We start from the raw sequence: 72,089 nt of genomic DNA, 5'->3' as shown, positions 1-72,089 counted from the left end.
TGGGGGAGAGTCAGGGTTGATGAATGTAAGGAAAAAAGGAATCTAATTCCCATCAATGTCCATATTTGAAGGATGGAAAAGGGCAGGTCCAAAGCACAGGCCCTCCAATGAAGGTTTTCTTAGGGTCCAGGAAGAGATCCTGCCTGAAAAGGGTCTGAATCCTTCTTTGAGTACTATCTGACACTTACTAGATGAGATCTTGCCTTGGGGGAAAGTATACTTCCAATAAATCACCCAAGAATCCCCATCGCAGGCTTTACTTAAAAAAAACAAAACAAACAAAAAAAAAAACCCTATTTAAGATTCCTCCTTAGAAGCTTTGGGCTTCCCTGGTGGCTCAGATGGTAAAGAACATGCCTACAATGCAGGGGACCTGGGTTCAATCCCTGGATCGGGAGGATTCCCCTGGAGAAGGAAACGGCTATCCACTCCAGTATTCTTGCCTGGAGAATCCTATAGACAGAAAAGCCTGGCAGACTAGAGTCCAGAGGGTCCCAAAGAGTTGGACATGACAGAGCGACTTTCACTCACACACTCAGAGGTTTTCTTGACAGCTAGACACCTTCCCACCATTATCCATCTCATTACCCTCCTTAATTTTTGCCCTAACACATGCCATTCTTAAAGTATCTTTTTTTATTCATTTACTTAGAAAAATCTGGTCACCTAGACATGTAACAAACTCCATGACATACCTATCTATGTTTGGAATAATATCTGCTGGTGTGTGGCCACATAGTCAATATTTGTTGGATAAATGGAATTCAGGCTTTTAGACTTAGATGAGGAGGGAAATGCTTTCTCTTTCTGGACTTTGATCTCTCGAACCTGGCTTCTGAGATGGGTAGATGCTTTTAAGAAGTTGAAGGGAAAAGGTGATCTTTGCATAGGGACATCAGCTAAGAGGAAGCCAGGGAGTTACTCTTAGCTATTGCCAGCAAATCAGGCTTATAATGAGTGTGGGGCACCCTAGAAGATGCCTGAGGAATTTCTGAGCCATATAGCCTCTAATAAAACTATGAGCCCAGAAATTTCCAACTGTGAGCCTGAGGGCCAAATTGATCTGGAAATATTTTGCTGAGCTAACATTGATGGTTAAGCTGCCATTATGATTGCCAACATTTAGGGAAAATTATGAGATTTCTGAGAAATAGAACATTTCCAGCCACAGCAGTAAACAAAGGATGGTCACAGTCATCAGCAATTACAGCCACCATGAAAGGTGATCTGATGAGCCCCGAGGGAACTCAGGAAGGAAAAAAATACCTGTCCTCTAGCAGCTATCAGACTGCAACTACTCCCCCAGGTCGAATCCTGAGGAAACTCAGAATGTGAAAACACAGGATACTGGCCCCAGAGAGCTGAGGTACATACAAAAGGAAAGAATTCAGTGATCCCACACTCTTGCATCTTCTCATACAGAAAAAAAAAAAGCCCTAAATTCATTTACTTGATATTTGGTTTTCTTTAATTTACAGTAATCTTTTAACATTCAGACCACCTGTTCTTTGTTGCAAAACTTCTTTATAAACCGGCTCCTTCCCTTGCCTCCTAGGAGTAGTTCTCCCAGGTTTATTTGAGGTACCTGCCTTCTGGACTTAAGTCCTCCAAGTTTCTGCCAAATAAAATATAACTCTCAACTTTTAGGTTGCACTTTTTTTTTTCAGTTGACACGTCACAAAAATATCTGGATTTTCAGCCTCTTGAAAAAAAAACGGCATCATTCCCACATGACCACTGTCTACTGCAACTAAGGATCTGCTACCCCTTTTCAGCTGGGCATGAGTTTTCCCTGTCACCATATCTACACTAGGCTTCCTCTTTCTTCTGCACGATATGCTTGGTCCCTATTTAGTTTCTAATCCCAGTAGTGAGCAGTTGAAAATCTCTGTACTGAAAATTTCATCTATAATCTTGGATCCTTTCTTGGTTGAATCTTTGTATAACAAAATCTTTAGTTTGTCTTGTGCTGTGCTGTGAATGACTGTATGGAGGATTGGAGTGGTAAATAGGAGCTTGTAGAACCATCTCATAATGTCATACAAGGTGTAGTCTGCACAAAGGCCAGACTCCTATGTGCCAAGCAATCTCTCCTGACATCAATCCACCTAAACTGGTAGGAACAATGTCCCTTTCAAATCTCATCAGCCCTTTTGTAATCCATTCCCCATGGGCAAGCCATAGACGGAAGCTATGTGTGAAGGAAAGCCATACCCTCTCAGGCCAGCATGGGGTAGCATGCTGAAACTTCTGCTGAAACTTCCAGAAGAAGCACTGCCAGTGACCCATGGGTGGATCAGCTCCCTGGTACCAAAAATAGTAGATGTCCTTTCAGTGACTCAGATACATATGGGAGCCAAAGAGAAGCTCCCCTCAAAAAAGTTGGATGCTGAGTCAAAAGGGAACTTCAGGTTTAACTGTTATGTGACCTCATTTGACCCCACAAAGAGAACGACCTATAGCTATTTTGGTTTTATTTGATTTTCAGGTAGCTTTTCAGTTTCATATATCCTGGATGTCTCACACTGAGATATACACAGATGTTGATTCTTAAATAAATACTTGCATCAAATAATTACTCCACTCCTACAGTGACTGCTGTTGCCATTGAGTAGCTTTACTGAATTTTCTGAGCCAGGTTAAGCATAGAGTAAGACACATACTGCCAAATGGAAGAAACCGGCATCTCGAGTGATTTGAAACACAAGTCACACAGCCAAGTACACTTGTTTCATGCCCTTGTCTTCAGTGCTCATTTTATTTCTTGCCCTTTCATCTAGGACGTCTGCCATCTGATCCTTGAGAGGATAGACAACATGTCTTGTCAGACGGATTCCTTGTCAGCAGAATGGCCATGCAGTGTCTCTGTGATGTTTTCCTCGCTGTTCAGGATGCGTGTTCACTCTCCCATTTCTGGCCATTGTAGCGGTAGGATCAGATGGTCATTGTCGTGCATGTCTTGGAGAAAATGCTGGGAAATCAATGACCACAAGAAGCCAACGGTAACAACATTTTGCAAAACACATGTTACCCATAGGAAAGAGAGTATTAAAAATAACTGCTTTGTGATCACTAATTGAACAAGCTCTGAAAAACAAAGAGCCTGGTAGACTCTCTTAAGACCAGAGAGAGGTTGTTATAGATTGAAATCATAGGCAAAAGTCCTAACCTCTGGTACTTCAGAATGTGAGTTTATTGGGAAATAGGACCATTGCTGATGTAACTAGTTGAATAAAGATGAGATCATACTGGACTAGGGTGGGCCTCCAATCCAATGTGACTGATATCTTTAGAAAAGAAATTCCCATGAAGAGACAAACACACAGGGAAAAGAATGCCATGTGAAGACTGGAGTTATGCTGCCAATAAGCACAGGAAATAGCCCAGACTAGGAAAGAAGCCTGGAACAGATCATCCCCTAGTGCCTTCAGGAAGCACATGGTCCTGCTGACTTCAAAAACACCTTGATTTCAGATTTCTGACCTCCAGAACTGCGAGCCAATAAACTTTTGCTGTTCTGAGCCACCCAGCTTGTGGTACTTCATTACAAGAGCCCAAAGAAACGAGTACAGAGGTGTTCTGAGCTCCCTGCATCTCAATTCTGTATTTATTAGGTGGGAGGCATAGTTTTGCATAATGTGGGAATATATGAAAAGAAATAAAACATGATTCCTACCTTCAGTGAGTTCACTGAGGAACACTCATTTAGGCACAAACAATGAGACAATGATAAATAAGGGCTACATGGAAATAAAAGTAACTTGCCGTCAGTGGGCAGAGGAAAGCATGATGTACTAGCCCAATTCCCTTCCTTCTCAGGACTCCTTTTCTCCTCACGCCACACGGGGATCCCATGCAGTCACGTGGCTGCTCCTGCCCACCCCCACTCAAGGGTCTCCCTACTGAATCTACCTTTCCTGGAGAGCAGCTCTTCCCAATTACCACCCCTCCTGGAACTTATTTCACTTGAATCTGTCCCATCTAAGAATGAGTACTGTGGTGTATCTGAATTAGTACTAGCCCAGGGTTCTAATCCCCGATGGATAAATCAAATATTCTCTGAGTCTTAATTTCTTTTTTTAAATTTGGAAAGAAAGTGGGGAAGGGGGATAAGATCCTTCTCCATTCTAACTTACATCACTGGAGTGAGGATCAATAAGAGAGAATGTCTGGAGATACTTGGAACACCTGTAATATACCATAAAATATTCATAGTTACTAGTGGTATGATATATTTGCATCCAGTTAATACTTCCCTTTTACTGGGAGCCTCTGGGTGTTACCATCATTCAAATGGAGAAACTTGAAATTCCTGCCTTTGCTTGACACCTTATAAAAATTTACAAAACATGCAAATCAAACCACCTCTCATAACATTTATTAGAGTTCAGTGAAATATGCATTGTGATACCCATTTTGCAAATGAGGATACTGAGTTCAGAGAAATGAAGTGGTTTACTTATATGTGATTAGAGGTAAGATGTGGAGGTAAGTTCAATACCTGCCTTGTTGTACTTGGCAACCCCTAGTAAGGGGGTTATTTTGGATCACCCAGCCCTTCCTAAGCTTTTTTTTTTTTAAATAAACCCCAATACAGGCAACAATAACATCCACCTTTACTGAAGAAGAAATGTGATTTTGACCTTGAAAGCTCTCTAGTGATACATCAAGCTTTCATTTATGCTTCTAGACACATCATAAATAACTGTGCTTTATCAAGAGAAAAAGGAAGAAGTATGACAGGGAAAAAAGCACAACAAAATTATGGGGATACAGCCAAAGCTTAAGGTGAATCTACCCTTAAAGCGAGTGAGTCTATCATTCCCTTGGTTGAATGCATCAATTTCCTTGAGGAAAGAGACTAACTTGAGAAACTTCTAGAATAAATATGCCCCTTGAAATGAGAGAGAATGTGTATAAACCTTTAGTTTCATAGAGAATTCTGAAAAAGAAGAACAAGAGAGTATTTTCTCAAAAATATTGTGCATGCTTCTTTCTATCTAAAGTTGTGGAAGCCAGAGACAAGTTGATCACCCTGGCCTGGAAACATCATTCAAGGTGCAGAAAGCATGAATTGCGTATTTGCTAATATATTTTCATTATCCACCTCTTGCTCTGTGGTTTGAGTTGTGAGTGGATAGATATGGAGATGAATATACCAGGCTCTTGTCTTGATATCTGTAACTACACACAATCCCCAGGTCATGTCATCTCTCCACACCACCTCCCTCCCATATCTTCCTTGGCACTCTTGTATGGAACCTGCTTCCAGTCTCTCCCCTCTCCTCTGCAACATCTTGCCAGATGGAATAATCACTAATCACTCAGGCCCCACTTAAAATTCCCTCAACTATAAGATAGCATCTGAACACCATACCCCAGGATCTATGGCACTGCAGAGCCAGCTAGCTTAATGCCCTACCTATCTTTATATCTCCTATGCACACTTGGTGGTCCAATCATACTCATTCCTCCAGACACATGCCATGGTAGATACACCCCCAGCATCTGCTAATGTTGGGGCCTCTGCCTCTACGCCTGTTCTCCATTTATATGGTTGTGTGTGTGCGTGTTCAGTCACTCAGTCGTGTCCAACTTTTTGTGATGCCACAAACTGTAGCCTGGTAGGTTCCTCTGTCCAGATTACTTACTTGGACTTTCCCAGGCAAGAATACTGGAGTGGGTAGCCATTTCCTACTCCAGGGCATTTTCCGGAATCAGGGATCAACCCACATCTCTTGCATCTCCTGTGTTGGCAGGCAAATTCTTTACCACTGAACCACCTGGGAAGCCCCTTATAAGGTGGGCAAATAACTATTCCACTTTCAAAGTCCAGTTCTATGCCTTGTCTCCCCAACTTCCTTTCTGGAAAGAAGAATTAATTTAATGAGCCCAATAATCTGTCTACCTATATAATTTTCTGTGCATATCAAATATGGTCATTCATTTTTCCATTCATTATTAGTTGAGTTCTTTATTTTTGTTAGAACTTGGATATAGTATAGAGAACAAAAGATATACTTTATAGCATTAATGGCTTAGTAGACATACATACTAAAGTTATAAACAAACACATGTCTAAGAGCAAATTGTGATAAATCATACATAAAAGTGTTCTGAAAATTTTAAATGGTATAAGGAATAATTGTGAATATCTTTTGATATGCAGGATTTGCTGCCCAAATGATATATATACACAAGTTCTCTTTCATTTGCTCTGAAGACATTCTACACTTATTTCTATATGTATCATTCTTAACCTCTAAACCATGTTTAATTTATTCTTGTGTCCTCATAGTGTAATATAGGCCTGTACATAGCTTAATAGATGTTGGATGAGGTAATGAATCGGAGAAGGCAATGGCACCCCACTCTAGTACTCTTGCCTGGCAAATCCCATGGACGGAGGAGCTTGGTAGGCTGCAGTCCATGGGGTCGCTAGCAGTCGGACACAACTGAGTGGCTTCACTTTCACTTTTCACTTTCATGTATTGAAGAAGGAAATGGCAACCCACTCCAGTGTTCTTGCCTGGAGAATCCCAGGGACGGGGGAGCCTGGTGGGCTGTTGTCTATGGAGTTGCAGAGTTGGACACGACTGAAGTGACTTAGCAGCAGAGGTAATGAATAGACAATGAACAGGCACTGTAGCTCTTGAAAAAACATGTTTTAGCATGTTAGATTTAACCTTTAGTTGGTTAGCATTTCTACATATTAATTAAATTCCAGGTACACTCATTAACATTTGGGGAGTGCTAACACTCAATATTAAAATACTTACCAAGATCTTTCCTTCTTGGTGTCTTTGCACATACCATTTTTGAATCTCTCTTCCAATACTGCTCTGCCAGGCTAACTTCATCTCACCTCTGATGTCTCACCCTGTATGTCACATCGCTGAAGAAATTTTCCTCAACGCATTGACTAGATCGATCAAGTCCCTCATTTGAAACCCTCAGAGCACCTATACTTCTATTGCATAACAGCTATCACAATTGTAATAGGTTTTTCTGTTCATCATTTTTACCATCTGTCACCCACTGTATTAGGTTCTACGAAGGCAAGATTCATTTAGTCATTTTCCCCCACCCCCTATATTCCTAGGACCAGCCATGTAATACGGTATCAATAAATATTTATTGCTGGAAATACTAACTTAATGAAAGTGGGTTTTTTAATCTCAAGAGCCCAGTTATGAGTTCAAGATATGAGTCCAAGTTACCCTTCTACCACTAACTAGTTAGATAGACTTGAGCCTTTCTTTTTACTTTTCTACTCCCAACTTTCCTAACTATAGAAAGAAGAGGTTTGAACATGCATTTCCATCTTTTCCAGTGCCAGGACTCTATAATATATCTCATTAAACCAGTAAAAGGTGAGTATGACCTGTTATGGGAACTTCAACTCAACTCATGTTTTTCAAACAAATATTTCAGCTCACTGCAGGGCTTTTAGTTAATAAGTGGTTTCGTGAAATTCTCAAATCTCAGGTCAGGACGAAAGAAGAACCACAGAATCAAGGGCACCAGGATGAAGCAAACTTTCAATAGTGTCCCTCCTTTTGGCTATTGAGATGGGTGGCTAATTTTTTTTTTTTAAGTTACTAGAAAAGTAAGCAGAAAATAAACATTTGGTCTTCTATTTAGCAGAATTTTGAGAACAATTATAATATTTCACCAAGTTAATTTGAGGAACTCAGCTGTTTATCAGTGAGAATGAAGTCAGAAAATTTCAGAGCTGGGAGGATCTTCAAAAACCATTCAAGATAACCAATCCCTTTATCCTCCAGATGAGAAAGCCCAAGCTCATTGAACCAATATGACTTGCCTTGGGTTATATAAAGGGGGCAGTGGTAAAGAGTCTGAATCCAAACAACTGTGGGCTTTTTTGTTTGTTTGTTTTGGTTTTTTTGCTGTGATCCCATTGCAACTGGAATTGAAAGGGTTAATGGACCTTTTGAATGGAGATATATTAATTTCCACCCTGAATTCATGAAGAGAGACATGCTCCTCCACCCACCACACTCCTTTTTTTAATCTTTGAGAAGCAGTCCAGTAGAATATGATGAGATCTGTCAGAATGATGGCTTTCATCTGTGACATTTATTCTCATGCACATTTTTGTTGGCTTTGTGCAGAAGAACTTCATTTGGATTCATAAATCTGTTCATAAATGTGTATAATTCTACCTTTACCTTGACTTTATAAAATAAAAACATTCTCCCAAAGCTATTGTATTAAATTCTGTCGCTTCAGAAAATTGTCAAATGCACTTGAAGATCATGACAATATCTTCATTGGCAGCTCAGATATGAGAAAAAAAAAAAAACTGGAGAGAAATAAGGCTAGTGTTCTCTGGGAATTATATCTTATCTGGTTTTCTTGCTTTAGTACTTCAAAATAAAGAAAATTACCATGAAAAATATAATAAAAAGCCACACATGAATTCTGAAAATATACAGATATTGATATTTTCTCATATATGCTTCAGATCTTCTTTGAAATTAAAGGATGACAATTATAAATTTCTTTCATGCTTTTCCCAGATCCATTTTCTTTCTTGCTCTCCAGATACAACCTTAATGAATACTTCTGTATCTTTCCAATCTATGTATTTAACCTTTTACTATACACAGTGTATAGTTTCCTAAATTTGTATAAGTATACATTATATTTTACATAAATAGCAATGGTGCTTAGTTTTCTGCACTTGTTTTGTGTCACATAATTGATAAATACAAATACAAAAAAAATAATTTAGGGAACAAGTCTGAGTAATTTAGTTATAGTCAAAAAAAATTTCTCTAGAGATAGTTTCCAAAACGGTCCATTTTGATGAAGCTGGAATTGAAGTTACACTTGAAGAGTTAATATCTAGTATTTACTTAGTATAATGAGGAAGGGGAAAGGATATTTGTTAAACTCTACATGTGTGGCTTGCTGTACTAATAAGCTCTGTTATTTGATTAGATTGGAAAACCAGCTACTAATAAGGTATTAAATTGTCATTTTACAAATGAAAAATTGAGCCTCAGAGGAGTCAAGTAACTTTCCAAAGTCATACAACTCTTCAGAGGCAATGGACAGTAGTGATGAAGAGCACAAATCTGGAGCCATATGGCTTGAGTTCACTTTCCGACTTCACTCCATTAGTTGTATGACCACAGATAAGTCACTTAACTTCTCTGTGCCAAAGTTCCCTCATTTATATATGGGGTTGATAGTAGTATCTACCACAAAAGGGTATTGTGAACATTATGTAATAATGTTTGCAGGGTTTTAATACATAAACCCCTGAGATTAGTGTCTGGCATTTATGAACTATAAATAATTCCTATTACAATTATTGGGCTTCCCAGGTGGCAGAGGGATTAAGAATCCACCTGCCAATACAGGAGATGCAAGAGACAGGGTTCAATTCCTGAGTTGGGAAGATCCCATGGAGTAGGAAATGGCAACCCGCTTCAGTATTTTTGCCTGAAAAATTTCATGGACAGAAGAGCCTGGCGAGCTACAGTCCATGGGGTTGTGAAGAGTCAGATATAGCTGAGCACACAGGCATGTGTATCATAATTATTATATTTGATCACTCATTCACCTCCTCCTTCAAAATATAATCAAAGTTAATAACACCAAAACAAACCAACAAACAGTAAAAGATGAAAACCAAATGAAAATGAGGAAGGGAGATACAAGCAGCAATTGAGCCAAAAAATATGTCTTTAAGTTCCTTGAGAAGCAGACAAAGGTGCCATGGGGGTGGGAAGAGGGGTCCCAGGTTCTTTCCTATCTAAATGTTGACAGTCTCTCATGCATCAGGAAAGGAATACCTCAAACTCTTAGAAATGCAAGGATCTTTATCTAAAGCACGTTAAGCAGGGTAATAAAACGTGCTCGAGAAAGTGATTTAACAAAACTGGAGAGGTTTCTTCACTTTGTTTGCTCTTGGTGAAAGTCTAGGATCTTATTCAATAAAAGCTGCTGAATTTGGACAAGGGTCAGGGTGACAGTCCAGGTGATGCGGCTTTCAGGTGCCTGCTGCACTCAGGGGAAAGCTTGGAGATGCTGGAGCATTTTAAGGGACTGTATAGCATCGACCAACCTTCACAAATAAAGTGCTTTTGACAGCTGCTGAATGAAAACTGAGGCTTGAGGTCTTGCATGAGGATGGAGAGAAAAGCAGAAAAACCTGCTAACTATAACACTACAGCAGAATTAAATGTCAATAGTCACTGTGTGCCGTTAAAAATTAGAGAAGCACTATGTTAATGAAGAGAAAAAAATGAAAAGATAAAATACATAGGTCCTTAGAAACCCAGGGGAGAAGCACAAACAAAGAAATTTAGAGAAGAACAAAAGGATGAGAAAAATCTTTCTTACTGGAAACTTAAAAAAAATGACATGGGGAGCACATTGAAAGCAGCTCACTTTAAGTCTTTGAGAGTTTAAGAAAAAACCTGAGGGAGGTTAGTGAGTTTCTGGTATCCAGGAGCTTCTGTGTGGTCAGACTGGGCAACTGGGGTACCACCAATACCTCCAGAATGGGAACTGGATTTTAGAGTCCAAGAGAGAGGTCCAGTTTTCTTCCCATCGTGTCCTACCCTGACTGCACAGTGTAGTTGCTTAATAGATATTTATTGAGTAAATAAGTGAACTAGTAAATGAACCCCAGAAAAGCTAATTGCCAGTAGCTCTAGGAACAATATCTTTATTGTTATTTCTATATCTATATCTAGACACAGAAACAATATCACACTTATAGAAGTTAAAGGTCTTAATATAGGTGTATAGTATTTCATGTTTCCCCAAAACACCGCTGGAGCAGGGAGACAAAGGTAAAGAGGTACAAAAATGAAATATTCATAATAACAAAGGCATAAATAGAGTAAGTATAGCCCATGTTATGTAATAGAATATTAACTATAGAACTCTAGTATTCAAATAGGAAAATATGCATGCCATACAATTAAATGAAAAAAATAGTTGGCAATAGTAGATCAAGTATGACTTCAAATTTGCAAATCACAAAGTATATGGGTGTTTCCTATGCATTTTTCACAGAAAATAGCCTAAAATGTTAACAGTGCTTTGATTACTCTTATTTTCATTGTTTTTAATACTGTCCTTCCCTTAATGAAGATGCCCTCCCCTTATCCTATATTCATAATCAGAAGAGTAATAAGACTTAAGAGCTAAAAGTAAATTACTCTCCTGCTATAGTCAGAGTATGTATTTTTGTTCTAATTCTGCCTGGGGACTCTTTAGGAAGTTAATTATACAGCTTAGACCTGGTTACCTTACTTGGAGAATAGAAATACTAATACTGATAGGTGGCCTTTCAACTTTACAAAGCAGATGTGTGAATAGAATGAGAGAATGCATGGAAAACCATTTTGCAAACTGCAAAATACTAGCTGCATAGAACAGTATAGATGGGGAAGGGCATTGGGATGAGGAGGAAAATGAAAGGGAAGATGACTTCACAGGTTTGAGATCAAAGTAAATGAGTGTAGCCCATGGTAACATTTAGAGGCATCATTAGAACAATTTTCTTATGGGAACTGAAAAAATTATATAGAGTGTTAGATTATGACATTTTCATTCCTGCCATCAAGTTGTATATAGATGGCATGTGGGCCTCCTTAAAAATTAAACTAGGTCTCTGCCTGTTGTTTCATTATGCACATGATTACAGGAAAAGAAAATACACTCCCTCACCTCCCACTCAGAGGTTATGTGAGTAGTGAATACAAGGTAGTGGTTGAACCAAAAAATATTCTTATTTAATTCCTTGAATAAAAACCTGCCTAAAAAAATAAAGGCAAAAGCATAACTAATCATAACAACTTCTTTCCAAATCCATAATATCCTCTGTGTCCTCTTGATCAAGTCTGTTTCCCTTGTTGACCTTCAGGGTCCTCATTTGTTAAATAAGAGGTATCAGCTAAGTCATCCCATAAGTCTCTTTAAATAGTAAGTTCTATGAGTCTCAGTTACCAATTTTATGTAATGATGATCATCCCCTCCTACATATCTGTAAAAATGATGGTCATCCCTTCCTACATATCTGTAAAAGAGGGAGTCAGAGCAAATGATCATCTTTCCAGTGATGCAGACATTCCTCTGGCTTCACTGAGAAACCTTGCTCCTCGTTTGCTGATTTGGCTGACACATTACACTAACATGTCATGATTCAATTTAACTTTGGGAAAGATATTTAAACTTTCTGAGCTTCGGTTCCTTCATTTGTAACCTGGGAATAAAAAGAGTACCCAGTTTGGAGGGTCCTTGTGGCGTTACATAAAATACTCAACACAAAATGATTAAAGCAGTCCCAGCACAAGGTACATGTACAATGAAAATTCAGTAGTATCATTGACCTGACAAGTTTTGAGTTTTTTTCCTAATGTTTTAAAGCTTAGCACTAGTGATGAGAAACCAGGCATTGAAAGATAGAATTTGACTTAGAGACCTATTTCTTGATATAAAACTCTTTTTGCAGAATCACATCCCACACAATCTAAAGAATGCCATATACTTCCATTAAATCTCAAGTGGCTGAAAAGGCTAATTTTCCTGACCCTACATTTGACTTCATTGGGGTGTACGCAGGCTAAACTGTACAAAGTTAAGCTACAACAACAACAAAAAATGACCCCAAATTAATGTACTGTTTTTGTGCAAAAGGATAAATAGAGCATTTTATTAACACTTTCTTTTTTTGCAGCAACAAAATGATAGTCCATATCTTTTCATTCAACACAGTAAAAGCGATGATCACATTATATCACTTTGAGACACAAAGCAAAAGATATTTTTATTATCTTAAGGTCAAGAATGGTTTGCGTTTTTAAAACAAACTTTATGTTTTATATTTGCAGTAGCAGGGCCTCCAGTCACTAGCACAATACAATGAGCAGATCAAATATCCAGAATAGACAATTAAACACACCAATAATATTTTAAGTTGAATTGGGAAATGTATCATTGTCATTTTCAAACATCATAAAGAGGTCTGATGTTAACTTTTTAAAGGAAGAAAATCATTCCAACCACCTGAACAGCTACCGGAAGCAAAATGAAGATAATATACAGACAGGAAATTTTATGCATTGCACTTATTGCTCGGTACACAAATGTTGCAATTTCTGTTGAGTTATATTAAGAAATGACAAGCAAAATGCCTCTGCCCCATCTAAAATTCTATGACTCTATGAAAGTAGAAATTGCAGTCCCCTAACCCAACATTAGGTGTATGCTATTTTTGGTTTTTTGTGAAGATCGTTTATTATGTATATGTGTATGGATATGTATAAGATATACAGATATATATAGTTATAGTTTTAATATAATTTATTGTCCTATATATTTAAGACAAATATTTTAGTGGGAATTTAAATAATAAAATCATCTACTTATAATATCTCTATTAAGTTTACCTTTTCATATTATATATAGCTCTGTGGCACAAGTTTCATATATATTTAATCAGTAAGGAACAAAGATACCTCTATCATGTCTATTTCTTTTGCTGTTAATATTGCATTTTAAGGGCTATATCTCCATAGTAAATTTCTTATTAGATTCTTTATGGTGTATGCATCTTTTTTTTTTTCTAATGAAAGTTACAACCAGTACAAAGTTGTAATAAAAAATACATTGAAGTCTATTTATTTTTAATATTTTTGCAAAAAAGTTATGTGATATGCTACATGAAAAGTCAGATTTTATTGAAGTGTGAAGTGTTTTATACTGTTAGGTAAATGAATGGAAGAACATGAAGCATACCCCTCACTCTACGACTTCCTTTTCACAGATAAAAGTGTTTGTGCCCAAGCATTTCATATAAAACACTGCAAGATATTCCTCTTGAAAATCAACAAAATAGTCTACATTGTGTAATAACAATAATTATTTAGTACACCTTGCTAGTTGCTAGCCCACAACATTCTTCTCTACATGAGAGATATCTCAACTCTATGATTTATACTCAATAAATGTTGCCAACACCCGATGCAGCCAACATGACAACTTCACCTTTTTTTAACAGGACTTCTGCACGATATCTTGCAATATAGTATAACAAATATGTAAGTGCATTTTGCATGATCAAGTAGCTTTGGCTTCCTAACCTTTGTAGGATGGGATGTGCCAACTGTTTTAGTTGTGCTTTATTAAGTGGTGATGGGTTTTAACTCATATGAATCTAATGAGTAACTACTTGCTTCTACAATTTTGACCAGCCAACCTTTAAATCACAAATGCAAGAATGGATGACTTGAATGGAAATGATGGAATTTCACAACTTCTATAGATTGCACTTGATGGTAACTTCATGAGTTTGTTTTGATTTCATTTTTACAACAAGACTTGCCCGGTTGATATGTATACGTGTTTACACCACATCTTGTAAAATTTTTGTGCAATCACAATTAATTTAATCACAAACACTAAAAATAAATCCAGCAATTAGCTTTGTTATGAATAATCATCTCGGTCCTTATAGTTGTATGAGTTTTGTACTTCTTCTTGTACAAATTCCTCTTTCTTTTCCCAACCATTGGGCCAACCTCCATTGGCCTGTGTTGTGGCACCATAAGACTTAGTGGTACCATAATTTATATAATTTTGAGTAATGTCCCCTGTTTCTTCATCGAGCTCGTCTTCATGGATAAATCCACATTTCTCTTCGCTTGTTTCCTCAGGGTCTGCCCAGGGCTGCTTCTCTCCTGAGGCGAATATTGCATAAAATATAACTCCACCGTAGTGGACTAGGGCAGCGATCAGGAAGACATACTGCCACTCTTCACGTGACTGCAGCAACAAAAAGCGGCACTGTGAGAACAAACTCCCTGGGTTTGAAAAGCCTAACATTTTCTCTGAATGTTCCACCATTAAGCGTTTCCTAAAATGCTATCTTCAGGGGAAATCCTTGTTCTGTTTCTATTTAACAAACACTGTCAGTGAAATGTTCTATATTACTGTGACTCTCATTATTTAAAACTTTTTAGTCTAAAGTTCTGAAATAGAACTCCAAAGATGTCTATGGTGTGCTCATTTTTTAAATTTCATAATCTTTCTGTAAATTCCATTGCGTTACTTAGTTTTTTCTCCCACTTCTTTTATTTCCTTTTAGTAAACCATAATTTAAAAGGTCCACCTATAAAGATAAATACTGATAACAATATTCTTGTCACCAGAGAAGCCCTAATTTAGAAACTCTGCCTATAAAAACAAATACTGATAGCAATATCCGTCCATCAATTACTACAGAGAAGTCTAAATTGATGTTTACAAATAAAGCTGTGAAGATTTCCATTTGTCTGTTCAAATGAGCTAGGATGTTGTTCTTTTGCCACACCAGGGATACTAGAAGTATTAGAAGGTGTTGAAAGTATAACCTTTATCAGCTGGAGAAGCAGGCTCCCTCAGAGTTCGGAAAGAGATTTTCTTCTGAGCCTCAGTTAATCCCCTACTCAGAGATGTGGTGACTGGACCACAAGCAGAATGCCACAGAGAACATACAGATGCTTTTCCTAATCATGAGAGAGAATATTCTACAAATGAACATCTCTTGCTCTGTCTTACCTTATTCTTTGTCATTGCACCAACAATAATAGGGCAAACCATTCCTGACAATGTGCCAACACCGTTCGAAATGCCCATTAAGATACTGGCATATCTTGGAGCAATATCCAAGTGGTTGACATTGAAACCTGAAATACACACAGAAGGTGTGACTCAGAGAATCCCAAACCTTCCAGAAGTAGGTGACTACAAAATATTCTCCACCACCCTCACCAACCTCCTTAAAAGACACCAGGTTCATAGCATGTGCTTAACTATTTTTGATAATTTAGCTCAGAGATATAATGAAAATAGAAAGAGGTATGATTTGTTATCCAATACTTAACATGTGATATTTACTCCATAGAGAAGAGGAGATGCTCATTTAAAAAAAAAAAAGGAGAGGGGATAAGCAGGGGTAAGTAGGTAGTGAATAGTAACAAACACCAATGTGTTAGTCACTCAGTCATGTCCAACTCTTTGAGACCCCATAGCCCACCAGGCTCCTCTGTCCATGGGATTTTCCAGGCAAGAATACTGGATTGGGTTGCCATTTCCTTCTCCAGGGGATCTTCCCAACCCAGGGATCAAACCCAGGTCTCCTGCATTGTCTGAGCTACTTTCATTGTTGTTATTTTCTAGTGGAAATATGTTGAGTAAACTTTCTCAACAGTCAAAATGTTAGAGGAAAGTAGAATATAAGTTTCTTTAAAATCAGAATGTTACAAGTACATTTTTTTAAAAAAAGGTATCTTACCAGAAATAGCAAATCCACTGAATCCCACGGCAAGTACCAAGAATGAGATTGCGACCCCTCTAGTGTGAGAATAACCAACAACCAGAAGCAGCGTTGCCTCCATGCCAAAACCTTCAGAAACAGACACATGAAAATACTTCAGAAATTTATGTCAATGTTTCCAGTGAGTCAAAACTATTAAAAATGATCACACTTATTTGACCTAGAAAAACACATCAGGGATTCTATCTTCAAAATAATAATAACGGTAATTTATTCACAGAAGTTACTGAAGCCTTCTTTGTGTTTTAAGAAAAACAACAAAAACAACCTTAAGTTTCAATAGTGGGAAGGGTCAAGTTAGTTATGCAATTATATAAAACTAGAAGTTATAAATATTTGAAGATGGGAGAATGATTCTGAATGAATATTAAAGGTATAAATTTAATAGCATACGTGATATGCATAGAAAAAGCTGAATCCTGTCGATTTGAACTTTGTGAAGTAAAAACGTGTTCTTAGCATACTTACCACCACAATTCATGATCTTCCTTACTGTAGTAGTTGAAAGAATTTGTTTGCTTCTTAGAAAATCTGCAATCTGCCCTCCAATAGGTACAATAATTGTCATTACTAAGTGTGGCACAGCAGATAGCATGCCAACCTGATGAAAAACAAAAAGGAGAGAAATAAGTAATGTGGGCAATTTAATGGTCTTGTAAGCTCTTTATGGACAAAGGAAGGAAAAACTACTGTCTGTAAATGACCACCTACTCATTCTCAGAGTAAGCAATAACTCCCACAGAATAAATGAGAAAAGCTAAGAATATTTACTTTGATTCTTGTTTCTCTTCTAGACGATAACACTTCTTTTCTGCTATGTGTCAGTAAATCTTGAGTTTCAGAGTAAACTATCTTGAATTTTATCACAGAATGATTCACATTTATGTGCCTATTTTATAGTCTTAAATATGTTTGTAGAAATTTATCATTAGCAACAGAGGAAAAGAGAAAGAGAGACAAAATCAGAGAGAAGAGAAATACGTTTGACAAACCTTGAAGAGACTATTTTAAAATTTGTTTTTAATTCATAATAAAGATAAAACCTTAATTGCATGTTAAATATATTTTATATTTAGTTTCTATAGATTAAGAGCTCAGAAAATACAGATCAATTCTCAGTTTTAGGCATTTTCCATGTCAAATAGCAATATTTGGTTACACTGTCACATAGCATACTTAGTTTCTGAACTAATCATACTAAATGGCCCAATTTAAAACCTAACCTGCCAGCATCAATTCAAAACATACATTTTTTTGATCAACAATTATGTGTAAAACACTGTCCTCTGGGCATCACGGAGGCAGAAATTGTGAATAAAATGTATTTTAATTGTGTATTACCACACATATGGACTTAGTAAATTTCATACACATCAATATATAAGGAAGATTTTTACTAAGCATACTTTGAAGGACAATTCCTAGAAAATAGTAAATATTAGATAAATGTTCATTATTTGTACAGATGTGTCCTTCCAAACTAGATTACTGAAGGATTAAGAAAAGATTCTGTTTTATTTTACAATGCTGTATACTGTGGTATCACGACCATGGACTTGGAATGATTAATGACTAATTGAGATACTAAATGACTCTAAATAGCTTAAATATCCAAGCAATTTTATTCTTTCTTTCACTCCAGACAGAAACTTTTAATATTATTATCTTCATTGCAATGATGAAGAAACTATGACTTAAAAAGATTATGCCATTCTCAAGAGGTTGAGAAGATTTATATATGAGTATAGGCTGAGACTGTGTGTGTGTGTGTGTGTCTGTGTGTGTGTCTGTGTGTGTGTGTCTGTGTGTGTGTGTGTGTGTGTGTGTGTATACACACATATGAAAAAGTCATTGTACTTGTGGTTGTATCTGTAGGACACTCAGTTTAACTAAGGCTGATTAAAACAATCCTCTGTATAAATACTTTAGTTCACTTAAATTTTCCTGCACTTTTGAAGCATGGTCTTTTTTTAAAATTAATTTTTATTGGGGTATAGTTGCTTTACAATATTGCGTTACTGTATAGCACAGGGAACTCTACTTAATGCACTGTGGTGAAAGACAGTCTTAATACTGTTATTTACAGGTCAGAAAACCGAGGAGACAATTATTCAAGAACAGGACCAAGGTTATGTATGAATACTCTCTTGCGGAGCTTAGATTTAGGACCATGTCAGCCTGGATCCAAATCTCATATTTTATTGCCTTCATCATCTCCTTTTCACATACTTTAGATAAGTCGGTAATTTTTTAAAACCAGTATGATCAAGATCTTCAGGCTGATTTGTATGTGTAGAATTTATCAAAATTGTAATTAAAATATAATAAGTGAATTAATCAACATAGATGCTGATTACATTTAGGTTTTGCAGAATATCGTTCACTCAGGCACTTTCTGTTAATTGGAGCTAAGGGCCAGAATGCCCACACAGTTTCATTAACATCAGTTGGTTCCCTCACTCTCCCCGATGAGACTAGACTTTATTAATAGCCTCTCAGTGTCACACTTGTCCTAGATTGCGAAAATGGACTCACACCTCCAGCAGCCTTTGTGGAGACGTATAACACCTCTCAGGGCTCCCGAAGGCTACCCTGCAATGTTTGATCAGCTCCAGAGAGAAGAGCCCTGTCTAAAGCAGTCATTCTTCTCAGGCATGGAGGAAGCAGTTTCCTTAGAAACAGGGATTACAAAAGAGCTCTTAGAATAGCTACTCCTAAACTCGGGTTTTCTTCAGTTTCAGGCCTCAGATAGTCATTCAAAGAGGCATAATATGAATAGCGAGCCCAGCTGGACTTATGTAATGACATGAAGAGAAATGGCAAGTCCGTGGCCAAAGCAGACAAATGTATTCAACAAAGCACTTGTCACTGAGATGGCATTGAGCAAATACTTGCTTCATGTTTAAATGAATTATGGTTTACCTGAATTTGAATGGCATAGTAAAGGGAATTGAAACATAAATCGAAGGATATGGGCTTAAACTTAATTCTGTCGCTTATTGTTAGCTTGGCCTTTGATAATTTAAATACTTTCCCTAGCTTCTGTTTCTCCATCATTTCAATAGAAATGATGATAGTTATTCAGTTGGTGGACAATACAGGTTATTCATGAATATGAGAAGACCTTGTAAATTTCAATATATTGTAGTATTTTATGTTCATTTAATCCTTACAAGAATCTTAAAATGATTATATTTTCATACCTACAAATAAATGTAGCATTGAGCATGCTGTGCTGTAGTTGGAAATGTTTTATTTTTGTCTACACCACCAAGCTGTGAACACTTGAGGAACCACATTTTTATTTCTCAATATAACACATAAATCTTCACATATAAATGCTTGCCAAATGATTAAACTGGATAAATAAGATACAAGAATGTTTTCAGATATTTTTGCTATCCTCAAATCTTTTAGCCAGACAGATTTCTGAGGGTGTTGAAGCAGAGTTAGATTGATAATTATATAAATACAATTTCATTTAAATGAAATATTTTTTTGCTCACTGATGTATTGCCTTTGACCTGAAACTTAAAGGGAATTATGCTTGTTTACAAGAAAAAGGCTATTGTTGTTGCCCATCCCAACCAAGAGGTAAACTCTCTGAGGGCAAAGACTAGGTCTGTTTTGTTTATATCCCAGCAACAGTTTTTAGCAGGCATTTAAATGTAATAGGCACTCAGATGCCTAACTTAGTCTTTGTTTACTAGAATTCATTTGTTTTGTTTTTTCATTTTTTTTCATTTTATTTTTTAACTTTACAATATTGTATTGGTTTTGCCATATATCAAAATGAATCCGCCACAGGTATACATGTGTTCCCCATCCTGAACCCTCCTCCCTCCCCATACCATCCCTCTGGGTCGTCCCAGGGCACCAGCCCCAAGCATCCAGTATCGTGCATCGAACCTGGACTGGCAACTCGTTTCATATATGATATTATACATGTTTAAATGCCATTCTCCCAAATCATCCCACCCTCTCCCTCTCCCACAGAGTCCAAAAGACTGTTATATTCATTTGTAATTCTAATTTTCAAGATAAAATTTAGGAGATAAAATATTGGCAAAGGAACTTAATAGTCACTAAAGTACAAAAGTAATGCTCTATTTAAAGAAGGATAATTTTTACATACCTTGCTGATTTCAAATCCAAAGACTTCCTCAAAATATGCTGGCTGACTAATAAGCAATAAATAAAAAGTCCAGCTTCTGCAGAAGTTTGCAACAATTATTGCATAGACTGGCATAGATGTAAAAAATTTTCTCCATGGAGTCTTGAATTTCTGAAATTCCAAAAAAAGAGCCATTCTGATCATTTAAAATATTTCCTAACTTAAATGAGAATCATAGATACTTTTGCATTTTTAGGATGTGTATGCTGAAACATGAGTAGGAGATAGGCAGGAGGTAGTGAGTCGTTAACTGCAACAATCCAGTTAACCTTAGCTGCATAAATAATTGTTGGAAGAAGAAAAGAAGATACGGCTCTTCTTCTGATTAAATTGTTTCCATTTTAGAAATATATAAGATTCTATTTTCCTCAAAAAGTAATTCCAAATGCATAGATCCTAGTTTCCAAGATTTTTGTTTTGTTTTGGCAGTGATAGATCGGGCCTCATTTGAAATTTGCTGCCAAATCAATGACCTTGTTGGTATCTGACATATTTTATATAAAATGTTGAAAATTCAACGCAGTTAGGAGAAGAAAAATAAGAAAAATGTGCAGTATTCTAGACCCCATCAAAAGTTAATGACAACATTACCTAACTACAAATTCTCTTGATAGCCAGTGGATATCAGTATAAATTCTGTGACACTGGAGAGCAAGAGTCTTTAAAATTCACATGGTATACATCTGGGTTAAGCATTTGGCCACCCAGCACATCATAACTAGCTATTTAAGATATTCAAGACATTAAAAATTAACTTAAATATGATTAGCTTTGCTTATGACACTCATTTAAAAATTATACCTGGTATATTTAAAGATGCTGTGTATGCCCAAATACAAAGCAATTATCTTCCCTCAATACTAATATTTTTTAGACCTTAGAAAAATCTCTCATAGTTCCAAACACTTTCTCAATTCTTTATTTTGAACACAGAAATACTCTTTGGTGAAGGAGCAATAGCCTAATATAAATGTTTATCACTAGTTTTGGAATTTTTTTTTAGTATTATTTATTTATTTTGGCTTTATTTATTTTAATATTATTTGTTTATTTAGGCTGTGCTGGGTCTTCGTTGTGCAGGCTTTTCTCTAGTTGTGACAAGTAGGGGTTACTCTCTAGTTGAAGTGCACGGGCTTCTCATTGAGAAGGCTTCTCTTGGGGAGGAGTAGGAGCTTAGCTGCTCCCCAGCATGCAGGATCTTCCCGGATCAGGGATCGAATCCATGTCTCCTGCATTGGAAGGTGAATTCTTTCCCTCTGAGCAACTAGGGAAACCCTATCTTGGATTCTCAACCTAATAAGTTAGTAAAAGAGGTGGCAAACAGTTTTTTACGAGATTTAGTCATTATTGCTGGGTGTAGAGCCTCATAATTACTAGCAGTGGTTGTGAATCTTTTTTTTTTGTTTGTTTTTTAATTTTATTTTATTTTTAAACTTTACGTAACTGTATTAGTTTTGCCAAATATCAAAATGAATCCGCCACAGGTATACATGTGTTCCTGAAACTTTTTATAGATCACTTTAAAGTGATATAGTAGGAAGATACATTGTGGTGATCACAGGGAACAAATCAAAAACAAAAACCTGTCCTAACAATAAATAGTGAGTATTTTGGCTTTAGGTAAAAGCTTCTAGCGACACCATCATAGATGGATTCAAAAAGTGCAAATTTAAAAGAATTTTTTCCTGATAAGTTCTAGAAAAATGGTGCCAGATGAATATACTTATTTCAAAGATAATAAAAATGACCAAATACAAGAACGTCTATTATAGCATTGTATTTTAATAAGTAATAACTTCAGAAGATTTTAAGAAGAAAATATTTTTCTTGCAGAGAAGGTGCTGTTTTTAATTTATATCAGGATCATCTTCATTAAGTACTTTTTCTTCAGGCCACAAAGCACTTCATCAAATGTATGAGAAAGTGTCTAGTCATATCTCTTAAAAAATTGTTGGTGGCTGTAGGGGGACTTATGATATTTTGATAACATTCTATTTACTGAACTGGTTGTTTGCTTCATACGTGTGTTTAGCTTGTAAAAATTCAGGAAGCTATTTGCTTATATTTGCACATTTTTCTGTATGCATATTTAATTATTTTGTAAAGAAAAATAACAGATTTAAAAGACATAAGAATAAACTACAATATGTGATCCTTAATTTGATCTAAACTTCATAAACAATGGCTACAAAAGACATGAATATTGATTAGATATTAGGATTGAACTGGGCGTCTGAAATTTCAATATGATCTAGTATTGGATAATGTTAGAGAATTACTTTTAGTTGTGTTAGGTATGATGATAGTACTTAGATTATAAAGGAGATATTTTTCTAGAGAAGCATGTATTTGTGGGTACAGTATTATGACATCTCATTTACTTTAAAATTGCTCAACAAAAAGAAAAGTGAAATAAATAAGGCAAGATGTTAAAAACTTTTGTTTCTATGCAGTGGATATATAGATATTCCTGTTACTTATTCTTTCTGTTATATGTTGAACTTGATCACAATAAAAAGTTCAAAATAACTAAAATACAAGTTCTATTCCCATTTGATCTCATTTTTAAATTTACTTCAGGAAAGTAAAAAAAAAAGAAAAATCAGTAAGAAGTAAAATATTGTGTTTGTAAAAATAGTAAAGTCTAAGAAATGGAGAGTTTGAGCTTACCTATACTGTTTTATCAATCTACCGATTACTCTCTTTTGAGTCGTTTCCAGAAATTGGTTTTCACTTAGACTAAATTTCTTGCTGTTTTAAAAAATATATACCTCACCTCAACATCACACAATCTCTCAAGAACTGGTAAATAAAAGAAGCATATTTTATCAATGATGATATGGGCTAATCAGAGTATTTTGGACTAGAACAGGAAGCTAAGTATGAACCCGCCTCCACATCACCACTTGTTTCTTGAGTAGCTACCATCAGGAAAAAAATTATCAGTCTATTTACAGAAGAAAACAGGAAGGGGTGCATTCTAATGCCAGACTATTTAGCTAATGGAACAACTACAATGTAAGATTTTTTTTTTAAAGAACCGACTTAATTTCGAATGTTACTCAATATGGCATTTTCTTATTCATTAAAGACCAAGATGCCCTCAGCAACAATGAGTGACAGACCTTTTTTCCTAGAATGAGATGCCAAGGACAGGCCTTCCCTAACAAATGAAGCAGAGAATCAGAGCTGAAATCAAATACAACTGAAGTTGGGGGGAAGCATAATGCGTAAGAGTCCTTGGTTAAATGAACAGTAACTTTCAACTCCTAGCATAAAGAAATTGAGTTGATTAGGTCCTGAATTACTGAGACTGTCTACAATATTTTTGCTTAAGGGTTTTATTTTATTTTTATAGCATCAGATGGGTATTTATTAGTTGCTATTTATGATGTATTAATATGTGTACTAAAATATTTGTATTACTGATATAGAACTGCATTTCTTTCTCTATCAGCAAATCCTGCCCAAGAAACTAAACTATAATCAGAAAAAGCCTTTACAATAACACTTGATCTTCATATGATAATCCTAAAATGGTAATATTTTATCAATAAAAGGGTTATATTATATTAAGAATATTTTTCAGATTAGCTACCTATGGTTGGCATGCTAATGTTTTAATATTTACTAAATTATGTAGAAATATACATGTATAAAACTTAGATTTAGAATATTCAGTGAATAAAAATATCTCCTTTCATGACTGTGTTAGGTGATTTGACATTTCCTGTAATCTAAATTTAACAAATACTAATTGAATTTTGTTTCAATTAGCTATGTTGAGCTATTTTTAAAAATTTACTGAGGTTTACAGCTACAGTATTATAGCTATAATCCAGTTAAAATTTGAAGGTGCTTAAGGAAACTTAAAGAAAAAAAAAATCATAGATGGAAGAAGGAGCAATCATTTCTAAGTCAGGGAATGCGCATGGAGTTAAAAAAAAAAAGCAATCATGACTGATACCAAATTAGTTTTGCTGAAAGGGACACATAAAACAATCTGCTTGGTCGAAGAGAGGTGAGATGGAGAATAAGAATAGGAATATACACCATAATAAAGTTCTTACTTCCATTGCACCTAAAAGATTTGCACTCTCTCCAATGCTTTCTTCTATGTACCTACGTTCTTCATCTGTAATAGTAGGATGCTTTGCAGGACTCTCATAGGACACCAAAAGCCAAAACATGTACCAGATCATTCCAAAGCTCCCTGAAAGTAAGAGTTCAAAAGGAGGAAGTCAAGGAAAGGCATAATCCCCTAACTACTTCCATTTAACAGTCAGTAGCTGGGATAAAACTATAGTAATCTTGTAACAGGATTATAAAATGTGAATTTGAGCTTATGCTTCTCCAAATGAACCTAGCCATCTCTACTTGTCTTTTGTCACTAGACTTCATGCAATCTGAAGACTGGTGCTGTAATTTAATCTTTGTCACTGTTAAACACTGCTGAAACACAGGAAACTCACAATAAATAATTATTGAATGGTATAGTTTGTAACATGTTCATACATTCAACAAATATTTACTGAACAGTTACTTTTCCGGGTACTCTGCTGAATGAGAGAAATATGATAAACAAGAAAAAATTCCTGTCCTCAAAAAATTTCACTAGAAGTAAATCCTTTTATTTGTGTCTGTCTTTAATATGGGTAGTGGTCTGCATTTCCAGGGGAAAGAAATGCTTTTTCCCCTCTCCTGTTAGCACGTGCAGATCTAATAATGTGTGTGTGTGTTAGTCGCTCAGTCGTGTCCGACTCTTTGCAACCCCATAGATGATAGCCCACTAGGCTCCTCTGTCCATGCAATTCCCAGATCTAGTAAACAGATTATTAAATAAAATCTAAAAGAATATTCTTGGGCTTCTCTCATAGCTCAGTTGGTAAAGAATTGGCCTGCAATGCTGGAGACCCCAGTTCAGTTCCTGGGTTGGGAAGATTTCCTGGAGAAGGGATAGGCTACCCACTCCAGTATTGGTGGGCTTCCCTTGTGATTCAGCTGGTAAAGAATCCGCTGGCCATGTGGCAGACCTGGGCTCGATCCTTGGGTTGTGAAGATCCCCTGGAGAAGGAAAAGGCTACCCACTCCAGTATTCTGGCCTGGAGAAGTCCATGGGGTTGCAAAGAGTCGGACACAACTGAGCGACTTTCACTTTCAACTTTCAGAAGAATATTTGAGCCTGAATAGATACTGTACATGAAACATGGGCTTCTATAATTAATGTGGTAATATTTAACAGTTTATGTGACTGTATACCACAGCATATACTATTGCCTATTGATCATTGTTTGGACAGATGAAAGTTATAAATTCCAATACAATAAACATGCTACTGCAAGCTCTATTTCATCCCTTTATTCAGCACTTTCACCACTAAAATATGCCCTTATTGTGCAATATAAATCTGAAGCATCAATAACAGAAAAAATTCACATAATGTATCCTGATTTTCATCAACTGGTCATTTCATTTTTTCCTCATACTGTTCTATTTCTCCTTTGGGTAACAATCTAATCCCTGATCGCTATAATACTATATATATATATTTTTTGGGGGGTGAGGGGCTAGTCAGTCTCTAAGTGCTTCTTAATATCATAACTTCTGATGTACTGTGCCCTTTTAATTACTGAATGTGATAGCAAACACAATTTGGAATCAGATGGTGTGTGACAGTTTGGTAGAGTGTAGTGGTTGTGGAATACGGTTCTTCCGTATTCAAATTGCGGCTGTGTCACTCATTAGCTACAACTTCTAATCAGTAACTAAATCTCTGAAAATTTCTACTACCAAATGAGATAATTCACTTTTTAATAAGATTTTTGCAAACAGAAGTTAAAGAAGACAATACATAAACTAGCATTGTGGAGGGCACAAGATAAGCACTCAATAAATGAGAACTCTTGTAATTGAGTAATAATTATAATTTCCACTAACTGAATACATCTGAAGTGCTAGACACTCAGCTAATTGCTGTATATGCATTATCTTTTTAAAACTTAAGCTGCCATATGGGTCTTATCTCATTAATTAAAAAAAAATGAATATTGAACATGTGGCTCAAAGACCAAGCTTTTGTCATATACAGCAAGTAAGCAAGTACTATTATTATGATATTTTCAGATTGTGCATGTGTGTTAAGTCACTTCAGTCATTGTATACGACTCTGCGACGCTATGGACTGTAGCCCACCAGGATCCACTGTCCATGGGATTCTCCCAGGCAAGAATGCTGGAGTGGGTTGCCATGCCCTCCTGCGGAGGATCTTCCTGACTCAGGGATTGAACCAGCATCTCTTATGTCTCCTGCATTAACAGGTGGGTTCTTTACCACAGTGCCGCCTGGGAAGCCATTCAATGATAAGTATGAAATGGGATATAGCTTGAAATAGCAAGGTAGGTTTTTCTTGGGTTCTTTGTGGAAAATTCATATTCTTAAAGTCACATCACATCTTCAATTAAATAATGGACTAAGGCACAAATTAGAGAATTTAATGGATGGCCATACCAACTTTTGGAGAAGGCAATGGCACCCCACTCCAGTGCTCTTGCCTGGAAAATCCCATGGGCAGAGGAGCCTGGTAGGCTGCAGTCCATGGGGTCGCGAAGAGTCAGACATGACTGAGCGACTTCACTTTCACTTTTCACTTTCATGCATTGGAGAAGGAAATGGCAACCCACTCCAGTGTTCTTGCCTGGAGAATCCTAGGGACGGGGGAGCCTGGTGGGCTGCCGTCTATGGGGTTGCACAGAGTTGGACATGACTAAAGTGACTTAGCAGCAGCAGCAGCAGCACACCAACTTTACTACATACCTTGTAAGTAAGTGCTTTAAATATCTTTGAATTATGGGCTTTGAAATAAAATCAAACAAAAGCTATGGATTAAAATCTGTTAAAAAATTTCCCAAGAAAACAAAAATATGTTCATCTGCATATATAGCTCGCCATTTAGGGTATTCATGAATCCAAAACCCAACCATGGCTTTTAAACCAGGATAAGATCCCCCACTATTTATATTCTATAAATATAAGAATTTGCTTTGATGAGAACATTTCAAAATGAAAATGGATCATAGCACATTTGGAAGCAGCCAAATTCTGTTCTGTTCTCCCACATGACTTCATTAATCTTTCAGATTCTCCTGACCATGTCCAAAACTGGTATTAATTAGTGACAACATCAGTTGGAATCCAGATCTCTTATGTTTCTTCTTTTCTCTTTATTAAAAAAGTGTATCTTAGTGAGAGACTATGGGATACTTTCAAGAAGTAAGATTCCATATTCTGGTTAGAAAATGAATAGAAAGGGAGTTTGGACTTTGGGCTTCCTGTCATTTTTATTTCCACTTGGGGGCTTAATCTTCTTTTATCCTGGGGAAATGTGGACTAAAATGTACTGCCCCTGCAGAAACTGCTAATATTTCATCACAAGATTGAATGTTTGCATTAACACTAATATGGCCTTTAAGCTTCCTATCCCATTGAGTCTCAAGGAAATAGAATCAGGGAAATGACCAAGAAAGCAAGAATCAAAAAGAGAAGTTGGTGCTGCCTAGCTTCTTCCTTTTAATCAGCTTTGAATCAAGAGCTAAATTAAAGTTTTCATAATCAAGGGCAACACATACTGTACATTACAAAGTTTCCATCAGCAATGTGATTGTTTTTAAAGATAATAAATAACATTACAGAGAAAATCACAGATATAGACTATTGCCCTTGATCTTAGATTATAAAGAAAAGAATCAATGAAAAAACAATAGTGAGTAAAAACAGAAGTATATTCATTGATCTATCACACTGCTTTAATTTATGCACATTTCTTTTAATTCTATTATACAGAAATGCAACATACCATAGACATAGAATACGGAAGACCAGCCAGTATACTGCACAAGAATGCCAGCTAAAGGCATTGCAATCACAGCTCCAGCATAGGAACCTAAAGTAGAAGAGAAAATGAGAGAAAGGTAAGTGAAATCAATAGAAACTCTTGACTTCATCTCATTTTCCTTGACTGGATCTTACAAACACATCCTTGCACACTTGGATGTATATGCACTCTCATCCACATACTTCAAACACATATCCAGGAGTACAAGACTACACAAGTGAATATAACCTACACACCCAAGTCAGAGATATAAAAATGGTACAACACTATAATAAAAAACAAATTCAAAAAACTATAATAAAAATAATTAATGAATATATTTGAAAATCCAGAAGAAATGAATAAACTCCCAGAAAAATACAAAATGTAAGAGGGAGTAGAAGAATGAATATATTTGAAAATCCAGAAGAAATGAATAAACTCCCAGAAAAATACAAAATGTAAGAGGGAGCAGTAATAATTAAAGAAATTGAAATGGTGGGTCAAAAACCTTTCCTCATGTACACATACAGATCAGATCAGATCAGATCAGTCGCTCAGTCGTGTCCTACTCTTTGCGACCCCATGAATTGCAGCACGCCAGGCCTCTCTGTCCATCACCAACACCCGGAGTTCACCCAGACTCACGTCCATCAAGTCAGTGATGCCATCCAGCCATCTCATCCTCTGTCATCCCCTTCTCCTCCTGCCCCCAATCCCTCCCAGCATCAGAGTCTTTTCCAATGAGTCAACTCTTTGCACGAGGTGGCCAAAGTACTGGAGTTTAAGCTTCAGCATCATTCCTTCCAAAGAAATCCCAGGGCTGATCTCCTTCAGAATGCACTGGTTGGATCTCCTTGCAGTCCAACGGACTCTCAAGAGTCTTCTTTAACACCGCAGTTCAAAAGCATCAATTCTTCAGTGCTCAGCCGTCTTCACAGTCCAAATCTCACATCCATACATGACCACGGGAAAAACCATAGCCTTGACTAGACGAACCTTTGTTGGCAAAGTAATGTCTCTGCTTTTGAATATGCTATCTAGGTTGGTCATAACTTTCCTTCCAAGGAGTAAGAGTCTTTTAATTTCATAAGACACACCTCAAATGGTCTTACAGATGAGTTTTAGCAACTTTCAATTCTTACAAAAGTTGTTCCTAAGCTTTTATGCACATAACTGTATCTGCACGTATTACTCACCACAAAAGGAGGTGGTTGCCAATCGACTCCTCTCTAAAGGGGGAGCCCATTTGCTCCATATCCCATGACATGCTGGGTAGGTGACACCCTGTGATGGAAAGAGATATATCAGCACTGTTTAGAATCTTGGATCGTAGGAAAATAAGCACATTCACTTCTCTGATGTGATGCTGTTTTCTTAGAATGGGCACAGGGTCCCCAGTTGCCATGTGAGGGCCTTTCTTTGCTGATTCAATAAAATTCCATTTTAAAAACTTTCAGCCCAGACCAGGTAAGACATGACCTCTTTTTAGTCACATGTTCAAATTATTCCCGCCCTTTAAGACTTTCTTTTAACCTCAGCTTTCTTCTGATTAAGGCCGAAGAAAAGATCCTCTATTATTCAGTTCATCTGCAATTCTGAACAATTTGAGAGACAATTTTGTAAAGAGTTAAACTTAGTGATTCCCAAATTAAAGGAATCCCTACAGAAGAAGGTGCAGTTTAGATCCTTGAAGGTTGTTGTACTTCCTGTAATGCATGTCTAAAACTTAAAATCTTTAAAATATTCTTTTTGTATTGTTTTGATCCTATCATTTTTTCTTTCTTTTTGGAAAGACAAGAAACTGTTTTCAGTGCCTTAATACTTTATCTGACTTATCTACTCCCACCATATTTCATGGAAAGAGAAAGGGCAATAAGTGTACCATTCTCAAGTTTTTAAATGATATTCCTTCAAAGACAACAGGTTGATGGAGCAAAAGTCAATCATTAGAGTTGATGCCTAAAGAATACATTCAATGAAATGTTGTTGTTGTTGTTCAGTGAAAATTCAGGTCATGATGTAAAGCCAACAGGGACTTGTTATAAAACTCTCCAAACATACTAATTCAGAGGATGGACTCAAAATTTATCACAGCCCATTAACAAAACTGTTAATTTTTTTTTTTTTTATGTCATTCACTAAACACTTCGTCATCACACAGTTCCAGAGAAGTGGGGTAAACAGTCACAGTGGTAGTCTGTCATCATTTAAACATATCTGGTTTCTAACTTTTCCAGTTTTTTTAGCACTGTGTAGACACAACCTAATACAATATATTTATTTGTAGGTCAAAACAAAGATAATCTTCTGATTCTTATTAGCATGCCAACCTTAAAATGATGTCATCCTGTAGTTCCATACCTCAACAAGTCCCTGCAGTATCCTAACAAAGATGACACACCCATAATGCACTCTGGCTGCTGATGGGATTAGCATATTCAGGGTAGAGGTAAGAAGTATGGCAGCTCCGAAAACTCTGAAAAATAAAAGGAGTTAACAGATCTACATTTCTCAGATCAAGTTAATTACAAGCAATTTCAAGACAGAATTTTTTTTTTTTCTAAAAGAATAAGAATGTTCTGAACTGGATTGGCTAGCCATTGCAAATAGATATTGGACTATCTTGAATTGCTACATCATTTGAAGCACAAAACTCAACATTCAAAAAACAAAGATCATGGCATCTGGTCCCATCAACGGAAACAGTGACAAACTTTATTTTGGGGGGGCTCCAAAATCACTGCAGATGGTGACTGCAGCCATGAAATTAAAAGACATTTGCTCCTTGGATGAAAAGCTATGACCAACCTAGACAGCATATTAAAAAGTAGAGACATTACTTTGTCGACAAAAGTCCGTCTAGTCAAAGTGATGGTTTTTCCAGTAATCATGTATGGATGTGAGAGTTAGACTATAAAGAAAGCTGAATACTGAAGAATTGATGCTTTTGAACTGTGGTGTTGGAGAAGACTCTTGAGAGTCCCTTGAACTGCAAGGAGATCCAACGAGTCCATCCTAAAGGAAATCAGTCCTGAATATTCACTGGAAAGGCTGATGCTGAAGCTGAAACTCCAATACTTTTGCCACCTGATGCGAATAATTGACTTCGTGGAAAAGACCCTGATGCTGGGAAAGATTGAAGGCAGGAGGAGAAGGGGATGACAGAGGATGAGATGGTTGGATGGCATCACCAACTCAATGGACATGAGTTTGAGCAAGCTCTGGGAGTTGGTGATGGACAGGGAAACCTGGCGTGCTGCAGTCCATGGGGTCACAAAGAGTCGGACACAACTGAGCAACTGAACTAAACTGAATAAATTTGTTTATACATAATTTTAGTCACTTTCTTCATAGATATAATTACAAATTTTAAATAGTTAATTAAGCACTGAATATGGTTTGAGTCTATGTATCATCTACAATGTAAGCTGCTGAAGGGCAAGAGCTTGCTTTTCAGATACACTGTTGTATCTCTAATGCCTAGCACAGTACCTGATACATAGGAGATACTGAAGAGCTGCTGAAGAAATAGTAAGTGCCTAAATGGAGTTGTGTCTAGTGTGATACCTTGAAGTATGGAAATTATAACTCCATTCATAAAATTTCATGAAGGGAATCATATGTAAATGCTCCCCAGATCTAATGATCAGCTCCCATAGGACATATTTTTAAAATAGAAAAAATTAATACTTCATATATCTACCTCAGATTTGTCTTTCTGTGTAGGTGGTTGAGTGGAGGGGTTTTAGGTACCCCTTTTTTTGCATACATATAAACAATTCAAAATAGAATTGCTAACACCTTTATCCATTTACAAGTAAAAATTAAATTCCATTATTAACAAAAAAAAATCTCTCATAATGTAATACTAAGGAAGAAAAATATCCCCTTAACCAGGTAATTTTAGAAATTTCTCTTGCAGAGAAATCTGGGGACACATTGTCTCTAGTGAGCTAAGCTGTGTGTTCTCAGTAAATTTTTTCAAGGCAAACACTGAACCTTGAGTTCAGTCAAAATTGGCTGCCTCATAGAAGTTCTCCTTTTTCCAGGAGCATGTTTAAATGTAACTGTTAAAGATGTGAGTTTCTGAAAGAGCCTTGATCATGATTAATCTGCTACTGAAATTTGATAAATGACTTTATGAAAGGATGAAGTAGATCAGCTTTTTTCTATGAATCATAGACTGGGACACAAACTTTTGTTTACTTTCTATAGCCTAATAATCCACCTGTTCTCAGTGGCTTCCCTTCACAGAGTTAAACAGTCACTCAAGCGGTGAATATTCTCTTCTGTTCTTCCTGTGTGCTATTTCCTGAACAGGTATCTTTGGCTCTGAGTCAGAGTAACTTATTTCCTAAATGTTTGGCACAAAATAGAAACTTTTTATTTCTAGAAATGATTATCCCCATTAAAATGCCCAGCGATATTAAACTTCTGCCAACTATGGATTTATTTTCCAGAAATTAAATGCAAAAATCCCATATCTTGTCTTTAAAATATAAAAACTCAAAATTGTTATTAAAATTGTTTAAAAATGTATTTTCATGCTTGATTATTTTCAGTTGACTTTTCACCTGTCTCAAGACTGAAATCCACATGCTCTTATGTGCAAACTCCAGAACATTTTGGAGGTTTCCTTTAGGGCTGAGAGGAACTAGATACAAGGGAGTGTATGAAGCAAGCTTCCTGGACCTAGTGGTAAATGGTACCCGATCCCAAAGGCCAATGTCTTTCCCGTCCTGGGAGTTTGAATGTTAAACCTGTGCACCAGAAAGGGTGAAAGCAGAGAGAGAAAATGACACAGGAGTTTTGGGCTTATGGGTAGGTTTCTGTATACTGGAAAACTACTGTTGTTTCTGTATATCCATCTTACTTTATTTCTTATGCTCAATAAAAAGGAGACTGAGGCTATTTACAACATCAAGGATAAAGAGAGCCAGAGCTACATAATACTAAAGGAGTTTCAAAAGTGTTTATATGAGTTATACATCCAACTACTCCATTCAGCTCTTTGGAAGAATTCCTTCAAATTGTTGTCCATGAACCAGATGCATTAGAATTCCCTGGAGTTCTTATTAAAGATGCAGACTTCTTACTCCAGACTTTGCAAAACAGAATGTGCTAAGAGTGAAGCCTGGAAATTTGTTGTAACAAGCAGTCCAGGTGATAATTTTGCATGTGCATGCTAAGGTTTGCAAAAATATATATATATGTTTTTTAAACAGGTTTATCTAATATGTGTCTTCTTTTCTAATACTTATTTTGAAAGAATGATGCATGACATTTATTTTATATCTTTCAATCATCAGTTTCTTTCTGCCTATTTGAAAACATTGCTATCTCTAGATAAACTGGAGAGAGATTAATTTTATCTTTTTTTAGTTTAGGGTTTCTCAGCCTCCACACTGTTTATATTTTGAGATGAACAAAATTCTTTATTGTGAGATGTAGTCCTGTGCATTGTATGATGATGTAAACAGCACCCCAACCTTTATGCACTAGATGCCCGTAGCACATGCCTGCAAATGGTGACAACAAAAAATGTCCCCAGAAATCACAAAATATCCCTTGGGGGACAAAATCATCTGCCAGTAAAGCTGAATCAATCATGAACTATTTGTTACTCAATTCATATTGTAGTCAGAACTAAATTTAATGAGTGATTATTCAACTGGTAAGACATCATGCTTATACTTCATATACCAAAAATCTAACAACCCAATGACATGACATTATTAATACACCCATTTTCTAGATGAAGAAACTAAGCCTGAAGTAAGAGATATCACTTGCCCAAGTTGTTAAGCAGCTCTAAGTAGAGGAATCTTGTTTCAAATCTAGTCCATATAATTCCAAGGTCAGTGGGTTTTGTTGCTGGGATTTACATCAAATTGTGCACATAATAGGTAGTCAGTAATGTGTTTCAGAACTAAAACTGAAAATTTAAATACTCATTTTTCACAAAATTACTTGAAATCACACTATTCCTGAGATTAAAAATCTCAGTAGATTACTTTCAATGTGTATTTTCCATTCTTACCCTGAATAGTGTTTCTAATTATATAATCTGTGACATTTCCAAATGCTTCCTAGTTTTAACTTTCTTAATTTGTTTAGCCATCCTTTTTATTATTAGTGGCCATTGCATGATAAAAATGGATTGACTTTTTCCAACTATTTAAGAATATAATTCATAAAACTTTTCAGAATCTAGTTTTTTCTGATTTTATGAAAATGATATCTAAATCAATATCCAAGTAATTAAAATGATGATCATCAAAATTCTTGGCCAATATGGAAGGTCTTTACATTTTTCTTAATGTACTACAGGTAGTCAAAATTGAAACAGCCACTTCATTCAACATTGATTTATGCTTTCACACTCCAAACCTCTTTGAGACTATATTTAGGGTACTATGTTGAGGAGGAAACGGGAGCCAAAATTTAGAGAGCACTTGCTATACTTTCTCTACCTACATTAATTCATTTCATCCTCACAACAACTCTGAGTTACACTTTCATTTTACAAATCAGAGACTAGAGACAGACTGTGTAAGAGAAAAAAAGCAAGCAACAGAGCTGATATCTGAATTCCAAGCTCCCTGACATGGAAATCTGTAAATCTCTGCTCTTTTACCTACAAGATGCAACTTGTTGTTATTGCTGTTTAGTGGCTAAATCATGTCTGACTCTGTGACCCCATGGCCTGCAGCCCACCCGGCTCCTCTGTCCTTGAGATTTCCCAGGCAAGAATACTGGCATACGTTACCATTTCCTTCTCCAGGGGAATCTTCCCAACCCAAGGATCAAATCTGCATTTCCTGCATTGGCAGGTAGATTCTTTACTGCTGACCCACCAGGGGAGCCCACATGATGCAACTAGACACCTAGAAAAAGACAAGGATGCTCTATGTGTAGTAGAAGAGCAAAAGAAAGACAACTAGCCAAAAACAACATATGCCAAAGGCCATAACCGGAGTGCAAATGGAAAGCAAAGGCGGGGAAAGTCCATTCCAGCTGGCGTGACAAGGAAACAAGTCCTTCAGGAGGAACCTTTAAAGTTGGGCTTTGGAAGATTAATATGAAAAAGGATGAAGAAATTCCAAAGAGGAAATGAATCAGCAAAGTTTCAAAACATGGAAGAGATTGCATTACATATCCGAAACAAAGGCAGAATTGAAAATGGCTGAACACAGTGATACACGTGAGTAGGAGAACATCAGGAGTGAGATGAACAGGGAAATTGTAAGGAGGGTTTAAGCAGGTGTAGATACAACAGGGAAGGCAAGAGAAGAAATCGTTAAATGGCATCTTGGAGATGATAGCGTTTAGGGTGACTCCAGAGGGAATGCAATTATGCCCCTAAAGTTCAGTAAACATGAAAAGCTTACTGAAATTGAGGGGTTAGGAAATGATGAAGTCAGGGAGCCAGAAGGTGAGAAGCATACATGTAAGTTCAGATAAGAGGAAGGCTTGCAGGGGAGTGAAGCAGTCAAAGTCACTAAAATGGGAGAGGGAAAAAAGATGACATCAATATTGTACAGAAATTTTGGTAAGATTCTAGCTCTGTTGGTTAATAACTATGTGACTGGAAAGCTACTTAACCTCATTTGGCTTCTGATTTCTTGTCTATAAAAAGGAATGCAATGGTCTAGATCATGTTTACTAGGGCCAGACATCTGAGATTCAAAGTCCATTCCTGTCACTTACTACTTGAGTGATCTTGAACAGTGTACTTTACTGTCTATGCTTCCTTCCTCATCTACAAAACAGGGATATTTATAGAACCTATGATTTATTACCAGTTAAGGACCCAGAAGAATGTCTGACATATCCTAAGCATTTAAAAGGTGTTAGGAGTTGGTCAATGATTTTATTAGTCTATCACACTTCATAGGATTGTTGTGAGGCTAAAAGAAACAATATACCTAAAAGGCGTAGACTGGTGCCTGGCACATAAAAATAAATCCATAAATGTGAGTCAGTCAGGGAGAAATAATCACAGCCAATGGTATTGTGCTAGTTGTGTGCCAGTCACTGTTCCAGATTCTCATTTTAAACTAAAAACTATATTGAAGGGCTACTACTACCATTCTTATTTCATGGATAAAATAACCAAGTCCCGGTGAGTTAAATAAGTTGCTGAAGTCACATAGACACTTAAGTGGAGAACTGTGTCTTATAATGACTCAAGTCTGGTTGTAGATTCTAAATACTTAACCCTGAAGCTATATTGTACTTTAATAGTGGCAGAACGAATACTAGCCCTAACAGTGCCAGCAGCAGCAGATAAAAGAACAAAAACTCTGAAGGACCAAAATGTTATTGAAAGATGAATGGTCACAGCAGTGGGGAGTGAGAGAAGAACTCTATTCTGTCCCTCCTATGGTTTGTCTGCTTATTTATTTTGTGTATTTGATGTACAACATTATACTAGCTTCAGGTGTACAACACAGTGATTAAATATCTTTATAGATTAAAATTCATGCAAAGTCATTATAAACCAATACCCATATTTCCTGTGATGTGTTTTAATCCTTGTAACATTTAATGTATACGTAGTAGTTATTTGAAGTAAGTAGTTAAATAGAGAGCTCATGTGAGAAGGGTTTTGTCCTTTTATGAACAAAATCTAAGCTTCAGAAAAGAAGTCAAAGAAATAGGAAAACTGAGTATGGAAAAAAAGTTCTGGAATGTAACATAGTTTAGCACTATGATTTCCAGAGTTCCTCATGTATGAACATCACCTTAAGAAGCATGTTCAAACACAGAGGGCTGGGCCAGAGCTTCTGATTTCCTAGCTTGGTATGGTGCCTGAGAGTTTGTATTTCTAACAAGTACCCTGGTGGTGTTGATGTTGCTTTTCCTGATATGAGAATAACTGATTTAGCAGTATTATGCTAGATATTCCCCCCAGCCTTCACAAACGAGACAGATCTGGGGCAAGGGAAAGGTCCAGAGAGAACGGAGCTTGTCATAGCTGAAATAAGAGCCTTGCCTTTTATTATAGAGGGGAGCAGCAAGGGTGAAGTGGAAACACCCGCTGAAAAGGACAATCTCCTTTATAAAATATAGATTATAAGTAGATCATTCAATCAAGGCCAAAAGAGAAGGTCCTCTGACCTGGTTTTGATTGTCCTCATTAACCAAATCGGGGGCTTCCCTGAAAGCTCAGTTGGTAAAGAATCCGCCTGCAATGCAGGAGTCCCCAGTTCAATTCCCGAGTCAGGAAGATCCTCTGGAGAAAGGATAGACTTCTACTCCATTATTCCTGGGCTTCCCTTTTGGCTCAGCTGGTAAAGAATCACCTGCAGTGCAGGAGACCTGGTTTGATCCCTGGGTTGGGAAGAACCCCTGGAGAAGGGAACGGCTACCCACTCCAGTATTCTGGCCTAGAGAATTCCATGGTCTGTATAGTCCATGGGGTCGTAAAGAGTCGGACATGACAGAAATTTTCACTTCAGTTCATTAACCAAACTGATTAAGTGGCTGCCATATTTTTCTTTGGGACATATAAACAGTAGAACATAACATTAGCTAAGAATACATGTTCTATGGTTACACTGTATGAATTCAACTTCCAACTCTAATTTCTTACTAGATCTGATCTTGTGCAGTTGTTACTACTTGAATTCTCTAAGCCTTACCTTCTCCATTTGTTAAATGGAGATAATGTATCTTTATACTTTAAGGGATTATTATGAAGATTAAATGAATCAATTATGAAAGGAGACAGTATCTGGTTAAAACAGTAAGTGGTTTATAATATCAGCTATCATGATATAGAAACTCCCTAACATTCAACAGAGGTCTCCAGAGAAGTGTTATTGTCTGTCTTTTTCCTCCAGAATGTTTTTGCTCTAATTAATAATGCTATTTCTGTGACCATGGATTCAAAGTTGTCCTGTATCATCCTGAAATTCTAGAAGCTTAAAGTGCCTGAATCTTAGCTCCCATTCTGAGGGCACACAGTATGGACTGAAATACATCAGTCCGTCATCTGTGCCTCAACAGTCTATTTAAAAAATCTGACAGGAAACAAGCAAACAAAAATTTACAGTCTTCTTCAGATCAGTTTTACTTGTCTTGGTATCCCCTACACACTTGCCTTCAATACCTACCCACCATACACACACACATGCACACTTTTCTTTTCCAACTGTCTCTCTCAGATATTTCTAAAACACTGTAGATCACTTTCAAAAGACTTACCCCAAGATCCTCCATATTAATTGTGTCTCTTGGACAACACAGTCTAGGTCTTTTATTTCTTCAAATTCCTAGATGGTAGCAGAATACTTTGCATGTAGCATGTGCTTAAGAAATAACCACCAGCTCCTTTTGTATAAAGATTTTAAATCCTGGGAAGTGATATCTTCCCTTCCCTATATGTAGGTGATAACGGGTCTTTCTTTCTTGAGCCTTCTTTATCCCAATAGCCTTTAAGATCAATTGACCATTTATTTGTTCCTGAGTCTTTAATGGGGACGGACTACTGTTCTGGGTATTCTAACAATCCTAGAAAGCTGAGTTACTCCCTAGAATAACTGTAGGATAGTAGTTCTGGACTAATAGAATTGAGACTATTCCTGTGGATAAATCTGCACTTGAAATAGCAAGTGCATGGCCCAGTCTGGCCTCATCCTTAAGTCTTCCAAACAGCACTGTGGGATATACTAAAATCAACTGCCGTTACACTTTCTATTCAGCACATCTTTATCAGCTTCTGAAACGACTCTCTTTAAGCTCTGCTTTCAAAATCAAATTAGGTGGTAATGTTTCAGAGGTGATACACTGTCCTCCTAAAGAATTTCTCCATTTACCAGTGTTTAATGTAGTTGTGCTTGTTGTATTATGCTTAACAGTCATCATTTTTGTTTGGCTTGATGTTACCGAAACAAACAAATATAAGCATGAACATAAAGAAGTTGAAGAAATAATAAATAGATTATGTACTAAGAAACATTTACTACTCGTGTGTGTTTTATTTCCCTAGCACTAGTCTCAACTTTGACACACAACTGCATTTGAAAATAATACCCACCATCATCTGTTTTTCAAGTTTATCCTCTGATCAAAAGACTTCTCTTCCTTTTACCAGGCAGTGATCTTTGGGAAAGTTACTCTGCTATTCTGTTCATTTCTCTGATCAGTAACACAATGTCTTTGAATATATAAGAATGTCTGCCTTTAGAGTTGCTGTAAGGAAGAATGATGATATATAAAAAGTTTAGTGATATGTATATTTATTAATTTAATTCTAATTGCAATTGCATCTGCCTCCTGAAATGGAGAACTAAGAAAATTATGAAGACAATTTATATTTCATATCCCCTCTCTTCCCACCCCCAATACAAATGTACTGTTTGTACTGTTTAGGGAAAAGAAGAAATTTTATACCTGAATGATCTACCTCACATTGATTGAAAAGCTCTTCTGATATTCATTCACCCCCTCTCCACTTTACATGATTAGAGTGTCTCTTCTGTGTTGCTATGCAATAGAGCTGGCTTTCTATTTTCCCCCATTTTAATATAAAAGCTAGATTTCTGGATTCATTTTAACTATGAGTTAGGAGAAGGTTGTACTCTATAGTATCATATGAGTTAAACAGCCATGCTACTGCTTGACTTCAGGAGCTCAAAGGAAATATTTATTTTTCAGGTTCAATTTTTATAACACTTTTGTCTTTTGAAATTCCACAGTAGTATTTTGCAGGTGGGTTTTCAATGTCTCACCATAGGTTAAATGTTAAACTGTAAACTGTAAATAGTAATGTATTTCATCTGAGAATATTTTAATGAATTGATGATTATAGAATATACATTTAAGATATTATTCAATATAATTAACCAATTACACATTTGTAAAATTAATCCAATTTCTGATCCATAGCCTGAGTTTTCCATTTGTTTTGTTTTTTGCTTTATAATCCATTTCAATTAAGAAACTCATGTAAGGTCTGATGACAGCTTCTTCCAAATAAAGGTGAATAATGTGAAGAAAAATAAATATTATATTTTACATAAAAATATTTTGTAGAAATAAATTTCCCCAAATAAACATATTTTCATTTTAAAATAACTTGCTTAATTTTCTGACTTGTAAATGTACATTATCAATAATATCAGACAATATTTATATCAGTATATGTAATATCAGGCAGTATATTTATATTAGTATTATATATAAAAACAAGCAATCAATGCAAATTCTAGCAAATTATACTAATTTTTTAGCAATGAACTAAACTAAAATATTGCTTTAGCTGAAAAATAGTCAATATATGTAATCATTAATTAGATAAATATTGATGAACTTGAAGTTCCAAGTAGTAAGAGGACTTCAGCTAAAATTATATTTTATTCTGTTTAAAGCCTTTGTCCTTATAATTGGCAACTAAGGTGCTACCTAAAAAAAATCCACTCCTGGTGTAAATTTTGGTTGAGGGAAAAAAAACAAAGAAATATGCAAAAGTAAATATAAAAAAAATCTTAACTTTTCTATGCCTGAAGAACAGGATTAGAAACTAATTCATGCTCTAAATGTATCAAAGAGCATCATTACAATATCTGTGAAATGAAATAACAGCCATTTGCTTATTAAGATTGCTTTTCAAAATGATGAACTACTTGAAAGCTACTTAAAATTGTTTTCCTCATGATTTCCTTTGCAGTAAATGACATACTAAGATGAATTTGATTTGCTTATTTTCAAGTTAAAACCTCATTTTACTTGTTTCTCCTGTGTTATACACATACGTACACACACACACACACACACACACAGCCTCCAGTGTTCTTAAAGTGATTATATGTAAGAGAATATAATCACTTCATACTGTAAGACAAAAAAAGAGGAAAGGTGTGTGTGTCTGTGTGTGTGTGTCTGTGTAAGTGTGAGTGAGAGAGAGAGGATGTTCTATATTACAAACAGATTACCAGAACTGAGAAACATACAGTATCCCTGATACAGAAACATCTGAAAAAGCAAATGCAGTTGCTGAAAACCAGCATCACAACCTGCCTGATGATTAACATTCAGTGTGACCCACAGTGAGTTCGCTGTGAAATTCCCAGTCATCTTCTTTTTTCTGTGACCCATAGTCACAAACAACCTCACATATCAAGCCCACCCGACAAGTATTTGCCTGGAAGAGGTGACAGGAACACTGGTGACTTGTCATTTCTACAGATGATATCTATTTTCCTGGAATCAATCAATCAGTTTCCATTTGGGCAGGGGCTTGTCACTTAACAAGGATCTAGTGTTTCTCACCCCAGGTGGGGCACTAATCCTCTTGGAGAGGATCTGTAGGAATAGACTGAGCCGGCTGTTTAATGGATTTAATCTAATCAAATCAGGGCTTGGGTGCCTCCCTTTGTCACATCTGATGCTCCCATTCCCAAATTAAAAAAGGAATACACAAGCACAAGCCAGCCCTCTGGGTCCCTTGGTACCTCATTATGTTGTAAAAATGACTTCATCACTCATGACAGAGAAATTAGACAGCCCCAACAGTGGCATATGGCAGCGGGAGAATCATTCTACCAGCTGCTCACCTGACTCTCCTCCTTCAAAATCATGTCCCTCCCCCCAGAGGCTGCTTCTGCACTGCAGTAGTAGAATGTGGCAGCCGCAGTGGAAACCAGACCTAGTAAGGGCGGGAGGAGAAGAGACTGGAAGGCAAGAGAAGCCCGTGTCAGCAAACCACATGCAAACCCTTAGGGACCCCTCCTCCCCAATACATCTATTCATCTCCTGAAAAGGGTATTTCTTTTGTCAGAAGAAAAGAAGGCCTTTTCTGCATTGCCCCAGATACCAAACCTATAGAGCCCACAATGGGGAAATGGCTAGATGTTTGATAGGCAGCCAGATGACTGAAATAGAGATAGTCACCTCTGGCCCTAAAGGACTGGATCACTATGAACCAGTTCTCTCATAGCAAGATGGTGGTATTTTGCAGCAGGCTTTATAGTCACAGTCTGAATTATTTTCTCACCAAAAGGAATTTGTAAATGCTTCTCACTGGAAGAGTTAAGAAACTCCTGCATGCAATCAGTGATGCAATGGCTAAGTAAGTGTAGAAAACAAAAGATGATAGACAGGTGAGAGACAGAGAGAGAGAGTTAGGTGATGAGATTTAAGAATCTATTTCCAATGCTTATTATAATAAATATCTTCATTATTTTATTTTTGTGAAAGAAAATGACAGAATAGTACCAGTAACATTATTTCTTTCTGGGCTTAAAGTATGAAGGCATTGTGTTTAAAGTATCTTTGTTCCTCTTTCTGAAAATCATTCTCACAAAAGGAGTTTTCATAATCAGGCAAGCCAGAATATTTACCTAAAGTATATCAAATTCCACTTTTATAAATGCAAATGCACATTAGTAAACAGTTCTATAATCCGTACATTAGAATTTGTTAATTTTTAAGTATTAATCCTCTCTTCTTTATAGCAGTAGTACAAATTGAGCTGTATCAATTAGAGTTGCAAGCAAGAACCTCTTTCTTCTAGACAAAGGGTCTAAACTATCCCAGTCATGCTCAAATCTCTACAGTCTTCTAGAAGCTCAAACTGCCAAAGGGCTGGGTCAATAGAAAAACTTCCAAATACCATGGTTTTTTCCTCCAGAAAAATCACACTATTTGTCTAAGTCATTACTACGTATTTGCCTTTTGCAGGGAAAAGAACAGAATCACAGTGTTATGGCTATATCATTTGGGAGCCAGTACACACACACAGATATAGTATGTTTCTCCTGCCACAAAAATCTAACAATCCCTGGGGCTTGCTAAAGGCTTCTCTCTCTAATTCATGGATTTCTGTCCTGGATTTAGGGTATGATAGATTATAGGCACTCATTCAGAGAGTAGAGGGCTCAACTTGCTACTGAAAGTGAATATTGCAATAAACCATTTAATATCAGGCAGAGATGTCAACTTTCAATGCAGAGAGAGGTTGTAGTCATGTGTTACTGGACACCTCAGTTTTAATCACAATCTCTTTGTGGCTTTGAACAAGTCACCACCTCCCTGATTTTCTATTTCCTTTCCCAATGGATACAATGAGAGGATCAAATGAGTTGAACCCTCAGTTCAGTTCAGTCACTCAGTTGTGTCTGACTCTCTGCGACCCCATGGACTACAGCACGCCAGGCCTCCCTGTCCATCACCAACTCCCAGAGCCTACTCAAACTCACGTCCATCACATCAGTGAGGGCATCCAACTATCTCATCCTCGTCATCCCTTTCTCCTCCTGCCTGTAATCTTTCCCAACATCCAGGTCTTTTCAAATGAGAGTTCTTTGCGTCAGGTGGCCAAAGTATTGGAGCTTCAGCTTCAGCATCAGTCCTTCCAATGAATATTCAGGACCGATTTCCTTTAGGATGGATTGGTTAGATCTCTTTGCAGTCCAAAGGACTTTCAAGAGTCCTATCCAACACCATAATTCAAAAGCATCAATTCTTTGGTGCTCAGCTTTCTTTATAGTCCAACTCTCACATTGATACATGACTACTGGAAAAACCATAGCTTTGACTAGATGGACCTTTGTCGGTAAAGTGATGTCTCTGCTTTTTAATATGCTGTCTAGGTCTGTCAAAGCTTTTCTTCCAAGGAGCAAGTGTCTTTTAATTTCATGGCTGAAGTCACCATCTGCTGTGATTTTGGAGCCCCAAAATATAAAGTCTCTCACAGTTTCCATTGTTTCCCTATCTAGTTGCCATGAAGTGATAGGACTGGATGCCATGATCTTAAGTTTTCTGAATGTTGAGTTTTAAGCCAACTTTTTCACTCTCCTCTTTCACTTTCATCAAGAGGCTCTTTAGGTCTTCTTCACTTGCTGTTCTTTCTGTTATCAGGAGTTCACTATATGCTACAGATACATGTGATGGTCAGTTTGTTATCTGAATAAAGAACTGTTTTCTCTTTAGCAAAAGTCAAGTTAGAAACCCAAGAACACCTGAAAAGATAAAATGTTCCACTAGGAACTGAACTCTCTTTGAATAAAGGGTAGGGGTATGGGAAATAATCTTTAATTTTTATCAGAGAAGTCTAACCTCAAACTTTTATGGATTTCTCTAAGCACATTTATAATGCCTGGCTAGAATTCAAAGATTCCATATACCGAAATTCTATAATCCCTATACTGTTGGCTAAACATATATTTTAAGACAGCTGTTTACAAGCCTTTACATGAGACTATGAATAATATGTATGGGAAAATAATTTTAAAGGCAGAAATCTGATATGAGAAAAGAGCTATTTTTACCACAAGAGAAATAATCTTTTTGCATTACTAATTCTTAAGGCAAATTTAAACACAAGTGATACTGAATGATCAGGGCTTTTTTCTTTCATTTTTTTCTGAATATAAAATGCTATTAGAAATAAGTAACAGTCAACAATTATTGAGTACCAGGCCTGCTTAATAATTTTACACATATTCTCTTATTTAGGCATCATGATAGTCCCAGCAGGTAAATAGTTTAACTAACTCCTTTTACAGAAATACAAACCAAGGCTCAGAGAGTTTAAATAATGTTTCATGCCATTCGGCGATTAAGTAGTACATTCAGGAGTCTGAACACAAACCTATTGGCTTTAGAATCTATAGTTAAAGTGTGAAACACTTTGCTGAGATGTTATTTCATTTACTCAACAAGTATCTATCATAAGCCAGGCACTCTTTGAGATGCTAGAGGTATAGTGGTGTTAAGACATGACTAAACCACCTGCACTCATGGAGCTTACATTTTATTGTAGAAAAGCAGTTATTTCTTAGTTATAGATCACTAAGAAAAATAGTGGTATGATAGCTGGCAGTGGTGCTACATAAAAAATTAAAGCAGAGTTGGGAAATCAGGAGGACAGGAGCAGAATAGGGAATGTTTTTAAATAGAGCTTAAGCAATATTTCCACCTAGACAGAGGCAAGAATAGTCTCTGTGAATACAACATCATCCACTAAAAACATAATGTTGACCAAACTTCCTTTGATAAATCTGACCTTCTTTGGTTATGCCTTTGCAAAAATTCTGTTGTTTCTTCCATTAAGTCATTGACCAGGCTCCTCCTCACTCTCTAAATGCAAGATAAAGATAGTTTTTAGTAATTTCACATTTGTAAGTATCTGAGTTACCATGAGCCCTATGGTCTTATTGTTTAAAGACAAAATTAATTTGCCCCCAATACTTTGTAATCACTGTATTAAATATGTTCTCATCTAAAAACATTACAGATTTTGTAAGAAATCTTCCTTTGATTCCCCACTTTAAAACCCTCTGTAGAGGGAATTGACAAAATTCTCCTGTCCAGGGTGTGCAATAGCTGTTTAAGGAAAGGTAAAGGAAATAATGATTCAGGAGCTTTCCTGGAGACCCAGTTTCCTTCCCCCCACAACTCCCCTACCTCTTCTTCTCAATGAGCAGAAAAGCAAGAACTGAGAATTGGACCAGAAAAAGAACCAAGAAATCTGTATTCTGACCAAGAGTGGGGCTGTTTTTGCTTAATTCATAAAATGGAGAAGCCAAATCATTGCTGTTTGTTTTTCATTGAGAAATCTGCCAGGAGGTGTAACCAGAAGCACTTCTCTCCAGGGGAGCTGTCTCCACACGCGTCAGTTCCTCTACTCCAGTTCCACCCACAACAGTGATGGCAAACACTTCCAAAGAGAGCTTTTTTTACACCAAGAGGGAAAGGACTCTGTCCCCAGCATCCCACTCAAGGGAAAGCTTGTTCTATTATTAAATGATCTGTAGGGAAGGCAGAATGGGTGCACAATGCTTGTAGGTGGAAAATGGGTCTTGGTATGCTGCTTTTGCTGTTTTGAAAATGGAAACATACATCTTTCAAGCCAATTCTAAAAATTTCTAAAACTTTATGTTAAAAAAAAGTCTTCTAAGATAAAATTCTATGTAGCATGTACAGGAGTAATGGACATTTACCAACTAGTCAATGAAAGTGTCTCTGGGTGATTAAGTTATGTATGATTTTTATTGTCCTTTCTTTTTAGTATACTTTTCCTATTTGATATGTAACACTTTTATAATCAGAAAAGGAAATGTTATACATTTTAAAACCTGTTTTCACAAGAGGTTTCCAGTGTATATTTCTCATTGTATGCTTTTAATAATATTTTTAAAAATATTAAAAATAAAGCAGATAATCAAAATCTTAAAAAGTGAGCAGGTTCACTTTCTTATCTGTTCACAATATTTTACAAAAAATTTTGACTGTTTTCTCTGCCTTGGAGAACACAAAACATTGTATACAAAAGTATTGTTCCTCTCTCCTAATTATCTACTTAAAGATAATGTGGTTTTGGATCCAAATAAAAATTCTAAACTTCAGGACATTTTCTCTTGAGGAAAATCTTCAAATAAATTAGAACCTGAGTCAGCATCAGACTTGTCTTTACTAGACATGACACAAGTGATAGCAATGAGCTTGCATTTTTTTTTTAAACCTAGAAAAACCTGTTTACTGACCCCCCAGTGTTAGAAAGAGTGAAAGCTAAAGCATCCCTGATGTTTTTTCCTGGCAGGAAAATGTTAGCATTTTAACATTTGGCAAGCTGAAGGTTTTGACTCTGAAAAAAACTTAAAGGCATAGCCATTATATTTTTATTTCACCTTTTATTGAGTTTCCTTTTTTTTTTTTTTGGTGAATTTATGCATGGTTTTCCACTGAAGTGAAAAATATTTTACATATGTATGTTTGGGGTATCTTTCTGAGAAATTTATTTTGTTTTGGAAAATATTTTTAGGAAAAAATTATTGGCACTGCATTAGGGATATAAAAGTCAAAATGTAACATATATTTATTGCCAGTAATATTTAAGAAAATATTCCTTTAAATTTTTCTGCCTTATGTCAGTTTTTAAAATTTATCTCATCCATAAAATAGGGTTCTCTACACAGTTAATAATTTTCAGTTTAAACTGATACCATTTTTAAAAGTATATATTTTTTATCCTATTGAGCCTGAGTATTAGCCATCACAATGTTAAGGTAAAGACAGTATTCAAGAGGCATTATTTCTAGTCCATTGCACTCTCCTCTTAACATTTTGAGAACAAAAATCCTCATCCTAGGGGCATTAAGCCAAAAATAAATTCCCAAGAATCTCTCCCTAGGTCTTGGAGATGACTGAGAAATTTAGGGCAGGAAAACACCTCTCCTGGATGGGACTGTAGGTGACAAAAGCCAGGGAAGGGGCTTGGGAGATGTCACTGAGGGATGCTAGACCAGTGTAGGGAAGCAGAGAGGACATCAAGACTAGAGAGTTGCCCAGTTCTAGATTACTTCCCAGGAAAACTTAACCTTTGGCGGGGAGGGAGAGAGGTGAAGTCCTAGGTATAGGCTCTGAAAGATGACCCAAAATCTTTATTTGGGGTCTCTATGGGCTTCCCTGTTGGCTCAGAGGGTAAAGAATCTGTCTGCAATATGAGAGACCCGGATTCGATCCCTGATTGGGAAGATCCCCTGGAGAAGGGCATGGCAACCCACTCCAGTATTCTTGCCTGGGAAATGCCATGGATGGAGAAGCCTAGCGGGCTATCCCCCACGGAGTTGCAAGAGTCCGACAAGACTTGGCGACTAAACCACCAACCACTATGCAGCAAACCAGGAAAGGCAGGAGCATCTGCTCTTTCTCAGCTTAACACTTAGATTTAAGGATTACTTATCGTAATGCACACAATGAAGCAAATGAAGCTGGTTCTCACCGTCGGAGGGCCAGGCTATGCTCCTTGACACCCCCACCCCATCAGTCGTTTTGCCTCGCATTTCAGGGTGCCTCTGCAGGTGCCGGCAGGGGCACTCTTGAGGGCTGGCGCTAGGACCCCGGCCGCCGTCACCACCGCAGCCAGGCTGGAGGCCGCTGGACGCAGCTGAGCGCCTTCCCCACCCCGCCCCTACTCCGCCGAGCTCATTAACAGGTGGAATCGCACCCGGGGCGCCTGAAATCCCGCCTGGCTCCATAGAAACAAATCCGACAGACCCAGAGCACCATCTGGGCGGGCTTTCGATGCGCCCTGCCAGGAGGTCAGCATCACACGGAGCCGTGGTACCCGAGGGATGCGAGGAGCGGCTCGCAAAGACGCCCCCACCCTTTGTGCACCGGACGGCACTGTCTCAGCTGCCCGGCTCCCCGCCCGGTCTCAGCACCTACCAGGCCCCGGGGCACGTCGACCATTTCACCAGGAGCCGGTTACACCCGCGCTGGGAGGGGGCGGCGGTAACCTGCACCCACATCCTTGAGGGCGCCTTATTCTGGAAGGAGGCACCATGTTCCAGTCCCGAGAGTGGATTCCAGGGGACTAGGAGACCTCGTCCGGGAGTTCCCCAGTCCCGCGGGGCTCTCGCCCCGGCCCCAGCTTCCGCTACCCCTCGGGGGGTATAAATCCCACCTCTCTGCGCCCCCTTCGGGCCCCGGAGCTTTACCTGTTGGCTGCCAGCCGAGAAGCGATGTAGCCGCCCGGAATCTGGGTGATGATATAGCCCCAAAAGAAAGAACCGTGGATCATCCCTACGGTTTCCGGGTCCCAGTTGAATTTGGCTTTCTATGGAGTAGGGAAAAAGGAAACAGGTGGAGGGAGATCGTTTAGTCAGGGCTTTGGGCTGGAAATTCACGATCAGTAGTTCTCTGCCTAACGGCCCTCACCGCCCGAGGTACTCCCTGACTTCTGGTCGTGGGGATGGCTTAATGTTCGTTTCCTAACAAAATTAAATCTATACCTTCTTACAGAGAAGAAACGCCTCTTTTCACTGAAAAACCGTGCTCGTTTGAAATGGATTCATAGCGAATCTGGGCGCCTTGATTTTGCTCCCCGACGTCTGCCTAGCAGGTCGGATCCTCTCTATGAATGACGAGCCGGCAGGGCTTGAATTTTGGAAATGACTCTCCACGAGGAGATTCTGTTCGCTGTCGGGGGACAGAGACACCTGACGGGGGTCCATGTAGCTCAGGCCGACCTGTTCGGCTGCAGCGGTGGAATCGCTGGGAGAATGGAACCCAACTGGGAAAAAGCTGGGGAAGAGGGGGTGGGGAGCTTGGGATGAAACGCGCGGAAGTCGGAGGAGCTAGTGGGAAGGATGGTGGTCCCTGTAAAGTGGGAATGGGCCTGGGCCATGGCCAGAAAGATTTGGAAAAGCGCAGGGAAACCGGGGGAGTCAGTGGAGACGGAGGTGGCGCTCAGGGGTAGTCTGAAGAGCAGGAGAGGGGTGTGTCTGAAGGTCCGGGCCTAACTCCGCCCTCGCCAGCGTGGCTTGCCATCCAAGGTGAACCTTAAGGTAAACCGGGGCTAACTATCCGCACAGGAAAGGTGAAAGAGTCCTTATTCGGCGTGGGAAACTGGAGACCCTTTTTCTGCCCCTTTGAATAAAATTCTGAAACCAAACGCCCTTCGCAGGATCTCCAAGAATAACCCAGGGCCCATCAGCGCTCACAGTATCCCATCCACAGCCCATCCCGAATTTATCATCCCAACCCCCAACCCTTGTTCTACCAGACTTAAATTCACTCAGGTCTCTTTATTGGAAGTCTCCGGACCCGCGGCTTTCTGTGACCTTGACTTTGATCTCCTGCCACCCTCTCTCTAGGCACCACTCAACGCACATTGTAAGATTACGGGCGGGCGGGACTGGATTCCCGGTGACCCAAGCTCCTCTTTGTCCGCCAGTCAGGGCGGCTCCTAAAGACCTCTCGGCTAAAACTGCCCATAGGTGTGCACAGTTGCTTTGATTCGTTTTTCGGTTTTGTTTCATTGTGATGATTAAGAATGTTGGGCGAGAATTGTAGGGAGTTGGGGGAAGTAATAACTGATCTGCTGCTCTATTCCTCCGGGTAAAAGAAAAATAGTTCGATTTAGATTTTGCGGACGGTATTGAGGATCAACTCCTTGTATGAAATCTCTATCCTCAAAAAGCTATTGAGCTTTTTCCACTTTACTATTTTCCACTTTGCTTGGGAGAAAAAGAAGGCCCAGAGAACAGAAGCGGCGTGCTCCAACGTGAACAGGGATCGATAACATTGCCGCGGCCTCATCTAGAAGGTCAGGGCTAAAGGGGGGCCTTGAAGGGGCAACCACGCCCTCCGCATTCGGCGGGGAGAGCGAGGCTCAAACAGGTGAAGTGGGTCTGCGACACCACCGGGCCAGCCGTCGCGTACCTCCTTGATCACCTTGCCCCCGCGGTGGATGGTGCTGTTGTTGACCATGTCCACAATGGCCACGCCCAGGTTGCATCGGATGCCGAAGGAGATGCAGAAGCCCAGGCCGCTCATGATGGCGATGATGTAGCGACGCGGCAGGCCAAAGCACGTGCAGTCGCACAGCGGCGCCTTCTTCTCAGGCACCTCCAGGGGCTTGCCATCCTCCGTCAGCTCGATGGTCTCCCCGGCGTCCTGCTTCTTCTCCAGCACCCTGCGCGGCACAGCATGGGGAGGCAAGGACGCTGGGGGTTAGGCACCCCCTATGCCGGGACCATTCCCAGTTCCCGAACCCGTCATATCTAGGGGAGGGGGGCCCTGACCTCCTTCTCCACCCTCAGGAGTTAGGGAGCTGGGGCCACACCAGACTTCAGGGACTCCCGGGCTCCCTCCCTGCGGCCGCATCTCTTCAACTTTCAATATTTTATCTTCTCTGGCAGCCAATCCCCCTTCCCTCGGGGATTCACCCCACAGTGCCTTGATTCACATCCATCGCCTGGGCCTGACTCTCCTGTAGGGTCTGCAGTTTGGAAAAGAAGGGTGACCCGAACGGCTCCTTCTCAGCACCTGTGTAGACGCCTCCCAACCGCAGCGCTCTACCCGAGTCGCTTTCATACAGCCTCCAGTCTCCCGAGGGCTGCTCCGCGGCGGCGGGCCCAGGTACACTTCTGCACCCGCTTACCCCTTCCTTTACGACTAAGTTAAACCCCCCAGACGGAGGACGCCGGGATATCGTCCCCGGCTGAGCCCGGGAGCCCCCGGGGACCAAGGCCTGTCCCGTCCAGTGCCCACGGGGAGGTCTGCGAACGCTCCGTGAGTGTCATGCCCTCTCCCTTCCCGTTCCTCTAACCCCAGGATGCCAGTTCAACGTTCACTCTCCTGTGACACAGCTTACTCTTTTCCCTCTTTTTACTCGAGTTTGAAACAAAGGCCTCCGCTGCATATGGCCGACACCAAAGCTTCCTACTGCCAGAACATGAATAATTAATTATTCACAATCTTGCGTCATTACTATCTCAGTTACAAACACCAAAAATGTCCTGGGCCTATTTCCAAAGACAATGCGACTCTCAGATACACGAACACGCCCCCAAATCAACTCTGGGAAGATGTCCCATATCAAGGTAGCAGATACCAGATTTACGTTTCTGTTTGTGTGTTTTTTTAACTTGTTTAGTGTTTCACAAGATTTCACCCCTCTGATTCAATCACTCTGGGCTTTGTCCTTGGGGGAAGGGGAAAGTAGAGTGATGGAATGGTTTAACTAGAAGCTGATAGTGCTGTTCTGGTTCACAGTATATCCGTGAAATTTCTATTAAAAAGAAGAGGAATGTGAAGGGTAACACATCGTGAACCTTTGAGATGGATATTTAAACAAAGAACCTCTCCGTTTACAATTTGCAGATATTTTCCAATCCACCATGTATCTTGCCACACAGAATCATTTTCATACACATGGAGAAAGCAAAATAGATCAATTTCAAGAATACCTAGCTTGGGAGACAGCTGCTAAGCAATTTGAGGCTAATAGGAAAAAAAGTCAGATTTGCAAATTCTACAAAATATAAACTGGGGAATAGATCATAAAGCTAACTGTAGCTATGTTAGTACTTAATCCTTAAGTCTAATTCCAGCATTAGAGCATATGGCAATGTATTTATTTTAGGAGAGTAAAATTCCATTAATGAGATTTTTTTTTTCACATTGGCTTCATATGCTCATATATGCAAAGTTAAACTCTGCACCTGAACTCCCCCCTGATGGCAGTTGGGCTGGGAAAGAATAGCTCTTTCCAGGGCATCTGTGGAACTGCAGGGCCCTTGCAGTATTTACTGCCGCATAGGTGCATGATGGTGCCTACAAGAAGCCCACCAGAGCTGGAGAGATTGGGAAAATTGGGATGTGCTTTGGTCATTTTCTTTACATTTCCTATACATTTCCAAAGGCTTCAATTTATCAAGTTTGAAGATTAGCAGTCTCTTAGAATCGTTTCTCCTTTTGTTTCTGTCCTTTCTTCTTGATTTTGCTCCTATTATTAAGAAAAGGTGCATTTGTGTCATATTCTTGAACAGATTTAAAGTTGTAAAATTTACAGAATAGTACAGTGACTACAGAGAGGATTTAAATTTTTAAGTCGTTTCTAATACTTCCAAAGTCATTTGGCTGATTATTATTATGGCTCTTCTTAAAAGCACTGTGATATTTCTCACACAAGAAATAGACATCTAAGAGAGATCAAATAATTAAACATACATATACATTGTTTCAGATTTAAAAAGAGGAACTGCTTCTGCTATCAATTATTGATATATTTTGATTATTCCTTCAGTACAGAAGGAAGGTTCCACTGGGGGATTCTCCACTCAAGTGGTTTTGAAACTAAGACCCAGCTTTCTTTCTGCTACTACTCTTTAGAATTTTATTAATTTTTAGGTGGTTGTGTTCTTTATTTCTTTTTCTGCATTAAAGGAATTTAATTTGGTGTCACTATAAGCAACAAAAGAAAGGCTCTTTGAACAGGTGCAGGTCATTTCTCAATTGTAAAAAGGATAAATCCTCAGTAGGAAAGGATAAGAATCTGCAGGTACCAAAGCAAAAATTACACACACACACACACACACACACACACACAAACAGCAGACAGGTTAATTTAGTGCAACATTCCTGAATTAATAAGTAGGTTTCCAGAGCAGCCTCACTTCAGCAATGAGCAAAAAGAAAGATTTTCCGATCGTATTACAATCTCTAAGCAACCAGGGTTTAAGGAAATAGCTCTGCAGATTTTTTTTCCTGCTGAGTCCCAGGCAAACATAGGTTTGCTTTCCCTTACCTGTAGATCTGGCCGAGGGATTTTCCAGCAAAATTCTTTAGCCCCTCTTTTCCTGGGGTCAAAATCCTTTGTTTTACCGACTCCATTCTTGCAAAGCTTGGTGTCGGCTCTTGCCAGATTTAAATAGAGATCGCTATGAAAGGCGAGAGTTGCGCATATTGTCTTAATCGCTTAAGGTAGTTGTAGGTTTTTTTTTTTTTTCCTCCTCAGAAGAATAGCATCGGTGTGCCTCTTGCTAGAGTGCGAGTGAGAGAGGGGAGGGAGAGTGAGAACGAGAATACAACAGAATAGCTGCATGCAACCCACGGGTTTCCTAATAGGAGAGTTGGTAGACACAATCAGAAAGTCTCATTGGAAGGGGAGGATCCGGTGGCAAAGGGCGCACGCAGTGCCATGGTATTTGAGCGGGTGCAGATGAGTCCTTGTCCTGGAAGTCAGTCCACTTGAAAACAATGTAAATCCTCGGTTTTAAAAGCCTTGTTGCTGACAAACCCTCTGCCTTTCTAACGCGGGTGGAAATATCACAGAACCCTTGTGTAAGGACGAAGTCAAAAGAATAGTACTTTTTAAAATGGTGCCTTTGCTGTAAGGAGCAGAGCACTTCCGAAACTCATGGGAGCATCTTAGGTCTCAGGTGAGCGATGCTGCTGTTAGTTTTTCCTTCTTGCCCATGATCTCCTCCCATCACGCCAGCGCAAACTCTGCTCTGCGGTAGAGTCGAATTAAGATGGAGAAAGCTTGCTGCTCTTTGAGGACGTGAGTAAATAACAGATACACTGTTCTGATTTGGGCAGCGTCAGGGAAGATTTTTTTCAGCACCGCTGACAGCGCCCGCCTGGGCGCTTCTTGGCAAAATGGTTCAGCACCACGGACAGAGTAAGTCTTCGGAAAAGGGGCGGTTTCTTTTGGCTGGTCAGGTTGCCAACTTTCTAGGGGAACTGGGGGAATGGCCCTGACCAAGAACCATACTGGGGATTCAGGAATGGATGCTATGGAAACCAAGTGAGATGTCATCATCGCCAGGGTTTGTAGGGAGAATGGTGCATTTAGCTCTGCAAGGGAGAAAGATTTTATTAAAAATTGACAACTTACTGCTAGTTTGCTACATTTTGCCCAGCATGCTGTTGCCAACTCTGACTGTTTCGGGGAAGGAAGATTACAACATATTTTACTTATGTTTGTGGAATTTGGGGCACCTGGGCTCCCTTTGATATAAATTATATGTATACAAACTGCATAATTATATTGTTCATGTATTTTGTTTTAACCCCTGATAGGTAATAGGGGGAAAAAAAAAAGGTAGAAAGGAATAAAGAGAAGGAGGAAGCAAGAAAGAGGAATAATAGAGACAGAAGAAGGCAGAGAGAGGGAGAGAGAAAGAGAGAGTAGAGAAATTAAAAAGAAAAAAAAAAAGAATAGTTGTTCCTCAGTGATCTTGGTTAAATAAAAGACAAGCGATTTAATATAAATTCTTTGGAACTGTTATGCCCCTTCACTTTTAACTAATTTTCAGCACACACACTACTAAAATATCAATATATTGAGGACATTTGTGGCTACACCTTGTGCTTTTAAACAAATTATTGCTGATGATATTTTCAAGATTTATTTTAAATTACTTACAATCTTTTCAAATATAAATTTTTTATCTTGTAACATCTTCTTCTAAAGCAGAATTACAGAGACATTCATGAAAGACATTTGCTCTCAGGTATGTAAGTATGGCACCAATGAATCTATTTCATTAAGCAAAGTGAGGAAACTATGCAAGATTAATGTTAATTATTAATGCATTTGACATGAATCACAAACTTCTTAGATGTAATTCAAGCAAATAGTTACAAAACAGATTGTCCTTGAACTACATTCTCAAAGTCAAAATCCTTGTATTTCCTTTAAACCAACAGGGGGAGTAGATTTTTCTTTGGGATTCTGGTACCAAATCTCAGAAATATGGATCTAAATACAGAATCATGTAAGAATATTCCCCAAATAGGCCAAGTAATACAATGAATATGCATGTACTGAATGGATAGTGGAAAAATTTCAAAAGTAGCTGAAGCCATCTGCTATTATTAAATTTAACATTTATCAAATTATATTTTATTAAGAATTATAATAAAGAAAAGGATACTGGGGGCATCTTTCTCTTATTTTGATGTGCATATATATATATATATATATATATATATACAAATGCACATCAAAATGAGTATACTTATTGTATACCAAACAAGATTTTCCTAAAACTCTGAAATGCCTCAAAACAGTATCCATCCCCAAAGGTGATCAACTATAAAAAGAAGGGGGGAAACATTAGACTACCTTCTTCCAAACAAACTACCTTCTTCCAACTCATCAGGACTTGACTCATCTAGTGCTTTTCAAAGTATCTGTTTTTCAAATCTTTCATGACCAAATTCATAAAATTTAATTCATTTAGGGATCTCAGTGATCTTGAAATTCCAGAAAATTATATACAAAACAGAAGTCAGATAAATATCTGTGAAGTTAAGATGGTGATATAAAAAACGATTTTTCTAAGAATTCCTGCCTAAGTTTCAGCCCAAATGACTAGAGATCTAAGTCACTGGCAAACCTGATTGCTGAGTGTCATATATATGAGACACATCCAACACAAAAGCATTGTTTGTAGTGTAAAATAATTACATTCACCTCATTGAAATCTTTGTCATTTGGTTCTCTTCTCCATTCTCTTGATGAAAGGGTAAGTGTTTGAATCAGAATTACTGCTAATATTCATTTATTCATTTTAAAGATAATTATTTAGTGCTCAAAATTTCACTATGTTCTGGGACTGTTCCGTGAAAGATCTCACAAACTGCATGGGAAATAGACACATAAATACAATTACAACAATTTATGGGTGAAATTGGACAAGTTAAGTAACCCAGCCTGGAAGTGAAAGTGTACAGAAAATATTTCAGGAAGTGATGTTTCCTTGTCTGTCTTAATACTTGAAGAGAAATTTAGTTCTATAAAAATGATGAGAGTCCAGGAAATTGGGTGGGGAAAGATGATGGCACTTAGAGAGATCTCAGCTGAGGGGTATTTTGAGCAAATTCATAAACAAGGGGAAAATGTTGTATGTGAAAAATTACAAGAATTGTTACTAGACTACCATTTAGGCTATTCTTAGGTTAATAGCTACACCCAATATAAAAGACATGTATTCAGATATTACTTATTAATCTGAAGAAAATGACATATTTTCTTCATTCATGCTCCCCAAATCCAAACATTAAATATGTACCTTTGTGATCTTAATATCACCAGCTTTCATTTTATGCAAGGAAATGTTCATAGTTATACAAATGGTATTAATTTAGGAATACTGAAAAAGTCTTCCATTCTCTGGACACCTTCCCTTACCCTTAATATTCCATCCAATTTTAGCCTTTGAATTGCATTATTAGACAATTCTTCTAAGAGAATTGTCCCCTTTTTCCAAGCACTGTTATCAATAAAAGGAGGTTTCATTGACTATAACTAATGTGTGTAGTGTTATAATTTATGAATGACTTTCATTTCATTTACATGATCTCATTTACTCTTTATAATGATTCTTCAAACTAATTTCATTCCCAGTTTTTTTTTTTTTTTTCCAGTTTACTGAGGAGGGAAATGAGAGTTAATGATTTGCCTGAAGTCATGAAACCAGTGATAAAGAAGCGGCGTGGATTAGAGTAGTTTTTCACCACTTAAGGTCTTGTTAAAATACAGATTCTGACTCAATAGTTCTGCAGTGGAGACCAAGGTGCAGCAATTCTTACAAGTTTCCAGGGCTGCACCCCTGGATCATAATTTGAATATCAATGGTGTAGAATAAAAAATGTGAAATCAGCTGACTGTCTTTGGATCCTGGTTCTGCTGATTATCATCCCTGCAACTTTGAATCAGTTACTTAGTTTTAATAAACTGATTTCTTATTTGTAAAAAATGAAGGCTTGCACATAATCTCTATCATCCCTTCCACATGTAAAATTCTATGACTTTTTCATTAATTTATTCATTGATGTAGAACAGTATTTTTCATTTCTTCTACCCTAAAATTTTTGTATTATATTTGAGTTACATGGCCAATAATGAACTGAAAAAAAAAGTCCAATGACATAGAGCAATATATTCCTTTCTTAAAGTTCTATCTTCTTATATTTTAAAGAAGTCAATTTATTGCTTGTGTTTTACTAAGTATTGTTTTATAAGCAACTGTTTAAATAATTATCATCATCATCAAATTTTGTATTCTTCAAAATTACATAAGATATTACCCAATAGCAGTGTTATAAGTTTGCATTTGTTTATATTTTTGTGTTAGGAAATGCTTTTGAGAGATCATTTAAATGTCTTGCAAATGTTGCCCTCTGGTGGAAGGATATGTTATCATTTTAGAAGCAATTGTCTTTATGTATTAATAATTAAAACTGTTTTCTTTCTTTCCTTCCTTTCTTTTTTCTCTCCTCCTTCTTTTTTTCTTTATTTTTTTAAAAATTTATTTATTTGGTTGCACCAGGTCTTAGTGGCAGCATGTGGGATCTCTTTGCAGCCGCAGCCACATGGATTATAGCCTACCAGGCTCCTCTGTCCATAGGATTTTCCAGGCAAGAGCAGTGGAGTGGGTTGTCATTTCCTTCTCCAGGGGATCTTCCCTACCCAGGGATCGAACCCAGGTCTCCTGCATTGCAGGGAGACGCTTTACTGTCTGAGCTACCAGGGAATCCCTGACCAGGGACCAAACCCCGGCTCCCTGCTTTGGGAGCACAAAATCTTAATCACCAGGGAAGTCCCTTCTTCTTCTCTACTCTTCCTTTCCCATGTCCTTCTTCTTTTTTGGTACTTGTTAAGATCTATACCTACAAAGATGAAGTATCCTTTGTGGGCAATATGTTTGCAATTGTCTGACCAAGTACTTATGTCCTTAGAAATAATTTGGTTGTCTGAGAATCCTTCAATTAATGGAAGAGTCATTATACTTCACTCAGTTAAGATTTAGAAATGACATGGCAATCATGGGGGTAAAAATGGGCTAATGTTTTCACTCACAATAGAATAAGTTGTAATAATTATAAGTTTTTTGAAATAGTAATGTTTGAGAAGTTTCCTTTTTATCATAATCAATGTTATTTATCAATCACTGGTAAGGTGTTTTTAAAGCAAATTTATTTTGAAAAATATTTCAAGGAGACTAATTCTGAAGCTGTTTTGAATACAATAGTTTCTTTTTACTATCAACAAATATTCACCCAACAAATATTGCACCCACTGTGGGCTAGGTGCTTTCCTGGGGTATAGTAAACTAGTGGACTTAGTATAGTTTATAGCTTTCTATACAGGTTGTACAGCTTGCATATTCTTATAGAGAAAACTGCTTTGAGAAGCTTTTTTGTAGTATGACTTTATTTGACTTTGCATTCTTTAATCAATGTTCATTCTAATTACATACTTCTTTCAGGCTGAAGTGATGCAAATAAGCTCTAGGATTCATCTGTGACCTTTTTCTTACTAAGGGTTTTTAAGTGGACAGTTTTTAGTTCAGCTTTATTTGACTTTACTTTGCAGTGTTAGCTTTAGAGAAATTACCAATAAGTTATGGTACAATTTCTTGAGAACCAGAGATAGAAGAAATAATTTAGTTTGTCTTACTCACATCTGTGTATATAACTACTCTGCACTTTTATATTTAATGGCCTAATATGAATTTTTTTTATTTACCTGTGGTCTGTCTGATTAAAAATTTGGAAGTAGGAAGTTTTAAATAAATGTACACTGTAATCAAGTATATATATATATATTAACTACCAAAATACATATTAATCTTTTCTATGTGCATCTTACTCTCTATAAAAACTCACCATTAGAAAGATATATACATTTTATGCCATTTCTTTCTTTGTGTACCCAAGGGGAAAAAATCCTTATTCACTTTCACAGCATTGTGCCTTGGAAAAATTCAAGTGTTAAAGTGAATGAAGACCAACTATTGCTCTTCTAATTCCAGAAACATATTCCTTGTTTTGAATCCCATACTACATACATAGAGCAATGAGATGTATTACAAAAGGATTTTGAAACCATTAGCTTCTTTAAACTCTCAACATTTTTTTCTTAAAGTAAAAGGTATGATTGAATTAAAAAATTTGGGAAAAATTAATAGATAAGAGGTGCCACTTGTAAAGAGAATAAAGTAAATACTTCAACATGAAGAAGCCTAAAACAGAGAACACCCTGCCTTAATGTATTTTACAGACTAATAAACAGACTAAGTGACAAGTATTATAATATGGAATATTTTTATGGTCTGATGAAATATTACCTAATTGAAATCTCTCTCTCCTATAGGGATGCTATTTTGCTTTCATGATCATTCCAGATTATGGGACATTATATTCCTTGAAGGAAAGCATATAACATTATTGAAATCTCCCACTTGACTACACACACTAGAGACTGTCAATTTGACTTCTTCACTGTGCTTTCTAAGTTACTTAAGTTATGAGAGGCAGAAGGTGAAAAGCTTTCAATTTTAGAATATTTAAAGTGACACTTTCCAAAGTAAATATTATGAATACACAGTTTGGTAATGGTGTAGAATATTTAAAATATACAATATTTAACTGCTGTAAGCATACTCTGGTCATTATTTTGGAGAAGAAACAACAAAAAATGTAGTGAAATGCAGTGGCGGCTATTAATGTTTTCTAACTGCTGCCCTCTAGTGCTCAAATAGATAATTTTCTTTGTGCTAAAAGGGCTAACCTAACAGCAGGTTGGAGAAGGAAATGGCAATCTACTCTGTTGTAACCACGCGTTCCGGGAAACAAACTCACTCAGAAAGACACTGCAGAGAGTGGAGTGCAGTTTATTACACCAGCGGGCCCAAGGCAGAGTCTCCTCTTAGCCAAGGACCCTGACCAGTTTTTGTGACAATCTTATATACCCTAAGTGTACGTGCCCAAACCCACCTCCCCAAATTTCCTGAAACTAGTCTGAACAAAGAAAAAGAAAGATACAATCAAAGTTAACCCAGGATTCATATGCTTTAAGCCTAGGTAGTTAACAGTGGACAGTTATCAATAGGCCTGTGGTCATACCCCAATTAGCATAATAGAATGAATGTATGATTCTATTCGGTTAGATAGATTAGAGATAATGAGGGAGTCTAGGTAGGAGTCCTGGGGCTCTTCCTTCCTGGGGCCTGATTTTCCGTTGGTATGTTATTTCCATAGATACTGGGCATATAGCTCAAAGGCCACAGTCCGGCCCAAGATGGACTCCTGCTTTCAAGATAGAGCCTGTTCTGTTTCCTCCTTCAACTCCAGTATTCTTGCCTGGAAAATTCCGTGGACAGAAGAGCTTGCCAGGCTGCAGTCACGGGGTCGCAGAGAGCCGGACATGACTGAGCAACTAGCATACACCAGGAGGTTAATTTTAATTCTTTGAAAGTCAAAAGGAAAACGTGTTTCAAATATTTATATGTGTGGTTTTTCTCTTAGTACAAAGAATAGCAGGGCACTGATAAATCATAGTTAAATAATCCTATGCCATCTACACAATTTTTTGTGCCTGCTAGTGGGATTATAATAATAGTAAAAATACCATTGGTGGCTCTGTGGTAAAGAATCTGTGTGGAGATGAAGGAGACATAAGAGGCACAGGTTCAATCCCTGGGTCAGGAGGATCCCCTGGAGAAGGAAATGGCAACCCACTCCAGTCCTCTTGCCTGGAAAATCCCATGGACAGAAGAGCCTGGTAGGCTGCAGTCCATGGGGTTGCAAGGAGTTGGACATGACTTAGAAACTGGACATGACTTAGTGACTGGACATGACTTAACTACGGATTCACCATTACAGCGTGGTGAGAACCATAATGGGTAGGTTTTACTGTGTAAATTGGAGAGACTGTGATCATTCCCTGAGATCCTGAGTGTCAATACCTTTGGTCATTCATTTTGCTCTGACTGACTAGAGTGATTTTCCAAATTTTTGAGGCAATGAATCCTGTAGTCGGGAAGGGTTAATTTTGAATTTATGCTAGATCTGCTTCTGTGACTTCACCCTCATCTGCTGTTGTTGTTGTTGTTGTTACTGTAGATATACATAATGGCCTGCCTCAGGGAGATAACCTGAGCCTCCCACCAGTGAAGGACTGTAAGGAAATGAAACTAACATCTTCCCCTGCCTGAGGCTTGCCCTTGAATAGTCTTTTGTTCCCTCAACCTCTCCCTTTCTCTGACCCATAAAATAACCTGGCTACCCAGCCCCTACAAGATGGTTATTGTGAGGTGCTAGCTGCCATCTTCTGGGTCAGCCAGCTCCCTTAATGACCCCAACACCTCATCTGAGAGTCATTGACTTATCTTGAGATGAGCAGAGGGAGTTTGGACTCGGTAACAATGCCATTTAATTAATACTCATGCCAATTGGAGTTAGATTTTCCATTACTTGCAACTGAGAATATTTTGATTTATCATCTTTGAAAATATCTATGAATGGTAAAATCAGATGAATAAAAAAAGGATGGACAGACAAACCTGAAGTTTAGAATACAAATTAAAAACACTAGAAAGAGGGAAGAGTCAGATAAAAGTAATTATAGAACAAAATACTAGAAAACCAGAATGGGGTAAGACAAAAGAAAGCCTTAAATTTCAAGTTAATTCAATGAAATTTTTGTTAATATTGCTGTCTTAATTACATGCTCAATCGTTTGCTGGATACTACAGAAGAAGAAATAAATAAGACACATATGTAGTCTCTTTCAGAGACCTCAGATTTTAATTAAGAAATTTAGATTTTTTTTTCCTTATGAATAATTGGAAAAAATTTATGATTTTATCAAGCACAGTAGTGTTCTTAGAAGTTTATCAGGCAATGGTAGGATGAATTGTATATGGATAGAAGATAAAGCAAAAGGGTCAGAAAGTAACTGCTGTAATAGTTGTGTGTGAGCCAATAAAATATTAAAAAATAATAATCTTCTTTTCCCTTTTATCATCAGACTTTTAACTCATTCAGGGATTGAGGAAAAATTACCCATAGACACATGGATATAGTACACAACAGCTATCATTAGAACACTTGCTTAGATCAGTTTGAAAATTGTGGACTCAAATGGCATTGGGAGATTGCTTCTGTAAGATAACTTAATTTCTAAAAAGTATATTCTATTTCTCCCTAGCCCACTCTCCTGTTTCAACCCCGGCATGATCCAAGACATTAAAAAGAAAAATTAGCACTTTTATTTAGTGAGTGGAGAAAAGGGAAATGTCAATGTAAAATGCCTTCCATTAACATTCTTACTTTTCTACCCTTGTCAGTTCAGTTCAGTTCAATTGCTTAGTCATGTCCGACTCATTGTGACCCCATGGACTGCAGCATGCCAGGCTTCCCTGTCCATCACCAACTCCTGGGACTTGCTCAAACTCATGCCCATTGAGTTGGTGACGCCATCCAACCAGCTCATCTTCTGTTGTCCACTTCTCCTCCTGCCTTCAATATTTCCCAGCATCAGGGTCTTTTCCAATGAGTCAGTTCTTCACATCAGGTGGCCAAAGGACTGGAGTTTCAGCTTCAGCATCAGTCCTTCCAAAGAACACCCAGGACTGATCTCCTTTAGGATGGACTGGTTGGATCTCCTTGGGTCCAAGGGACTCTCAAGAGTCTTATCCAACAGTATAGTTCAAAAGCATCAATTCTTAGGTGCTCAGCTTTCTTTAGAGTCCAACTCTCACATCCTTACATGACTACTGGAAGAACCATAGCTTTGACTAGGTAGACCTTTATCGGCAAAGTAATGTCTCTGCTTTTTAATATACTGCAGAGGTTGGTCATTGCTTTTCTTCCAAGAAGCAAACGTCTTTAAATTTCATGGCTGCAGTCACCATCTGCAGTAATTATGGAGCCCAAAAAATAAAGTCTGTCACTGTTTCCACCGTTTCCCCATCTAGTTGCCATGAAGTGATGGGACTGGATGCCATGATCTTAGTTTTTTGAATGCTGAGTTTTAAGCCAACTTTTTCACTCTCCTCTTTCACTTTCATCAAGAGGCTCTTTAGTTCTTCTTCACTTTCTGCCATAAGGGTGGTGTCATCTGTATATCTGAGGTTATTGATATTTCTCCTGGCAATCTTGGTTCCAGCTTGGGCTTCATCCAGCCCAGCGTTTCTCATGATGTACTCTGCATATAAGTTAAATAAACAGGGTGACAATATACAGAATTCATCCTCAGGACAGAAGTAGCTAACAATGGATCTGAAGTGGCTGATTCCTTTCAGACTGAGATGACTCGGGAGCAAATGAACCCCCATTCATTGGCCACTTGTACTTTTTCCTTTGGGGAAGGTCCTCAGGATTGAAATGAATCTTGAAACAATATCAGAACACACAAGTTGTGTGCAAAAGAAGTTTCCCCCATTTGACTGGAACTCAGCTTTCTAACAGCACTTCCTACCTCAAAGTCTATAAATCAGAAGAGGGTAAGAGGAGAGGTGGTAAGAGGAGAGCAATTTTCAACAGCTTATGATTTCCTATCCTTGTTGTTGTTCAGTTGCTCAGTCGTGTCTGACTCTGCGACCCCATGGAAAGCAAAATTTTGGTAATAACAGAAATTAAAGCACTTTTCTATCATAGCAAGTAAGACAATACAAAAATATCTCTAATGCTGTATACATTTTATATTTAGTCTGCTGCTAAGTATCTTCAGTCATGTCCGACTCTGTGCGACTCCATAGACAGCAGCCCACCAGGCTCCATGGTCCCTGGGATTCTCCAGGCAAGAACACTGGAGTGGGTTGCCATTTCCTTCTCCAACACATGAAAGTGAAAAGTGAAAGTGAAGTCGTTCAGTCGTGTCCAACTCTTAGCGACCCCATGGACTGCAGCCTACCAGGCTCCCTCGTCCATGGGATTTTCCAGGCAAGAGTACTGGAGTGGGGTGCCATTGCCTTCTCCGTATATTTAGTCTAGCTTTCGTTAAAGAATCCGCCTATAATGCAGGAGACCTGGGTTTGATCCCTGGATTGGGAATATGCCCTCGAGAAGGAAATGGCAACCCAATCCAGTATTCTTCCTTGGGAAATCCCATGGACATAGAGTCAATGGGGTTGCCATAAGTCGACAAGACTGTGTCATGGAGTATTTCCTGCCAAAATCAGTAAACAAAGGCATCACAGTTATTAGGGATTGCAGCCCTCTGGTATGAGCTGGTAAGCCCTAAAAGAATTCAGGAAGGAAAATACCTGCTATCTAATAGCCATCAGACTATGGCCACTCCCTGTAGATGGGGGATGTGAAAAAGCAGGATGCTGGCCCCAGGGAGCTGACATGCCTATGAAGGAAATGATTTCAGTGAGCCCAGAAGCTTGGATCTTTCCATACACAAAATTCTAAATTTTCCATACACAAAATGCTAAATTCTTTGAGATATCTGATTTTCCTTAATTAACAATAATCTTTGATATTCTTTGATACTGCTTCCCTGGTAGCTCAGATGGTAAAGAATCTGCCTGCAATGCAGGAGACCTCAATTCAATCCCTGAGTCAGGAAGATGCCATGGAGAAAGCAATGGCAACCCACTCCAGTATTCTTGCCGAGAGAATTCCATGGACAGGCCATGGGGTCACAAAGAGCTGGACACGACTTAGCGACTAACACTTTCTACTTTTGATATTGACTATCGACCCCTTTGTTGCAAACTTCTATATAACCTGACTCCTTCCCCTATCTTCTCAGAGCAGTTTCTCAGGGCTACTTGAGAAGCTATCTCCCAGGCTTGAAGTCCTAAACATTCCTACTGAATAAAACAACTCTCTAATTTTCAGATTGTGACTATATTTTTTAAGTTGGCACAACTTAGCGACTAAACCACCACCATCATCTTTGACTCATTTCACCTACTGACAATTCTTGCTGCTAGCCGGCACCACTTTTATGGAGACGATTAAATGAGTGATTGTGTGTGCGTGTGTTAAAGGATAATCCTCATACAGAATAAGTAAGCACTGTATGTGTCAGCTACGAAAATCATTACACTGCTGTTGGCTGATTTTCAACTTTTGACTTGTCCTTTGACATTCTCCTTTGGAAGATGAGGAATTAAATTTAATTCTGCTTCACATCTCTCCCTCTCTTTCTCCCTCTCACTTGCACACACTTGCTATCCCCCATCCCCTCATTGATACTATTTAAACCAAAATGTAATGTGAACATAACGATCAAAATAATAATAACAAGCAACACTCATATGATCACACAGTTCAATGGCAAAGTTGGAATTTCAACTCAAGCCTTCCACCTCACCCCCCTCACAGCCAAGCCACAGGGCTACTTTGCTTTCATTTCCTTTCTCTTATACACTAGTTTCTTTTCCCTAGTGTTCAAAACTGTACCCTTCTACGTGTTGACATTGTTTTATTATGTTTCAATATTCCTGTCATTAATCTATCTCAAAACATGCCAAAAGAACCAATTTCTCTTGATATAATCAAGCTCATGAGGTAATCTATCAATTCTGCTTTTCCGTGGATACATTTCTCCTGGAGCTTTCTGTCCTTCTACTTCAATCTACACTAGGTGCTTTCCAGTTTTGTTATATAGATGCCAACCTGGAGTCCTCAGTCACCATCTTCTGAAAGGTCTTTCCAACTCTTTTTCTGTGTCCCCTTCTTGCTTTCTGGATCCTGCATCCTTCCTGGATTACATACTCCCATGATTTCCTGAAATAGGAGTCTGTTTATATACAATAGGGGCCTGCTATTTATTTAACACAAGGCTTGTTATTTGAAACCCTGCAAATATGAAAGTTGACTTTTTCTTCCTTCACACTTGATTGATAGTTTTGTTACTATGAGTTTTAAGTATAACACTTTTTTCCCTGATAATTTTGATCATATTGTCTCATTGATTTCCATCTTACAGTGTTCCCATTGGGAAGATTAATTCCATTATGACTCCTGAAGAAGTGTGTGTGCATGTGTGTGGTTTTTTTTAAATCATTCTATGGAAGCATTATGGTACTCTATCTTTATTGTTTGGAAAATTTAATAAGGGACATTTTGTATTCTTTATGCTTGTCACTAAGAGACACAGTCTTTCATGTCCTCAAATCAGGAAACATTCTTATTTAATATTCCTGATGATTTCCCCTCCTTCTTATTTACATTGGAGTCCTCTAAGATTTTTCCTGGAGAAGATCACACATCTGGTAACCAACATTCTGGAAGCTGAATAGAGAAAGGAGCTGGGGGTAGAGTCTTACTATTCAGTATAAAAACTTTGATTTTTCCTTTTGATTTTCAGTAAGGCATCTCATCTCACCCCAGGCCTCAGTTATACTTATCTCCTTCAGGTGTGGAACCATATGATCACCCTGGAGAGATACATTTCCATATCCTTTCATGATAGGTGAGTTCATGTGCCTGTATGGGTAGGTCTAACTCCTCTTTATAGACAATTGCAGCAGAGCACCTGTTTTTAACCCTGAGCCAACCACCCTACTTTCAGAGTTATCTGTTCATTTCAGCTCCCGAGCTTTTCCTCACTTTGTGCATGAATCAGATGACTTCTGGTTGGCTTCCACTTGAAGGCATTTGGAGATCACCCTTCTTCACTCTTTAGGTCACTTTCCACTTGTCCATCATCTTTCCATCTTCTGAAAGCTTGGTAACATCTTCTAAATATTGTTGCCTGGTGTCCCATTCTCATTTTCCTTGGGGCTTTATTGCTTTTTAAAAAACTTTTCATTATCATTTTAGTGAGTCACTAGGAGAAAATGAACACAAATGGTATGTTCAATTATCCCAATTTAATTGGAAGACTGTGTCCCTTTTATATTTAAAACAAAACTCAGTTGAAAACTTATGTCCACAAAAAAACCTGCACTTGAACATTTTTAGCAGCTTTATTCATAATTAACAGTTAGACCTGGACATGGAACAATAGACTGGTTCCAAATAGGAAAAGGAGTACGTCAAGGCTGTATATTGTCACCCTGCTTATTTAACTTATATGCAGAGAACATAATGAGAAACTCTGGGCTGGATGAAGCACAAGCTGGAATCAAGATTGCTGGGAGAAATATCAGTAACCTCAGATATGCAGATGACACCACCCTTATGGCAAAAAGTGAAGAAGAACTAAAGAGCCTCTTGATGAAAATGAAAGAGGAGAGTGAAAAAGTTGGCTTAAACCACAACATTCAGAAAACAAAGATCATGGCATCTGGTCCCATCACTTCTTGGCAAATAGATGGGGAAACAGTGGCTGACTTTATTTTTTGGGGCTCCAAAATCACTGCAGATAATGACTGCAGCCATGAAATAAAAAGATGCTTACTCCTTGGAAGGAAAGTTATGACCAAGCAGAGACATTACTTTGCCAACAAAGGTCTGTCTAGTCAAGGCTATGGTTTTTCCAGTGGTCATGTATGAATGTAAGAGTTGGACTATAAAGAAAGCTGAGTGCAGAAGAATTGATGACTTTGAACTGTAGTGTTGGAGAAGACTCTTGAGAGTCCCTTAGACTGAAAGGAGATCAAACCAGTCCATCCTAAAGGAAATCAGTCCTGAATGTTTGTTGGAAGGACTGATGTTGAAGCTGAAACTCCAATACTTTGGCTACCTGATGCAAAGATCTGACTTGTTGGAAAAGACCCTGATGCTGGGAAATATTGAAGGCAGGAGGAGAAGGGGATGACAGAGGATGAGATGGTTGGATGACATCACCAACCCAATGGACATGAATTTGAGTCAACTCCAGCAGTTGGTGATGGATGAGGCCTAGCATGCTGCAGTCCATGGGGTCACAAAGAGTCAGACATGACTGAGCGACTGAACTGAACTGAACTGATTCATATTTATCAAAACTTGGAAGTTATCAAGATGTCCTTCAGTAGTTGAATGGATAAATAAACTGTGGAATATTACTTACGTCGATGGAATATTATTTAGCACTAAAAATACATGAGCTATCAAGCCATAAAAAGACATATACATGTGCATGCATCAGTGGCTCAATAGTGTCCAACTCTTTGTGACCCGATGAAGCATAGCCCTTTAGGCTCCTCTGTCCATGGAATTTTCCAAGAAAGAATATTGGAGTGGGTTGCTATTGACTACTCCAAGGGATCTTTCTGATGCAGGGATCAAACCCACATCTTTTGTGTCTCTTGCATTGGCAGGTGGATTCTTTACCACTTCAGAGGCATATTAAATGACTATAACTAAGTGAAAGAAGTCAGTCTGAAAAGGCTACAGACTGTATGACTCAAATTAAAATTAAATTAAATTATATTAATTTATATTTAATAAAATAAAATCAATTTATATTTAATTAAATCAAATTAAAATATATGACCTTCTGAAAAGGGCAAAATTATGAAGACAGTAAAAACATCAATGGTTGCCATTGGTTTTGAGGGTAAGGGTGGATTTGTGGGGGAGGGGTGAATAGTTGAAGCACAGAGGATTTTTAGGACAGTGAAAATATGATATCGTATTGATGGATACATGTCATTATACATTTGTCCAAACCTATAGAATATAGGAGACTGAGAACAAACCCTAAAGAAACTACACAGGCTGAGTGATTATAATGTGCCAATGTGGGTTCATCAATTCTAACAAATGTACCACTCTGATGGGGGATGTGGATATGGGGGAGGCTATGCATATTGGGGGAAGGGAGTATATGGGCAATCTCTACATACTTCTCCTCAATTTTACCATAAACCTTAAACTTCTCTTACAAAAAGTCTTAATTAAAAAAAAAAATCCCTTCCTTTACTGTGTAAAACTTTAGGCAGGCCCATGTTTCTCTTTTACAGGCATAGAAAAAGCACAATATTCATCACAGAAAAAATTAAGTGTCTGAGCTTATACCAGTTCTAAATTTCCTCATTCAGATCAGGGTTAGATGAGCTCACAAAGAATGTTAGTGTCTCCTCTCTAATGAAGCTACCTCTTCATCTCCATCTTAACTATTAATCATTCTTTCCCTTACACACCAAAAACACAGGTCAGGTGTCATAACCTTTTCAGTGGTTCACTGCCATATTATCCTCCCCAATTTTTTCTTCACTCTAGATTATAATCCTACCCAAAAATATCTTGGCTTTTTTTTTTTTTTCTGGTTTACTATCTGTTTTAGTTCCCTGTTGCTGTGGTAATAAGTGAACACAGCTTACTGGCTTAAAACAACAGAAATATGTTATCTTAGAGTTCTGTAGAAGTTGGACACAGTCCTTAGGAAGCTAAATTAAAGCTGCCAGCTGGGTGGCATTCTTCTAAACGCTCTAGGAGGGAATCTGGCCCTTGTTTTTTTTGTTTTTTTTTTAATCGTTGAATGTTTGTTTTAAATAAACTGCTGTTTATTTCAGTCATCCGTATTCCATTTTTCTGTGTGGAGCCCATGGAAGAAGAGCTTAAGACCCCTCAGTGGTCATTCCTACCCATTCAGTGGCCTGAGCAGTGAGAGTTCCAGACCAGTCCCTGAGGGTGGCTCAGCCCTGCTGTCTGCCCTGGAGAACTGTTGACTAGGCACAGGGAGTGCCCGCAGTTTCAGACTGGTCTGTAACCTCAGGTTGTGCATGCATGCATGCTAAGTTGCTTCAGTTGTGTCCAACTCTTTGTGGCCCCATAGACTGTACCCCACCAGGCTCCTCTGTCCATGGAACTTCCCAGTCAAGAATACTGGAGTGGGTTGCCATGTGCTCCTCAAGGGGATCTTCCCAACCCAGGGATCAAGCTCACATTTCTTGTGTCTCCTGCCTTGGCAGGCGGATTCTTTACCACTAGTGCCACCTGGGGAGCCCAACCTCAGGTTGAGCTGTAAATGCAGTAAACCCAGGAGCTGAAGCAGTACACTCACCCTGAAATTCCTCCTGGGTCAACAGCCTTTCCAGCAGAAGCTTGTGCTTCCTTTTCAATCTCTTCTGCAGGATTCTGCAGAAGCAGAGATAAGATATACTCTCTCATGGGTGCTCACATGGTACCACACATGTGCAGAACTTTCTGGGCCAATGTCCCTCCCATCAGACCCACTGTTGTTGTAGAGGATGGCATGATCGCCAAGTGCAGAGTCTGACATAGTGTGATGGCAGGGAGGTTAACAGACAGCTCTGTAAGAGGCTAGTGGTCAGTCCTGGGATCAATAACCACTAAAAGGCATGGCTCCTGGAAGCCTTCCTGGATCTGACTAGTGAAGTTTCCAGAAGCAAGTTCAGTTCAGTTCAGTTCAGTTCAGTTGCTCAGTCGTGTCCGACTCTCTGCAACCCCATGTATCACAGCACACCAGGCCTCCCTGTCCATCACCAACTCCCGGAGTTCACCAGACTGATATCCATCGAGTCAGTGATGCCATCCAGCCATCTCATCCTCTGTCGTCCCCTTCTCCTCCTGCCCCCAATCCCTCCCAGCATCAGAGTCTTTTCCAATGAGTCAACTCTTTGCATGAGGTGGCCAAAGTACTGGAGTTTCAGCTTTATCATCATTCCTTCCAAAGAAATCCCAGGGCTGATCTCCTTCAGAATGGACTGGTTGGATCTCCTTGCAGTCCAAGGGACTCCAGAAGCAAAGTGGCCAGCAATCAAAGTGGCTCTGGCAGCAGCAGCAAACTTCAGCCCAGCCCCACAGCCAGTTTTCCTAGAGGATACGATGCTGATATCAGCTAGATTTTCAGTGGCAATAATCATACAAGCCCTCAGCAGAAGCTTCTCCCAGGTCTTCAGATTTATGCTATAAACACGATTACTTATTTCCTTTTGTAGAGCTACAGTTATTTGACAGCCACTTAAGTATATTCCTGCTGCAAGAAATTTAAGAAGGAGAATCCTCCTCCTTCATTTGCAGGATATTAAGTGCTCCAGACAAGTTTCCCTTTAAGTTATGATGTGAATCTTAGACATTTTCATATGGATCCCTACTTGGGTAGCACAGAAAGGCTCAACAGATGTTTTTAAATAAAAGAGCAGTCAGGGTTTGGCCCAGGAGTTGCTTTCTGAGGAATGTGAATGCATTTTGTCCCTCTCTCTCTTAGAACATTTGGCTGCTAAATGGTTCTTTGGTCATCAGTCTGTGCCAGTCGCCAGTCTGTTTTTCACACTCCTGTGGGATTCATCTCCCTGAAGCAGCAATCGGATCATTCTGCTTGGTTTGGCACAATCCTTCTGAACTTCAATCTCTTCAAAGAATAATTTCCCAGCTTCTCCTGACATTTGTTCATAGGTCAACAACCGGTCTGAGTCTACCGTTCCAAGTAAATTTCCATGTTTGTTTTTCAGTGCACCACACATCCCAACAAACTGGGGCACTCTGTTACTAACAAAAGGCCCATTTTCTGTTTTTCTGCCTTTATGCTCACTGTTAATGCCTACAACTTCCTTTTCCCTGCCTTTCATTCATCAACGCCCAACATTACTCATCATTCATGACCCAGGAAATAAGTGGTGGCATCTACAGCATAAATCTGAAGACCTGGGAGAAGCTTCTGCTGATGGCTTGTATTCTCTTTAACTTCCTTCATTTATCCTCTCACTGGAAATTGAGATCCCACCCTGGCATTGGCAAAAATATACAACCTTGAAGAAGGTAATTAAACTTCATCATGCTTCAGTTTCTTT

At 38.2% G+C, this 72,089-nt stretch overlaps 1 protein-coding gene, 1 long non-coding RNA gene and 1 pseudogene across 2 annotated transcripts; 1 reads left to right on the top strand and 2 right to left on the bottom strand.

Annotated features, from left to right (window-relative positions):
* Positions 1 to 14,216: 14,216 nt before the first annotated feature.
* Positions 14,217 to 54,130, bottom strand: SLC17A6 (solute carrier family 17 member 6). The gene is made up of 12 exons (XM_055581368.1): positions 53,456 to 54,130; positions 50,587 to 50,839; positions 48,861 to 48,979; positions 30,772 to 30,886; positions 29,607 to 29,694; positions 28,390 to 28,476; positions 24,608 to 24,750; positions 20,499 to 20,648; positions 16,832 to 16,964; positions 16,322 to 16,432; positions 15,586 to 15,713; positions 14,217 to 14,811 (listed from the first exon to the last, which is right to left on the bottom strand). The coding sequence occupies exons 1-12, from the start codon at positions 53,539 to 53,541 to the stop codon at positions 14,476 to 14,478; spliced, it is 1,749 nt and encodes a 582-aa protein (XP_055437343.1). The 5' UTR covers positions 53,542 to 54,130; the 3' UTR covers positions 14,217 to 14,475.
* Positions 51,070 to 57,319, top strand: LOC129652604 (uncharacterized). The gene is made up of 2 exons (XR_008714609.1): positions 51,070 to 51,285; positions 57,085 to 57,319. It is a non-coding gene; the product is annotated as an uncharacterized LOC129652604 (long non-coding RNA).
* A 12,574-nt stretch (positions 57,320 to 69,893) lies between these two features.
* LOC129654209 (40S ribosomal protein SA-like) lies at positions 69,894 to 71,867 on the bottom strand (annotated as a pseudogene).
* Positions 71,868 to 72,089: the final 222 nt, after the last annotated feature.

This window comes from Bubalus kerabau, chromosome 5, assembly GCF_029407905.1.
Source record: "Bubalus kerabau isolate K-KA32 ecotype Philippines breed swamp buffalo chromosome 5, PCC_UOA_SB_1v2, whole genome shotgun sequence".
NCBI classification, from domain to species: domain Eukaryota; kingdom Metazoa; phylum Chordata; class Mammalia; order Artiodactyla; family Bovidae; genus Bubalus; species Bubalus kerabau.
This window is presented reverse-complemented; position numbering and strand designations above follow the sequence as displayed.

Excerpts from the sequence above, each read along its gene's own strand:
- SLC17A6 (XM_055581368.1), bottom strand. The coding sequence starts at position 53,541 with ATGGAGTCGGTAAAACAAAGGATTTTGACCCCAGGAAAAGAGGGGCTA. Across the intron at positions 28,477-29,606 it reads GGCAACCACCTCCTTTTGTG|GTTCCTATGCTGGAGCTGTG; the intron begins GTGAGTAATACG and ends CTTCTACTTTAG. Across the intron at positions 20,649-24,607 it reads ATCTTTTAGGTGCAATGGAA|AAATTCAAGACTCCATGGAG; the intron begins GTAAGAACTTTA and ends TTGGAATTTCAG.